Raw genomic sequence first — 72,089 nt, forward strand, 5'->3', positions numbered from 1 at the left:
ACTGACACAGCTGTTCTGACTGCATGACTGTACCAGTCCTGTCACGCCAACAGTATGGTTCCTTGATGTGCGCTCCCAGCGTATTTTCAGCCCATTTTATCAAAAGAACCTGAAGAGTTTTAGTTTGAAACTTAAATAATAATAACTGTGTTCATTAGAGTTTTTTTTTCTATCTAACCCCAGCTGAAGTGATTGGAAGCAAAAATATTATTTACTTATGTAAGGGGGCTGCACTCACCATGCTGGCGCCTCCTGCTGGCTGCTGGTGTTTTGCCCGCTGTCACTTCTGCTCCTGGACCCGTGTCACTCCAAGGACCGCAGCGTCCTCTTCATGACACAGAGGGCTGTGTCATGATCTGTGTTCCTCCCTTCCGGGGCTAGTGTTGCAGTCCAACTGTTCTGCCACTTCCCCAGTGGTGACTGGGGTGAGGGGAAGTGGTCCAGGGCCCATCCACTACCCCAGGTCCCAGCCCAGGGATCCTGTAGATGGCAAACACATGTTGCATTCCCTCCAACTCCTCAGTACATTTCTCTGGGCCACTTCCCCATGGCCCTAGCATCTTCTTCACTCTTACCTCAGGGCCTCAGCCTGCCAATCCCAGCAGCCAGCTAGGAGCTTGCTCTAGCTCCCCTGGTCCTTGCTAGCAGCACCGCTCTGTCCAGAGTGCTAGCTGCTTCCTCCTGCCTGCCAGGCACCCAGTCCTCCCTCCTTGAGCTCCATGGTGTAACTGACCCTGCTTTGCCCTGCAGCTCTTCTGATATGGGTCTGCCTGGCCCTGACTGGCTGCTCTTTTCAGCCCCTCTCTAATTGACTGCCTCTTGCACAGCCTCCCTAGGGCTCTATTAACCCCACAGCGGCCAGTGTGAGACCAACACCCCGTCACAACTAGATAACATAGGTGCAGAGAAACAGATTTTTGTCATTAGATAGTGTTTTACTCTAGTTTGGGTGTAACTTACCAAGAGGCTTTTTATTCCTTACAGGTGGAAAGGAGACAAAACACAACCATTGCAGGTAAGATACTGTGGAATTCTTAGTTCTTCACTGAGTCTTTTATTTCAATCAATATTTTAACAAGTGCTCAAACTTCCCTGGCAGTTTAATCTGGAACAAGAAGTCAGGAAGAAAAATATCTTCTATAACTTTACAAAAATAAAAATATTTTTAAAAAATCCTGGGCTTTAAGCAAGCACACTCCAACACTGGCAAGAACAACTTTATATCTTAAATATGGACTCCTGTCATGGTCTGGCCTAGGACTGCAGGCACAATGTGTAAACTGTAGTGAAACACACAAGGATTCTTACTTCTGATCACATTTTTTCCTTTCTGTTCCGTTTTGTGTTTTGAGAGAAGTTATTTTAAAAATATGTAAAAATGATTTGCACAACAGTTTCTTTCCCTTGCTGGTTATATGCTGTTTTTTTTTTTTTTATTTCGGACGCATATCTTCTGGGCCAGAATGTAACATGTTGCTACAGAACTCCAGTGTCAAGTTGCACAGTTGTGAAAGAAACCTGCTCTATCCCTTCACTTCTTAAAAACATTTGAACCTATATGGCATAAATTACTCTATTCACAGGTCCTCCATTGCTAAGTCTTAACACTTTAGGCTGGCAGGCAATGGAGCCATGTCACACAAAAACTATAGATTGGAATATATTTGTATTGTGTCATAGGTGTACACGGTATCATACAACTTAAATGAGTTTGATGCAATTAGAGGATCAATAACTTGTACAACTCTCCGCTACCAAATTTGCATATATGACCTAATTGCATAATCTTGTAGAGAATGTAGATTGCATATTTCACTTGTAATTTTGAAGATTGAGTCCTATCTCAGCCATTTAGTATTGACACAAGCAACTGGGTAACTAATAATAATATTTAAAACAATATACATTATGTATGGACACAGGGAGGCGTTTCTTTTTTCATTTGAAAAACAGGTGAGGAATATGCAAAAGATCTTGTTCATAAATATATACTTGGACATTGTTTCACGGGCAATATTACCAGTGAACTGGAAAAGTCCTAGATTGAATTCCTATATTAATGCAATATGAAGATTTTAAAACCATATCTTTGGTAGTGAAACTATGAATTGTACATAGACTTGAATTCAACTTTTGTCATATAATTTTTATATGATTTGTGTCATATAAGCAAATAGTATAATTAAGAAAAACTCTATGAAAAGCCAAATCCTCACAAATGCCACTTCAAAGTAGGCTATTATTATTATTTTATTTAATCGCTTTAGTTTATATTAGACAGTCATGTGGAAAGAAGGACCAAAACACCTACTAAGCCTTTCCCAAAAAGTTCATCTTTAAGTTCTGAGACCAAGTCTGGAAAAACTTAGGTGAAAAAGGGAAAATTCTTCAGAAAACATTCTAGGGCATGTGAAATGGGAGTCAAGCTGGGAATCTGAGCATAAGCATCACTACTGGAATAGTGTTTGCTTCCCTGCTGATACTAGACTCAATTTAATTATTTCCTCATTTTAAACTGATGCCCTTCACATGATTCTGGGGAAGGGAGTTCTCCCTGGAAGCGCCCATTCCCTTCCCAGCCACATCCTCCCAAACCTGTGGAGCCTCATACTCAATAGGGGCTTGTGTAATGAAAAGAAGGGTGGGAGTGTAGCTGTATTTGTGCACCCCTGGTAAAATTTAGTCCAACTTTTCAAATTTTCAGCTGTTTTTCTGCTCTCTAAGCTGAAAGGAGAAGACATGACCTATGTTATGTTTGCTGCTAGAATACTTTCTTTACTTCCTACCTACTGTCACTTTACAATTCTTAATCTATTTTAGCAGAGGGATTTTTTTTTAGATGATTTGTGTTACAGTCCCAGCTCCTTCATTGTTTTGTCCACTCCTAACAAAATGGAATTCAAGGTAGGAATATTGCATAGAGAGGCTATAAAGGGTAGTGAATACAACAATATGGAGCAAGCCATTATTACTTCTGCAACTTACATATATTGTGCATACCTGATGGAAAAAAATGTTTTCTCTATCTGATTTTAAAGGGGAGTTATTGTAACTACTTAGTAGATACAATGGGTGGCATGAAGCAATTGCATACCTAATGTTACTGAGAAAAATATTTACATCTGATTAAATCTTTGGTTGATTTTACAAATTAAACAATTATATGTAAAATAGTTTAAATTATTTTTAATGTCACTTAATTAGAGAGAATTTTCCATTTAACTTCTGACTGGAGGATTGTTTATATTTTTTTCTTTTGTGTATAACCTGTAAGATTATATTTAGATAGATCCTTGTGGGGTTTCTTTATATGTCCATATCTACAGCACAGTCCTAAAGTATAAGACAGAAGCCATTATCACAAAATTAACACAATACAGAGTGATTCCTGATGGTTAAATACTGCTGAGAAACTGAGTGTTAGGTGGGGAAATGAACCACAACAGCAAAATGGCAGAGCCAACTGAAGCAGGATCTGTAAGTTCACCCTAGCAGTTAAAAACCCAAATAAGTCTGCAGTCGTAAAGTGCAATTACTGTTGTGCAGTCATGTCAGGCCAGGGATCAGATTGGACGAAGTTCAAAGCAGAAACATCAAACGAGTGCCGTTTACGATTCAAGGAGGGGGAAAAAAAAATAAGGAAAAGAACAGTTCTCAGGCATTCCAGTGCATCAAGAAAATAAATGTCCTTTTCTTTCTGAAAAGAAAAACCCTCAGTCATATGGAATCCTGGTTTCGTTATCATGAAACATAGTTGTTGTTTTTTTCCGTTCAACTGAGAATGTTCCAATGTGACACAGTACAAATAAACAGCACCAGGGTAAGGACAGATACACTGGAATCCTTTTCTGGTGCCTCGCTGCTATAGCGACCTATTTTATTCTCCTCTGGTGACTCTTCAGGTCTCGGTGCTGATGAAGCACACTGAACTAATGGCATCTGATAAGAAGTGGCTCTCTTCTCTGGTCTGTCTGGACTGGACCCATCACTAGGTCTCTGTCCGTTATACAGTAAGTATCTACCCCTGGCATCCTGCTCCATTTTGAAGATTTCATACTCTGTGTGGGGTAGGCGGATCCCCAAAGCAACACAGCCATTGGTGTGAGTAACATCCTGTTGCACTCCAACTTGCCACGATCCCTCTGCTCCACACTCGTTCCCATTGAAGACATTCAGTAGAGAGGCTGTAGCTATATCCATGGGCGTGACTTTCATGTGATTTACTGTAAAGAAAGAAGAGAAAGCTGAGTCTCTCAGGGAGAAAGCAAAAGTGAAGGTGACAGTCTTATTTTGGCATAGCCCTGAGTTCAGAGATGCAACAAAGGGCTTGATTCTCCTCTTTGTTGGTTTAGATACAAAGATAGAGGAAGGAGGATACAATACAACTTTGTTCAGAATTTATTTAATATTAGTTTATAGTTTATTTAATATTTAGTTGGGGTTGGTCCTGCTTTGAGCAGGGGGTTGGACTAGATGATCTCCTGAGGTCCCTTCCAACCCCAATATTCTATGATTAATTCCATGATCAGCATAAGTATTTTTAAGATATACTTGTCCACAAACCTAATGATCTAATAAATTCCAAATGGAAACCCCAAACCTCAGAAAATATCACAGTTTTACCATCTCCCATATAATATCCATACCATCAAATGAATTACATCACTAGGTCTGAATTATAGGGGGATACTTTATCCCATGTCTTAAAAAAATAACTGCAGTTTATAATTTCAGACATAAGACTCTTATAACTTTCTTCAATTCTGGCTATACTAATTAGATTTCAACGGAGTTTGTCATGTGAGTGTTGGTTTTCATCAGCTGTGTTGCATCAGACCTGAAAAAAAGCTAAACTAAATGGGTTTAGGGGAATTTAAATGGAGTTTATCCTAGGAATGAATTTGGCCCATTATGTTATAAAAAAAGAATTGCGGTTTTCAGTGGATTAGCATTGACAAACTTCACCAAAAATAAAACAGAACCCCTCACAACCCTCCAGAAATGTAACCTCTCCTGCAGAACATTAGCAACAGATATGTGATTTCAGATTTTTTTAAAGCAACACTTCTCAGAATTTTCCTGTTGCGATTTTATAACCATGTGTGTTTGGGTGGCCCCACAATCCATGTTATTTCCCAGGTTCTATAGGAAGATTAACTGAAGAAAACTAACAGTTTATCCTCTTACTTTTTTAGAGCTGGATTCTCGTATGTTCAGCAGCAGGTTGAACAAAACATTATAAATAATGTATTTATTTGGGTGAAATGCTGGCCTTACTGAAGTTAACGAGGCCCGGCTTTCACCCCATGTAATTACTTCCAGGTAACCAACCATGGCACTGTGTTGCTACCGTGAGCAGAACCTCTGACAGACTGGAGCATCCCTTAGGTTCCTTAGGCAATTCTGGCCCAACATCCTAGTTCCTCCAGTTAGGCTCTTTCCTAAGTTGAAGATCTAGAAAGTCTAAAAGCTTAACAAATATTATTTCAGGTTCTACCACATTGGGCTGTGAATCCTGCCGGATCTCAAGCTAAGCAGGATAGGTTTAGTCAGTGCTTGTGATGATTCCACAGGTGACATTGTCAATGCTGAACCAATGCCTCAGGATGAGGCTAAGGGGGATGTCTTTTGTCTTAAGACACTAAAGCTACTGTTTTCTTGCTGTTAAAGATTCTATCGTATTTTTATAAGAGGCGGGTGTTTTCACCACTGTTATCAGACCAGTTGGACAACTGAATTCTGCTCAATTGCTCCTGTAGTTTCAATGAGATATTTTTCACTTATCCGACCTGCTTTGTAGTTGACTGAAACTGTTTTGTAGTTTTGCAGTGCATCATTTACAAGTTACAACATTTTTGCCTCAGAAGTTGCTGCATTTGGGAATGGGGACAGGTGGGAGAGACCTGACTCCTCTGTGTAGTTTGTATATCAGTTTGTTGGTGAAGTTCTTGACACTATATGAATTTTTGAATCATTATCACTGGCAACTTTATCCAGCTATCAACAACCTATCTTCTACTCAGGAACTGAAATAAACTGCACAATGTCACAGTCATACCTTTGAACACAAACTCTGTTCCTCCCATCACTTTGGAAGAGTGAACTCCCCTGCTGTAGCGCCCCTTGGCATAGATGGTAAAGGTGGGGTGTTTGCAGATGGGGTCAGAGTAGTGATAATAGTGACCTTCCCAGGTGTTGTTGTTATCATGGAAGATGAAGTGCCTGGTGAGGAAGAGGACTTCAGGACGCACCTCACAGCGCTGGCTCACCCATTCTCCATGCAATCCAATAGTCAAATCAGCCTTTGGAGGTAAGATTGGAGGGTGGTGCTCATCTGACCGGTAAATGATTCTACATGCTATACAGCTATGATCGTGATTCTGAAACAAGGTGGAGAAAACCCCTGTTAGACATTCTCCTCAATGAAGGCCATGATGTTTGTCATGCGGAGGTGAAATCAACTTCACATCTAAGGATTTTAAAATGTTTGCGTCATTGCTGCTATATTTTACTGCAGACTCTGTACGTTCAAGTGATGTGCCTGGAATATGTACATAGAATATTGCGCAGCAGGAAGACGGTTAAGATATTAATTTCTTCTCCTGGGTTTATCTTGAACAAATATTTTATTTCAGGTATTTATTGTTTACCTCATTTGGAAGAAAAAAATCGCTTTGAACCTATAATGCTGGCAGAATGGTTAACTCATGTAAGTAGCTGCCTTAAAAGCCTTCTCTTAATTTCATTAAAAACACATTTGTTCAGCTTGGACTTTGTATTTATTACCTCTTTTTAATTATTAACTTTGGATGCTGTGGATATGTACATATATCCTCCTAACTTTTTTAATTTGGCTAGCAGTCCGGAAAATTAATATCCTGCTATTTAAACTTTTGAAGATATATTAAGCTTTAGTGTAAAATATCAAAGCATAGATATTTCATTTCCAGTGGCATCTGGTTAAAAGGACTGTGTCAATATTTCTCTCAATGACATGCAAGCAACTCCACTGACTTAAATGGACTGGCTACATCACCCCAGGATGCAGAGATACAATTTGTAGACACCATGAATTACTGTTTCTTGGAGCAGTTAGTCCTGGAACCCTCCAGCAGATAGGCAATTCTTGATTTTAGTCCTAAACAGACTACAGGATCTGAACCAAGAGCTGAACTACTCAGTAAGAGCAATCATAATGTAATTAAATTTAAACATCCTTGTAGGGGGAAAAATACCAAAGACACCCAACGCAGTAGTATTTAACGTCAAAAAGGGGAACTACACAATTATTAGGACACTAGTTACATGGAAATTAAAAGGAACAGTGTCAAGAGTGAAATGCCTGCCAGCTGCATGGAAACTATTTAAAAACACCATAACAGAAGCTCAAATGAAATGTATATCCCAAATACAAAAAAACTGTAAGAGGACCCAAACAATGCCACCAGGGCTAAAAGCAGAATAAAAGAGGCAAAAAGGCATCCTTCAAAAATTGGAAATCAAATCTTACTGAGGAAAACAGAAAGGAGCATAAACTCTGGCAAGTCGTGTAAAATTATAGTTAAGCAAGCCAAAAAAGAATTTGAAGAGCAACTTGCTAAAGATGCATAATCTAAGCAAAATAAATTTAGGTACATCAGAAGCAGGAAGGCTGCCAACCATCAGTGGAGCCACTGGATGACCAAGGCGCTAAAGGAGCACTCAGAGAAGCTAAATGAATTCTTTGCATCAGTCTTTATTTCAGAGGATGTGAGGGAGATTCCCACACCTGAGCCATTCTTTTTAGGTGATAAATTTGAGAAACTGTCCCAGCATCAATAAAGGAGATTTTGGAACAACTTGATAAATTAAATAGTAATAAATCATCAGGACCAGATGGTATTCACCTAACAGTTCTGAAGGAACTCAGATATAAAGTTGCAGAACTACTAACTGTGGTACATAACCTATTGCTTAAATAAGCCTTAGTATCAGATGACTAAGGCTAGTTAATGTAATGCTGATTTTTAGAAAAAGTGTCAGAGGCAATCCTGGCAATTACAGGCCAATAAGCCTAACTTCAGCACTAGACAAATTGGTTGGAACTACAGTAAAGAACAGAATTAACAGACACACAGATGAACACGATATATTGGGAGAGAGTAAACACAGCTTTTGTAAATGGAAGTCATGCCTCATTAATTATTAGAATTCTTTGAAGATATCAAGAAGCATGCAAACAAGGGTGATCCAGTCCATATAGTATACTTGAACTTTTAGAAAGCTTTTGACGATGTCCTATACCAAAAGCTCTTAAGCAAAGTAAACACTCATGGGATAAGAGAGAAGGTCCTCTCCTGGATCAGTAACTGGTTAAAAGATAGGAAACAAAGGGTAAGAATAAATGGTCAGTTTTCACAATGGAAAGAGTTAAATAGCAGGATCTCCCAAGGATCTTTACTGGGACTAGGGCTGTTCAACATATTCATAAATGATCTGAAAAACAGTGAGGTGGCAAAGTTTGCACATAATACAAAATTACTTCAGATAGTTAAGTCTAAAATTGACTGTGAAGAGTTACAAAGGGATCTCACTAAACTGGGAGATTGGGCAACAAAATGGCAGATGAAATTCAATGTTGATAAATACAAAGTTATTCACATTTGGAAAAAATAATCCCATTTATACATATAAAATGATGGGGTCTAAATTTGCTGTTACCACTCAAGAAAGAAATCTTGTCATCATGGATAGTTCTCTGAAATGTGCAGCAGCAGTCAAAAAAGCTAACAACGTTTGGCACCATTAGGAGAAAGAGATAATAAAACAGAAAATATCATAATGCCTCTGTATAAATCTACACCTTGAATAGTGTGTGCAGTTCTAGTCCCCCTTTTTCAAAAAAGATACAGAGATGGGCAACAAAATGATTATGGGCATGGAACAGCTTCCATATAAGGAGAGATTAAAAAGACTAGAACTGTTCAATTTAGAAAAGAGAAGTCTAAGGAGGGATATGATAGTCTATAAAAACATGAATGGTATGGAGAAAGTGAAAAAGGAAGTGTTATTTATCCTTTCACATTACATAAGAACCAAGAGTCACCCAATTAAATTAATAGGCAACAGGATTACAACAAATATAAGGAAATACTTCTTCACGCAACACACATTCAGCCTGTGGCACTCATTCTCAGTGGATGTTGTGAAGGTCAAAAGTATAATTGGGTTAAAAAAAGAATTAGGTAAGTTCATGGAAGATAGATCAATTAATGGCTATTAGCCAAGATGGTCTGGGATGCAACTCTATGCTCTGGGTATCCTTAAACCTCTGACTGCCAGAAGCTGGGACTGGACAACAAGGGATCATTCTACAATTGTCCTTTTCTGTTCATTCCCGCTGAAGCATCTGGCATTGGCCACAGTTGGAAGACACAATACTCCCACATAGACCATTGGTCTGTACCAATATGGCCATTCTTATGATCTTATGGCTTAATATGCAGTGTTGTTGTAGCCGTTTTAGTCCCATGATATTAGAGAGACCAGATGGATGAGGTGATACCTTTTATTGGACTCACTTCTGTTGGTGAGAGAGACAAGCTTTTGCGCTAACCCAGAGCTCTTATTTAGAATAAAAGATATTACCTCACCCATTTTGTCTCACTTATGGCTTAGTGTCACTTTCTGGTTCTTGTATACTAGACAATGTTGTGATATTGGGGTCGATATGTTTACCTTGAAACAATGTGTCTTCATCGTAAATAAAAAAAAAATCAAGAAAACATTTCTAATAGATGTTTTAACTCCTACTTTCTGTCCCAAGACTATCTGCCATGTTATCCTTTTTATAATGCAAGCATCTTATTCAGTAAGGTCTATGTTTTAGTGCCATTAAAATCAGTGAGAATTAAACAATTGATTTCAATGGGAACATGAGTTGGCTGGTTTATCTGGCAGAGCGTCGCAGTCAAAATGGACCTGATATTGTAAGGTGCGAAGCACCTCCATTGACTCCCCCTAGAGATGAGGGCACTCAGCAAGATTCAGCCCTGTATGAACATCTGGGGTGTGGGGATGTGATTCTGTGCTGTGGCCCAGCACAGAACTCAGCCCAGGAGGGTTTGGGGGAGGGAGGGGGGAAGGGGCAGGATAACTTTAGGCGACCTTTGGTGCCCTCCCAATCCTGGTCTGTTCCATGACTCCCAGTGTAATACAGATAGCCATAGAGGCCAGTGTAAGTTATGGCAGGTGCTCCATCTGCCTAGGAGTTGCACTGCTCCCTGGAATCTCCATCCACTGTGCTCGGTGCTGTGGCCCATCACCTACTTGTGGGCGTGTGAAGGTGGGGCCTTGGAAGGCAACCTTGAGGCTGTCATCTTCAGTTCCTGTATTGGTGAATCCCCAGCCCCCCCAATAAGCCAGATCCCATACTTTAGAGCCTTTTTGCACTGCTCTGACCCTTTTACCTGACATAAAGGGGCTAGAGTTTGGTGAGGTTTAGCAGTATGACTATGCTGTCAGAGGCCTTCCATAGAAACTAAAATGAGTGTGTGTTTGGGAGGCGGGAGGGGGGTCCTCAGTTCTCTTCCTAATGGACAAGTGCTGACACAATGACCAAACCACTATACATCAGGTACATATTAGTATGGAGTGTAGTTTGTTGGGTATCCAGTAACTGAACTAACAGGCAGAATGAACCTTCTCTTGATATCCATTTCAAGCTTCCTAGCAGGGAGGAATTCCATTTCCAAGGCTTCCAGTCCTCTAAAATCAGAAATGAAAACTATAAAGACTTCTATGTAGTTTCTAGCACTAATTGTTTTTGACTTTACTAAGTGTTTTGGTTTTTTTGGCAAGACAGTGCAGTTTAGCTATTCTGCTTTCAAACTATAGATTACTTAGCTGTAAGAGAAACTTTCTGCTTTGCTTAGCAAACTTTGAACCACAGTTTATTGAAGGATAAAGTATTTTGAAAATTTTTTAAGCTAACATGATTTATGGCAATAAATGATTAGATTAAGCAGAATAACTAGAGCGCTGTTAGATAAAAGTAAAGTTTTCTGCTCTTACTAGCACCTGTTATGTATTTGCTACATACTGTTTGTTTACATTTATCATCTTTGGATCTGATGGTAAAACTTCTGTAAAGGGCTGTTGAAATATAGAATACTTTGATTGGTGCTTTATGCTAGGTTGGAAAAAAAAACTTTTATAGCTAGAAGAAAAGGTATAGAATACATAGTCTTGTGCCTTCCTCCCCTTTTATTATAGAAATGTTCATCTTCATTATTCAGGACACTGTAGTAAAGTTTACATTAGCTACGAGGGGCTATGCTGGGTCCTGCAATTCTCCATTCACAACATTTTATCTCATGCCACTACTAAAGGGAAATGCACTTACATTTCCACATTCTACACTAACATCCTGTAATTATCTTTTTGATAATGTAACCAAATATAACTTCACAAAATTAGTTTTTTCCATACAATACATTTCTCCTTATATACACTTTACATTGGGTCATGCATTTGCTTCTACATATAAAAGATGGGCAGCCAAGTCCATGGAAAGTCAGTCATTGATTTAAGTGGGGTATGATTTAAGTCCTATATCAAGATGCTATGTACAATATAATAGTATATTTACAAATTAATTATAAATTGTATTTTACTTAATTTATTCTGCTTCAGCATGTGTTTGAAGTGGACCCTATTTATTGCCACTGTAGTGCTGTGTTGCCATCACTGCATTGTAATGAAACTACTTTTAAGGACCAAATTCTGTATTTAGGTACAAGTGTAACCAACATGCCCTATAAATACAAAAAAATGCCACTAGGGTAATTTCCCTGATCCAGTGCAGCTACTACAGATTTGCACAAGTGTAACTGAGAATAAAATCTGGTCCTGTATATTTAGCTTACAAGAACATTAAAAAAGCACAGATAATATATGAGCATTGGGAAAGTGTGGCATTTTCTGAGGCTTGAGGATTCCATGTGGAGTTTGTTGGATGGTCCAATAGGCCGATTGCTAGCTTAGAACTCAGAAGATCCAAGGCCAAGTCTTGGCCCCACCACAGGCTGTGTGACATTGAGCAAAAAAGCCCCGCAAAACCTCTCCACTACCCCGAACCTCTGTGTCTGTTTCCTTATCTACAGAATGTAGATTTTCTAACTAGCTGAGATGTAGTGAGAGTAAATACGTTAAAGACTGTGAGCTGCTCAGATACTATCATAATGGAGGCTATAGAAGATATCTAAGATCGACTGGAAGTGAACTGGGTTTGTGAGCCAGTATAAGTTAAAAGAAATTGAATGGCTGTGAGCAGATCTCCACATCTCATTTGACAACCTCACTAGCAGTTTCAGCAGAGGAGCTCAGGATTGAATGCACATGAAGACTGAACTGTATGCTTCCCTATTCAAGGCTGAGGCACACTGGCAAGGGAGAATGGGGGAAATTGCAGTGCAGCTACCTGAGATGTGCAGTGAATCTCCAAGCTGTCAGTCCAGCACTTTCACAAGTACTGATTCACGTGATATTCATTTATTTTAAAAAATTATTAGTCCATGAGCAATTCTGAACCATAAATCTTCAAGTAAATTGGAAAGCTTTCTACTGAACAAGATAGATCAGTTTCATAAATCCCAAGCAAGCCTGCAGATAAAACCTAGTAAGTTTTTATAGTAGAGGAAGGAGGAAACAAAAGTTTCATCAGATTTTAGGGTGAGGGTTTGTTCATGAGCAGGGCTATCCTATAAAGTTTCTAACCTTTCTTTAACATACACCGGCTGCTTTCTAATGCCTTCTACTGAAGGCATTGCTTCTTTGTTATCCAGACTATTCCCTCCAACCCCATATAAAACCCCTTTCATCTTCATGATAGCTTTGACTGAAAATTATCTTCTAAGAGAGCTATGAACTTTTTAATAGGAAGAGTATGCTATACATTGCTCCAAAATCCCTGAAAATGTAATTTTTGTCCAATTAATGGAAGAAAGATTTAGTTTTTGTTATAAAGTGAATGGATCTAGTTATGGAGTAATTTATTTTTAAGGGTGGCTTTTTTTTTTTTTTTTTTTTTTTTTTTTTAAATGTTGCTTTCATTTGTGAGACCTTTCTTTTCCAGGCCAACTGCTTTTGGCTTTAAATCTCACTGCTTAAGGCCTTGTAAATCTCTCCCTTTCCATGTATCTTAGTAAGGGCAATAGGATCTAGTTTCTAAACACAGACATTTAAAGAAAACATAGAACAGAGGCAAAAAGCATTTGCCTGCTGCTATTCTCCAAGCACAACTAAAATAATTTCTAATAAAAACTCACTTGAGCATAAAATAAGCTAAAAGGCTTTACAATGAACGGTGGATAAGATGGATAGCTCTTGCTTTACAAAAAGCAATGGCCTGTGTGTTTCCAAGTATTTCTAACAATGGGCTCTATCTACAAGAAATCACCATTACAGTAGCTGCTGCCTAATAAACTCTACAAGCTTCTCAAACTATGGATCTGTAGGGGCTTTTTCCTTTTCTGAGGAGGGCTTTCCCTTTACGAGTTGCTGAATAATGCTGATTCTATGGTTGCCCAACTCTTCTCTGTTCTTGGTGATTTTGAGGAATCAGACTGTGAATTGTCAGTCACTCATTGAGGCCACGTAGACTAAGATAAGGCTGGTTCCCTAGCTGACAGTTCAGTTCCACAGCTCAAGGAGAAAAAAGGATCACAGTGATTTGAAGATTACCACTAACACCACCCTTTGTTATTCTCTGCTGCTGCTTCTACCGAAACGGTAATAGGGTCCTGTTTAGCTGGAAAGTCAAGAGTGTCTCAGAAAAATTAAACAACAGCTAGTTGTTTAGTTACAAATGCTCAGGGTTGTGAATCAAGTAACTTAAATCAGATGGATGAAAATATTGTCATGAGTGAAGGCAGGGGGGGTGGGAAGGGAAAAATAAAAGAGCCTCTTACCAATAATCTATCAAAAATCCACAAACCTACTCTATCAAGGCAAAGCTGGCTATTGGCAGAAAAGGACACAGATCAGGACTATTACTATAAACTATAAACATTTCTAAACATGTTATTATCTGAGAATCTAGGTGGCAGATCCTAAATCTAGCAACTAAAAAGTCCTAAGATGGAAACAAAAACAACCTAAAAAAATCCTTGAGACATTAAATTCAGAGGGAGGCTAAAAATGTCTTAAAATAAATGCAAAAAACTGAACGTCTTCATCTCATGTTGCCAAGCAGCTCAGGCCATGTAAAGGACACTTTCAAGGAAATGCAGTGTTGTTTTAGCTGTTTCAGTCCCAAAATATTTTAGTGAGACAAGGTGCGTGAGGGAATATCTTTTATTGGACCAACTTCTGTCATTTCCATGGAGACTCAGTACAATTTCACACTTTACTCCTCCACCCTCAGATAATTCCAGTCGAAGACAACACTTTAATGAACTCCACCACAGAAGTGATAACTTACAGGTTTCCATGACCTCATATGTGGCCATGGTGGCTAACACAGAAGATTGATTGCTGGTAGTTGAGAAGTATGATTGATGCAGTTATAACTCAGGCTGCCAAATGGGATAAACTTGCTCATAACAATAACAAAAGATTTAAAACTTTAATTAAAAGTCATGATGCAAATGAAAGATATTTTGTACCATTGGAAAAATTCAGTAATCCTGTTGCAGCGCTGTCCAATTTTTGGGGGGAATTCAGAGCAGACAGAAGGGTAGGGATGCAGTGAGATTTGTCTGCATGTGAATACCACAAATTTTAGGGCATTATATGTGTCATATGCTCCCAGGAGTGGAAAGACAGGGGAAGGAAGCTGAAGGCGCTATAAAATTGCACCAGTCTCTGATATAATGATTTCAACTGAATTTCACAATCCCACATAAAATCAAAATAAAGTATGAAATTCTTAAATTGTTGTTTTTCCTGAATTTAAATCCCATCATCCATGTCAAAAGATGAGAAACAAGACTCAAACACCTTTTTCCTCAGATGAACATGACTGCATCTGTCATCTATCCAGCTAAACTGATGTTAACTTATAGTAACAAATCATATATATTTTGAGAAGCAGAAGCAGCAAACAAATTCCTGCAAAAAGTGATGCAAGTGATTGAACTTGAAGACTCTAGAAATGAACTGCAAGAATAAAGCTGCCTTAAAACATTAGTTATGATGCTGCTATCATTTTAAAAAATTATATACTAACCCTGCCTGGATTATGTGAAAACACTATTGATAAGTCTATCTCCCTCCCTACTTATCTCAAACAAGTGATGGATGGGTTGTGCTTAGATGGCTGACAAGGATAAAATTGACACCAATATAAATGCTTGTTGAGTTGATCTAAAAGCATATTTTTATTCTATTGTCAGACTAAGCAGTCAAGTTTATGCTGATATTTTATTATACCTGCCCTGTAAAGACTTAGCACTTGACAATGCTTTTACAATTGTATAATAGAACTAATAATTAAATTCACAAAGACAAAATAAAAGCTCATTTTTAAAATCTTCAGGATTTTAAAAAAATCAAAATTTTAAAAATCAAGATCAAAAGTCATATTTCATCTTGGCCATTCTTTAACAATGTCTTTTGTATAAAGAGTAAGCATAGTGTGTTATTTTTAAAGTAAGAAGAAAGAACTTTTAAAAGTAGCACATCCTTTGTAACATTATACCCAATAGATTTGTAGTATGAAAATAAGCCTCAGCTATGTGATGGGTTAATTTATCTCTAAAGAGCGTCCCATATATCCTATTGTTCATAATTGTCTTGAAATCATTTTTTTTAAATAGTTTTCTGCTTTGGCCTCTTCCCCACTATATTTCTTTATGCAACAATCTTATGCAAATACACAGATGCAAAATCGCTCCATTTTCCACCCCATCTGGAAACAGACTTTTGCATGTTTTAGTAGCAGTATTTATAGTTTGGCCAATCAACAAAATACTGTCAGAAAATTATATTTCGGGCTGAGGTAATTTTTACACATTACCTTCTATCTGAGATTTTTAAACACACTTTGTAGACATTTATTAATTTATCCTTGAAATGACTCTGGGTGCTAGGCAAATAAGTAGTGGTCTCATTTTACAGCTGAAGAAACTCAGAGAGATTAAGGAACAAATTTTCAAATGTGTCCACTAATTCTGGGCACTTCAGTTTTTGGATGCCCAACTAAAATCTGATTTTTCAGACGTCTGAGCACCCACAACTCCACCCTACAGTCAATGATACTTGCAAATGCTAAGCACTTCAGAAAATAAGGCCCAAACAATAAATAAATTTGCAGGAGAGAAGAAAGACACTTAGTGTATGGTTTCTAATGAGAATGTTTCTCGATATATTGCATGTCATCAAATATTGGAGAACACACACACAAAAAGAGGATGAATAAGGGTCTTCAAACACATTTTTGGGTTCTGATGACATTACAAACAATTCTATCCTAACACTCTAATAGTTACCATGATGTCAGTAGAATAACCTGGTACCATAATCCCCACTCTAATTTTTGTAGTCTGACAGAATAAAGGGAAAGAGGCACTGGGAGTTCATTGTTCAGTAAACAACATTTTAGTGTAAATTATATGTACAAGATGGGTGCCAGTATGGTTTCCATGTATATTACCTCCAATTTTAGTCACATGTAACTTTTCTAAATAGAGCTCTTATTATTTTCTTCTGCTAAGAGAGCAGGTTGAACTCCACACCGTTCTTCATACCTCAGACCATTAGGGTCCTTATATTCCACATCACCTCTGCAAATCATGCGATTTCTATGGCTAATTAGAAAGAATCCCTGACTCCACTTTTGACCTTCGATCTTTCATATGACGCAGCACAACATATTGCGACCATCACACCACTCAGGTAGCTCCAAGCTTCTTTCCACTCTCTCAGCTCTCTGATATTATTTAAAAGGCTGAATTGCCAGGTGCAGAGCACCTTTCTGAATTCCCAATGATTTCAACAGAAGCTGAAGATGCTCAGCAGCTTTTAGAACCTGGTCTGAATTGATTATCTTCAGCTCTGTCAGCAATAAATCAGATCCATCACCAATAAATTCAACTTAGATACTTCTATGTATTTTAAAGGAGGAATTTGTTTAGGGTATGCTCTTATCTAAGAGAATTTGTCAGGCCTTAAGAGATTACAAATTAGATATTTTTTAAAAGCTCCCCAATTTCATATGTACACTTGAGTTAAGATACGGGCATTTGTGAATTTACTTAGATTACTAGCTTGGCTTAAAGCTGTCTGGCTTTGGGACAGCCCCTTTGATTTACCATCCTGTGGCTAAATCACTGCAGGAATTTGGACAAGACCCAATTCTATTTGTTTAAAGTCTGATCGTGCGGCTTTCACATTTCTAACTTACCCAGCAATCATTTGCTTTTAATTACTATTTGCTTCAACTACATCAGTAATAAATGTGGTGGCTATGTAAATTTATGAGTTTGGTGGAGCGGTCATCTTCATGGAGGCCTAATTATAAATTTAACTTAGACAGTGAATCTTCTTAGAAACTAATTTTGGCCAAGTCTTTATATATTTAAAAAAATAAATAAAAAGGAAATGAAAAGCCATATATGAAAGATTCCACACAGTACACCTGATTCACTTCAATGGCCATTTCCTTGCCTCACCAGTCTTGCTGTATGACTGTAGAAAGCTTTAAAAAAACAAGTTGATTTAATGTTTCTATTTATTTAAGGTGTCCAGTTTCCAGAGGAGTCTGTGACTAGTGGGTTTTAAATGCAATTTAGCATTTAAACTCATTTTCAGCTATGTCCCTGTGGACCAGCAATTGGAAAAGGAAAGGAGTTCAAAGAAGAAGGGTTATAACCTTTCAATGGTATGTTTGTGTGGTCTTTTAAAATACGCATCTTCTGTTACCATTCTTCCTACATTCAGAAAACACTGGAGCCCACAGCCAGGTTAACAACCTGCTGGTACAGAAGACATCCTGGGTAGTAGGTATGTATCAAAACCCAGCAGCCTTTTATGATTGCTAATGCAAATATATAAAGTTTTTTTCCCCTACTGCTAACTGTATCATAATGAAAGCCTATTCTCTAAATGGGCAACTTTACCATTTCAAAAACCAAAACAAAACCACCACCCCCGCCACAAGAATCTGAACAAGAGGCACAAAACTAAAAATATCTACACAATCTTCATTTTTTGCATATTCAAGAGTTGCCTGGATCCTATTAATTGTTGTGTTACAGTTGCACTTAGCAGTTCCAACCAAGATTGGGACCCCCATTGGTTTAGGTACTGTACAGGCACATAGTGGAAGACAGTTCCTGCCCTGAAGAGCTTTGGTCCAAATAGACAAGATAGACAAAGGATGGAGGAAAAGCAGAGGTGAAGTGACTTGGCAAGAATCATTAGCAGTCTAGTGACAAAAGCGGGAATAAAGCCAGATCTCCTGAAGCCTGATCTACTGCTCTATCTATCAAATGACACTGTTTTTTATTACACAGTACTTGCATCTGTCTGCCTTTTTGGGTACCCGAGAATTAGCTTGTGCCCTGTGTAGTGATGTCATTCTCTGTTGCCAGTGATACTTATGTGAATGGTGTTCCAATGCCACTGATTCAGCCTCTGGACTTGGACTCTGCTTCCATGCTGACACATAAGCCCATGTTTGGAGGTACTGAGCTCCTCAACTACTGATCTTTCAAGTTATTTCTTTTCTTCCATCAATTCTGGTAAACATATAGGACCAAAATTTGTCTGGGAGCCATACAGTAGGCTGCCACTGATTTCAATGGGCGTTGTGCACATACCTCTGAAGGCAGAATTTGGCCCATCAAGGGGACTATAATTAAGTAGATAAACTTCATATACATTACGAGGCAGTCTGACTACCTGTTTCCTCCCACAACCTTTAAAGCTAGTGCTATCTACACAGTGGTCCAGAGCCCACATGAAGATTGTCAGAATCTACAAAAAGGCTTATGTTTGTCCTACAATATGTAGGCGTGACCACTCAAAGCAAAAACAGTGCATTTTGCGTTGTGGTCTCTGTGAGCCAAACCCTGGGAGTGAAAATGATGGGGGTTACATTCTTCTAGATGTTATGAGTATTGGGTGTGGTTTCTGGGCTCCTGGCAAATTTCCAGCTAGGCCTGAAGTTAGTTACCCTGCTTTAAATATTTTGGGATATCTATAAAGTCTTCTAGTTTATCCATTATATTCCTTCATCTTGCATTTTATAGAATGATATATGGAACAGTGTATAAATATTGTTTTCAGCAAAAAAAACTTTACTAGACCCTGGTTGTGCTGATGGTATGTTAATAGTTAGACTTTACATGGCAGGAAGATGGGTCTAAGAGACAGACTTATTTTGCAAGATTTATTCTTTTTAACTAGAGCATTGCTCTTTAGAGGTGAGCAGTCTAGCAATGCTTGCAGCACAGGGGCCAGGCAGTTGAAAGGTCATCAGAATGTACCAAGGTTACAGGAGAACCGACACAAAATCCTGGTTTCTGTATAACCAGCTGAACAGTAAAGCTGACCATTCCATCACTGAACCTCTATGAATGTTACCACTAAAATGAAGTGCAGACATTTTTACCATGTCATTTAACTGCCAATATCAGGATACCCAGGTTTGGTGGGACAGTCCCAGAGTCTTAGCCTGTTATACTAAAATTAGAGTTTTGTCTCCATTCCAACTATTCTGAAAAACACCTACAAAATTTGCTAGTATAGCTACAAAATAGATCAATGCACTTTTTTTACTTAAGAATCACTTTCGAAGAATAATTTAAAATAAAGGCCCTCACTCCAAAATAAGTAAAGAGAAAACCAATCTAAAATAGAAATTTATTTGTTTTAGTTAATCAACTGAAATAGAAAAATGTAAATTGCTCTGAACCCAGGTGTTTTGATGAGGGGTGCGCATGTGTGTGTGTCTCTGCTCTTGCTAAAAATTATTTTGGGACAATGTAGGGTTTAAAAAGTAAAAGAAAAGTTGCCCCAGCGCCACCTGAGGTGAGCTGATAAGATAAAACAAAAATAATGGCCAGAGTTGCATAGGCACACAGAAGTGTCTGGATTTTAACTAACACTACCCATCTAGAGGTGTCATATGGTTGGAATTCCAATGAGGAAGAGGACAGAAGGGGTTATGAATAAATGGGAACCCAAACCCACTCTCTGCAAATTCCTCTCTTCCCTTGTTGTGTCTCATCTCACACTCATCATGTTGTGGTCAATTTTTGTAATAGTTATAGTGAAAAGTTAAAAATTATGATAACCCATTAAATGGAAGTAATCCAAAAACAGTGTCTGTCTGGAAATTATTGATGGCAAGTGAAGTTTCAAATGTGGTTCCAATTGCTACATTTCTTTGAGATGTCAGCAGAAAAGATGCACAGACAGACCCATTGCAAATGTACATGCTTGTACACTCTCCATGGTTATTTTTTTAACTCACTATGGTTTGATCAGCTTGCACTGAAGCTAAGGGCAGACTGAAAACAGGATCCTAAAATAGAATTATAGCCTCAGATTCAAAATTTACCTGTTTTTCATTTCAAATAACGTATGCATCTGAGTCTGAATCCATGACATGCACAGTCTACCAATTTCTCCCTCTTTCATGCTGCTCCTCTTAGGTCCTTACCTTCCAATTCCCTCTTGTTCTCTGCTGGTAGACCACAATTCCCTTCTATATGGTCACACAATTTTATTTCCCTCTTCACTAGTTGTCTTTTCACTGCCCTCTGCTACTCCTTCTCTCTCGAACCCTGAATCTTCTCTCCTTCTTTGTTGTTGCCTTTCAGTCTTTGTCCACCTCTACAGCATTTCTCATCTCCCTGTTCTAGTGATCGGTTCTATTGCAGAGTGGATTTCTCTTCCTGCTCAAGCAGCTCAGCCACCTATTGACCCAAATTTATAATGCACTTGACATGATCTCATAATCCACAAATGGGATACTACTCCCATGAATTATCACTTTAAAAAAAATTGATTGCATTGCCTGTAAAAACTGCAATCCATCACTTACTCTAAAAAATAGTGGGGTTTTATCTTATAATAAAACTGTTAATTCGTAAAAGATCCTGGATTTGGCTTTGCTTCTTTTGTTAAAAAACAAAGTGTATGTACCTTAGCATTTTGAAGCGGAGGCTGATAACTAGAAGGCCGATAGTACATCCTCTGCATAGCATCTGTGTGGATGTCTCCGAGAAACAGCTCCTCCACTAGGTGATCTAAATTATGATGTAGATACTGCTTCTCAACTCGGATCAGTTGAAGTTCATGCATGGCAAAATTGAGAGCTCTGGTGCTTTCACAGCCATTCTCTTCTCTCCATAAATTGTAGCTCACATCCTGCTCCCAGGAAGCATTGTCTGGTACAAATCCAGGACACGTACGGTTTACCAACCGACTCAGTTTTTCAGCTACTGCTTCACTGTGGCAGGTAACCTGAATGTTATGTAGCTGGTAATCGGCTTCAGTTCCCCCTCGGATGATCCAAGATGCTTGACGAAGACGAATTTTACCACGGATAACTAAGGTGTAGGTAGGGTTTGTGCAGCGGTTTCCACCGTAATAAAACTGGTAGGCCTTGAATGTGTTATTGTGGTAGAATCTATAGGATCTTGTCATGAACTCTGGACCTGATCTAACTTCACAGCTGTAGGAGGATTGAAAATGATGAAAAACACAATTTTAGAGAGATGTAATACACTTACTACAATTATACTATGATTAATAAGATGGCCAAATGCTTATAGTATCCACTAGCATATTAGTACTGTCCTAGTACTGTAGAAACCTCTTAAATGCATTTTTAAAAAATATCATTCACCTATCTATGTTACCTACATGGCCACCATGACTGTAGTATCCGAGCTCCTCAGACTTTAATGTATTTATCCTCACAATGCCCCTGTGAGGTAAGGAAATATCACCTTCATTTTGCAGATGGAGAACTCCGACACAGAGAAAACTAAATGAATTGCCCAAAGTAACAAAGAAAGTCTGTGACAGAGGAGAGAACTGAACTTGGGTTTTTTCAAGTCCCAGGTTCCTACCTTAATCCCTGGGCAGCCCTTCCTCTCTCTCTCTCTCTCTCCTCTTTTATCACTTGCACCATTGGGATAATGAGCTCTTATGTTCTTTCTTTAGCTAACATGGTTTTAAATTGGAAAAAAGGGTACTTTTATGTATAGTTGCTCCTAGGAAAATCTAACCCCCAGTCTGTCATTTTATCAACTCTATTTGCTTTCTAGGAGTACGTGATGATTAAAGATGAAGCTTAATTTTTGACCATATTCGTTTGAACGTTTTAATCTTTGCCTTTATAAAAAAATTGTTTCCATTTTTGGTTTTGTCTCAGGAGCATCATGTAAAGCAGTTCTTCCTCATAGAAAATGGCTACTAATTAAATAAATATCCCCCCCCCCTTTTTTTTTTTAAAGTGAATTTAGAGAAAGGACTGAGAGCCCTGAAATATGAAGCACCTTGACTGACCACAGAACAGGTACAGTATTGGGAGCAGCTGTGCAAACTTCCTAAACACTTAGTTATAATATATGTATATAATTTACATGTGAACACCAGCTCAGCAGAAGCTGGACTGAAATCAACAACTCACTTCTAACAGGCTACTAAACAGCCATCAGATGGCAATGCTTTTTGGTTACTTCCTACCTGAATGAGTGATCTAGAGGGAGGCTGTGTTGCTAATCTTGGGGAAGATTTTTAAAGGCACAAAGGGGGCTAGGCTCCCAGCTTGCACTGAAAGTCAAACTCCTCTTTGTGCCTTTGAAAAAAAATCTCTCCCTTGGGTGTCATCCAGGGTGCTTAAAATAAATACTTTTCAAAAAACAATACATTTATTAAGGATGATAAGCTCAGCAGGTTTTACTTTTCAGGTCAATTTTCCATTTACTTTTCATTTAGCATGTTGAGAACTTACTCTTTACGCAGACATATTCCTATGATCACATACAGAAAAAAGTACATTAGAAGAATGTTTTTAGGTTTCAAAGTCAAGCAGCTGAAAATTAGTACATACCAGAATTTAGGTTGCCCATGCAACCTTGATTTGTCACCCTGGTGTGTTCATGTTATGATATAGGCTTCAATTATATGATCACATGCTGCTTTTTCCACAGGACTCTTGAAAAGTGCTAGGCAACCTAAACATCGGAGTTGTTACCAGCTCCTCTTGTTATAAGATAATAGTTTTAGGGCTTTAGGGTCTAATCTAAAGCCTACTGAAATCAATGGAAATACTCCCATTGACTTCAACGGGCTTTAGATCTGGCATATATCTTTAAGTGTGCATGTAAAATGTATTCTTTCATCAGTCAGTCATTTAAATGGTTCCATTGTACAAATAAGAAAGTGTAGGCAAAAAACTATTATATTACTAGTGAAATAAGAACACTAAATCCCATCCAAAAAGGATTACATTAACATAAAATACTTTACATATTTATTAGACTAAAAGTCACATAACTTTTCCATTAAGAGTGTTAGCTACTATGAACTTGCTGTAGCTGTAGGTTTGTTATAAAGTAACAGTGAATGTAAGTTACAGTAACTGAAAAAGTTACAATAGTAATAGAAGCAAAATTTGCAGCTTGTCAGTTTGAAACCTTTGTGGTTTATCTGCTTAGTATAGTCAGAAAAGATTCTCTTGATCCTGCAATTGTTCCACACACAGTATTCCTACTGAAATCTATAGGAGTTTTCAGGCATAATTATGGGCCAAATCCAGCAGTCCTTACTCAGGAACCGTTTTCATTGAGTTGTCATAGCTTTGTCTGAGTAAGGATTACAGGATTGGGCCCCATAAATATCTTAAAACCCCAAACACCCTAACAACACCATTTAAAATAGGTTGATGAATATTGCAGCTGAGACACTGGAACAGAAATCTCTCTCTGCCTGAATGTCATCATGATGTACAGATAAGCACTTGCCTGTGGTTGGGCTGATGAAACAAATTTCTTAATTTGCTACTGACATTTGTTTATGCAAAAGCTCTTAAAGCAAGGACCCATTCATTAGCTCTATTGTACAAAGTCTGTTGTAATATAGTGTCATTTATATAAATAGGTTATAACAATATTTTGTTCTTTCTAAATTAAAAAAAGTTTTAAAAATATTGGATTCCTTACTGTTTAAAATGCTAGACTGCAAAGTAGTGTGTAGCAAGGTAGCTTTCCAGCACACTATTCTGTTGTACAACCAAAGCATCTGTCATTCTAAGTATCTATGAAAAATGCTTTTACATTTGTAGATATTTCCCCCCCAGGTAACTCAAACATCTTGTTTTTTGTTATTCTTACCCGGTAGAGACCCAATGCCCTTCAATGGTGGGAGGCATTTGCACAGTGATTCTGGCTCCATTGTGAAGATGTTTCAGCATGTGATGACACTGTGATTCCTTGAAAGCCCTCCATGCACTCTTCTCTAAAGATCGAGGGTGGGATCTGCTGTCTGGATGAAGAAGGGCAGAACCCTCTCCCAGCCCTGGGAAATAAAAGTGTAAGTTACCAAGGGATTCTGGTGAGAATGATTGATAGACATACAATAAATGAGGGTGAGTAACAGTGCTAACACATCACTCACTTGGCAATGTTATGTGCTTAGGGAAAGAATTGATATTACTTGATCCATGTGAAAAAAAGATTTTACTGGGAAATGTCCCTTTCTGCCAAAAAATTATAAATCCTCTGACTAGATTTCACTAACATTGTAAAATGAGAACAGGATCAGAACCAAAACTGAGGATTCAAATACTGGATTTGAACTTCGTAACTGGTTCTTATGTCTGTCTCTATGAGGACAAGCCCAAAACCTGTACCCAAGCACCTCTGAAACTTTGGGAAAATTGGATCCAGATCTTGTTGTGATCTTTGCGGCATGGGCCCACCTCTAATTTGAATGCTTCTATAATAAACTTGTAAATAAAATCCACCTTTTAAAGTCAAAGGAAAACAGATATTAAAAGCACAGCCTCTGTACACAGGAAGCCTCTGTACACAGGAAGCTTCTGTGATGATTGAGGTGGTCAATTAAAGGCGGATTCTGCTATTTTTATTTTCAGTGAAAAAGGAATTTCAAAAGCTAATTTTATCTCCAGCACACAGTAATTTTGGTTTCTAGTAATGCATACATAGGAAACTCACCAGCAATCTTTCTACACAAAATTAATCAAACAAAATGAATACGTAGCATAAGAAAGAATGCTTGTTGCACTCATTTACACTGCATGCTATATAAGGTGTAGGAAAATATGGATCAAGAGAAAAGCACATCTAGGATAGACAGGTGAACAAATAAGAATCTTAGATCACTGATTAGAAGACAGCCACTGTTTATTAAAACGATTTACCCATTACTATTCTAACAACCATGGAGATGAACCACAGTTTAACACAACTATGTGAAGACAGGAAACATGTAAATAATAATTCAGCAGCACTTGCCGTGTGTCTATTGAATTTATAATAAATTCAGCATTGTTCAGCATTGGGTTGTTAGCATTTCATACCTTAACTTTCCCATAATGTCAAAATTCAGTCTTATCTATTGGTTCTGTACATGGACAGGTTAAAAATCTCATTGCTCCAACCATCCCATCTAATCCGCATAGGCACAGGAACACAATGGAAGCTCCAGAATATGAGGAATAGATGTGGGAAACACACATACCAGACTCTGTTATATTATTGTATAGATATAGTCACAATTCTAGGATGTTTTGTGGCCTGTGAGCTATGTGGTGGGAATAAAAGTCACCTATTGGACCCTTACCTTGCCTACTTGGATGTATCTTGTAATGTGTGTATTATGGGGTGAGGCAATGCAATGTTTAATGAGCACAGCCTCTCACTCCACTGAATAAGTCTCTCAGTGCTTGCACCTTTCTGCATCTTTGTCTGTACATGTTACTGTACCTAGGTATCCAGATGTGGGACCACGCTTTCCTCTTTATATCACGTTAAGATCAGATACAACACTTGTCATACATTGTCCCCTTTTGGCTCTCCATCCCAGCCTTTGACATACCCGTCAATGGCCTGGTGAACAACTATGCCATTGCCTTTATACATCTGTCCTCCCTAGATATAGCCCAAGTGTGCTTGTTCCCATTTCTGGATGCTGTCAGAGGCTTGAATGGGTATGAACATGGGTAAGATACAAGACCCCCTCTGAGCACCATTTATCTTCTTGTATGCTTTCCTGCACACAGGGGGAAGTTTTGCAGCAGCATGTTTTCCTTCTCTTCCACCTTCTGCAGTGAGAATCCCAAGGTTGTTAAGAATACTCTGATGGCAAGGACACATTCTAAATAAACAACCCCACTTCAGGAAGAAAAAAATTTCAATCGGTGCATCATCATTAAGGAGAAAGGGATCCATGATTCAAATTGTATAAAAAGCAAATGTGTTGATAAAATACATTATTTATTTATTCAACTTTGCCATTCTGTTTGATGCTGTTCAGCACATGAAATCTGTTTAGATAGCGCTGCTAGGTCACAGCAATGTGGGTTAGCATTTGGATTATCATAAGGGATTTAAAAAAAGAGAGAGTTGGAGCATGGTGCATTGGGATAAACAAGCAGTTATCCGCTTTGAAAGATATATCATAATTTACATGGGGAAAACATTTGATTATTGGATTACAGAATTAATTGAATATTAAAGTATGTTTGGTATATTAAAGTATGTTGCAGTATGACATGTAAAAGGGTCTTTTAAAATCTTTTTTAGGCAAAGCATTTAAGCATGTTTTCAGCTTTAAGCATGTGAGTGGTGCCATTAACTTCATAGTATTCCCTTGGCTGATATACAATGGAAAGATGTTGGCAGCCTCAGGGTTAACTGTGCTTTTGTGAAATGGAAACAACGTGGAAGTTAATTTAAAAGACCACTTTTAAATAACATTGGAGACCAAACATAATTGCTGTATATTTAGAGCTTTGGCTTTCATTGAAAGGGATCCAAATGTGATACTTTTAATAACAGAGGCACATATGTCTATCTATACTTGTCTGTGGCAAGATAGCTAAGGAAATTATAAAAATTAAAAGGGGCATGTAAGTAGTTTAGACTCAGGATCTGACTTACCTTAAACTTATAAATTAGGAAATATCTTCTGGATCTGATATGTCTCTTAAAAAAACACCAAAATTACCAGTCTATTGCTGAGAAATGTAAAAGCCTTCAAACAAAACCTACATTTTAAATATGACCCACAAAATAATGCGGTAAAGACTTCTTCTGGCTTTGTAGTTTCAGTTATTTAAGGAACACTATTCACAAAAATGGCATCATTCATCAAGCTGGTGTGTAAACAAGATAGTATGTCAAAAAGTAAAATAAGAAAGCCATAATAATTGCAGCTCCATTAGAAATGCAAAAGAAGAAAAAAATAATCAGTATTTTCTAGATGAAGAAAGGAAAACAAATATAGGGAAAGAAGTTATTTTTCAAGTTCTTAAGCAATCAATTGAGAGTAAAATAAGAATTTTTAAAGTATTAAGGTGTTAGCAGTGTATTCAATCGGATAACAGTATTTGGCCCAAAGGCTGGTTTAAAAAAAAAAAAAAGTACTCTGAGCAATTTTGCAGAAAGTCTTCAATTATTACATTTTCAATTTTCAGTGAACTAATATTAATATGAGGTATATTTGCAACAAAAATAGATAACTAGAGTTGGGCTCAAACCCAAAGTATAGACCTCCACTCTGGATATAAATCTGAATTCATAGACCCAATTCTGCGCTCAGTTACAGCAGATTTTCACTAGAGTAACTCTTTCAAAGTCTGTTAAATTGCTATGGATTTAAACTAGTGTAACTGACAGCAAAGTTTGGACCAATATAGCTGTAATGAGCTGAATCAAAACTTTGTCTGCAAACATTTGGAGGTTCAAAATTGAGACCCAGAATTTTTCAAAGTTCAGCATGTTCAATGTCAAATTTGGCCTTTTAGAGAGTTAAACTGGAACTGCAAACAAGATTCAAACCTAGAACTGGATTGGCATGTCAGATACCTGAGAAGTTCCTAATTTACATCAGCTGAGACACATACGGCCAATCTCTTTCTGCATTTACACCACTGTAAATCCAGTGTAGCTCCATTTTAACCCATTCTCACACAAACAACCTGTAGTGGAAGCCCAAGTGCTAAATCTGTGAGCATTACATCATTGGCAGGAATCACTTTTAATACTAGTATTTTATTTCTGTAACAAACTATTTTCAAGTTGGAACTTGTTTTACATGATAAAATTCTTTCAAATAGATGAAGAGTAATTGATTAGACTAAGTATTACTTATCTAGTAAATTGCCCTGCACAATTAAATAAATATACAATTAGAATTAAGTTATCTCTTGATGTGGGAAAGTGCTGGATAACCTCTATGGTAGCTTTTTAATTGCAGTACAAACTTGAAAGATTACAATGGAGAATATAATGTCTCATTGCCAAACAGATGCTTCTATGTTTACTAGTGTTTTTCTCCACTGTAATCCCTTTATACTTCAAAGGGCCCTCACAGGATTGGGACCTAAATTAGACATATCACAGCAAGGGATTACAAATAAAAGATAGGGGGTGGAGTAGGTTGACGTTTACAACTGTAAAAGATAACGTGGTTTTGTTTCATATGTAGTCATTACCTTTCTTATGTGTACATATTTTCAGAACTATATCTAAAAACTAGACCTGTAGTTTAAAGCAGTGGTTCTCAACCAGTGGTATGTACCCCTGGAATACGCAGAGGTCTTTCAGGGGGTACATCAACTTATCTAGATATTTGCCTAGTTTTACAACAGGCTACATGAAAGTCAAAAAGTCAGTACAAACTAAAATTTCATACAGACAATACCTTGTTTATACTACTCTATACATTATACACAGAAATGTAAGTACATTATTTATATTCCAATTGATTTATTTTATAATTATATGATAAAAATGAGAAAGTAAGCAATTTTTCAGTAATAGTGTGCTGCGACACTTTTGTATTTTTGTCTGATTTTGAAAGGAAGTAGATTTTAAATGAGGTGAAACTTGGGGGTACTCAAGACAAATCAGACTTCTGAAAAAAGAGTACAATAGTCTGGAAAGGTTGAGAGCCACTGGCTTAAAAGGAAGGAAATGCTCAGTTTACAATGGTGAAGTTACCCCTAGAGATGCCAGACAAGGATTTTAAGACATAGCAATTAAAAAGAAACTCCCTCAAGGCTGAGTGGCCCAGAATGAGATCTTCTGTTATTTTATGGCACAAATCCTGAAGTCCTTACTAAATGCCCAATACTGAAATATTCTGAGAATCTCTTAGGAGTGGCTGAACAGCTTCAAAATCTAGTGAAATCAGTTCACTCAGCATGTTGGAGAGTTAGACCTTCTGTCCTAACTCTTACAAAACATCTTTTTCAGTGAACAATTGAGTAATGGCAGTAAGAACTTGAAACTCCGGCCTCCATACCTGTGTGAAAAGTCAATCTACTGAAATTCTTTTACTTTAGTTTTTAAGTAGATGCATTTGTGCTCTCTTCTTTAAAACAGAATCAGTGTCCCTCAGAACTGTATTCCTAAATCTGTATGCATGGTGGAGGAATGAATGGATTTGGCAAGGAGAAAGGTTTGCATCTTTTGGGTTATGCTTTCAAGGGATTGTTATAAAATAATGTATAAAAATTAACTTAAATATTATGAAAAATTCCTTGATAATGCCCTTTAATGTAACTTATTAAGCACTGTTTACCAAAAGGCACATAAGTGCTGTACATAAAAACCAAAACAAAATCCAATCAAACCTGAGTCCAATGGTTCAACTATGGATTTCCACCACTATATGAGAGAGGAGGATAATTGTGAGTTTAAAGCAGTTGTTTCACATTCTGTTGTTTCATATAAAATGTTTTAAGGTGTTTTATAAAATAGTGACCTCTGTAATGTTTAATTAAATTTTGCACTATAATGGGCCACCGTCACTGAATGAAGAAAATGTGGTGGCATCTCAAGTGTGTGTGTTTTGTGAACTATTAAGTGTTCAAGTCTGCTTCCACTGAAGTCAATGGGAACTTTGCCATTGATGTCCAGGGAGTGGGGGAGGGAGAAGGAGGGGGTGGAACTGGACCCTGAATGCAACACAATATGTAAAGTAGTTTGACTTTGCCCTTTTTGAAGCAAACATCTGTTCTATACCACAGACATCTGCAAAATTCTAGGTTACAGACTACAGACATCTATTCTATACTACATACAAATTAGGGAAAAACTCAGGCAAAACTCCCACTGAACTTACTGGAGCTTTGTCTGAGTACATACTGCAGGACAAGATCCTATATCAAACAAAGTAATCATGCAATCTGTGCACAGTGGAGATACACTACAAATGTAACTATTGTACAAAAGTTGCATTAGTAACCAAGTATTAGTGTTGTCTTGAATACCTGAAAGACTTTTCTTTCTCCATCATTTTCATTGGTTTTATTTTTAAGTTTACAGACAACCTACCACCCTATTTCAACACATTCTACACAGCACACATATATATACATAGCACAAAATTCAGCTGTCACACGAGTGTAAATCTACCACGAATCCACTGAAAAAATCAAGAGTTACTCTGAATTTACACTTGATTTTAACTGAATGGAATTCAGTCCACACCATTTTTTTTTTTAAATCTTTCTCTCTTCATCTACCTCCATGCTTTATATAGTAAGCACTGAACAGAGGGAACTCCCTTTCTGATTTATCCTCTCCTAAATCCTAAATGAATTTAGTTATTTTACTAAAGGGAACATGCATCCCATAGGTCACACTGCTATAGTTCAAGCCTTGCCCATCTCTATATATTTTATTGTATTTTAATGAATGAGGCAAGAAAGGAAATAAAACACTTCTATCCAACCAATTTCAGTGAGATTGTTGGAGCACTTTTATATATTAATTTATTTTTACATAAACAGTTAATTCTGCCATGAAAAGTCTAACAGTCCTGCCTGCATAAACTTCATTAAAACTGAATATTTTAGTGGGGGATGTTATATAATGAACCAATTATTATTGTATTTAAAAGTTGCTAATTCATTACTATAACAATCACATATTCAGAAATACTTCACTAGATTTGTAACAAATTAGTCATTGCAAAGTAAATTAGTCATTTTGTTTTGAATCCACTTTACTGTAGTTCTGATTAATCAGGTTTTCTAAAGCTGAATGGTTTCAGCATTTGACATCTGAAACTTTTGTGGCTTTTCATATAAGCAAAGAAAATACTGATAATGGACAACTTCCAGCTGCAAATCTCCTTTGACATTCTACAGGTTTTATTTTGACAAATGAGTACATGTTTTTCAAAATGTTAACTCAACAATATTAAGAGTTATGTTGCAATGAAAATATGAGCTTGAGTCTCGTACTACATTTACATAGTTTTACTTCCATGAAATTAACAAAAAGCACTTTGAATTAAAAAGGGAACGCAAAAGCTTTAATTCTTCTTTCTATACACACATTTAATTCACTCTTGGGTTGCCAAACGCAATTCAGTTGACTGAGAGACAGTCAAGTAGCTAAAAGACCTTTGCATTACTGTCCTTCAAGCTGGTCAGTAGTTCTTTTCTACTATTGACTGGCTATCCATTGCCTGAGAGATGGCCATATATGACTTGATGACCTAAAGAAAAAAGCCCCAGACTGGTGCAATACATTTAGAGAATATAATCAAACATAGAATGGACAAAGACTAGCTTCTAGATTCAACTATATATTTGGGCACTGTATCCCACTGTTTGTTCCTATCTCAGCCTAAGGGGGCAATAGTTTTCCACAATAAATCTCAGCTCCAGTCCTTATGTTAGATATGTATATGTTCACAAACAAGTTTTCACGTTACTTCTTTCTAAAAAGCATTTGACTAGGTATATTTTGTTTTCGGATACATAACTGCAGAAGGAAAAAGTAGATGATTTTTCTGTTTCATCTTCTTTTGGCAGCTGTTGTTTTTATCTGATCATTGGCCCGAATTTGTTTCCCATTTCAGCCAAAGTTTAAAACTGCTCTGTAATTCCAAGCAGATGAGGCTGGGAGTCTAACCCTATAATTATACCTTCTTTCCTCTACCCTCTAACTTCAAACCTTCCATTTTGACTTTTAGATTCCCAGATCACAGAGTTTTAAGATACACCTTGGCGTCCAGGCAGGTCTGGCTCCACTAGACTTGTTTACATAATAGTCTATCCCCTCTGGTGAGCAAATGCTCTCTCTAAAAAAATAAAACACACACAAATTATCATTTATAGAGTACCATCTGTCTGTTTAGCTTGAAACCCTAGAGAAATAGAGAAAGACACACTCCTCACTCCAAACAGACATTTTTAAGAAGGGTTGTAAAGTTCTGACTTCTGTTCCCAGTTCTAAAGCTGGATTTAGTGGGGTGCCCAGTTTTAATATACTTGAAAGAGGCTTTCAAAGTAGATCTTGGGACCCAAGGAAGTTTATTGAAGAAGGCTGGATGCTGCAGAATATCCCAGTATTAGGTACAGTCCTCAAAATACTTATGTAATTAAGTAGGCGGAGACACTTTTCCAGAATAATATCTCACCAAAATTTTCAAACATGGGTGCATAAAGGTAGGCATGTAAATATGTATTTAGGCACCTAATTAAATAGCCTAATTTTCAGTGGTGCTGAGCACCTTCAACTATCTTTTAAGAAAATTGAAACTGTGGTGCTCAGCACTTCTGAAAATTGGATGCTTAAATGTGGATTTACAAGCCAAACTTTATGCACCCAGCTTTGATAATTTTGTCTCGTCTCACTTAAAATTAACCCTGCTCCCACCGCAATGCTGTTTCAGAAGACGTTCAGTCTGGTTATATGTTTAGGCAGTGTCAAAGCAGAAGTGGGCATATTTGAAAGTAATAGGTCTAAAGAGCCTTTGTGTTCTAAATCAAATTATTATTATTATGAGCACTACACCCAATACTAACATACTGGATTATCTAATCTGTCTCAAGAAGTCTCTCTCAATAAATACTCTCAAATTCAAAGAACACTCCTTAGGAAAAGCCTGAAGGTGAAATCCTGGCCCTATTGCTTAGCAAAGTTCTGGTTGAATTAATTAGGGTTAGGATTTTACTCAGAGCTTCTTAAAGCAGCATTGGATTGAGCTCCCCCAGTCGGGATGCAGTGCCAGAGCTGGTGCAGACAGATATTTTTAAATTAACAGAATGAACAAGCACTTCCTAGGAAAATGGTGGGGCACCTCCCCTGTGATCACGTTTGTCCAAATGTTTTACTAAGACAGATTCTTAGCAATGAGGGTTTAAGCAAAGTGAACGAAGTCACTGTGTGCTTTGATTTTACACGGCCATATGCTTCCCCTCTGGCAAATAAGAGAACAATCCTGTTGGCCAACTCTCCGCTTCCAAGGCATAAACAGGCACGAAGCGTTTCCCCATAAGCAAGCCTCGCTTGGTCCTTCTTCATAAGCCCATGCAATTTTTGACCACATCAAGAGCCGCCGAACCGGCTCTGGAGCGCTCCTGAAACCCTCACGAGTTCGGGCTGGTTCCCGCCCCATAGCTCAGGATATTGTTTGGAAACCCTACAGGGGAGAGCTCTTCGGGGGGGTTGATCTCGGAAACAAACCCCACCGCTCCCCTCCCTGCAACACCCCACAGCCTTAAAGTCCTGCATTGACTCCAGCAGCACAAGGCGGCTGCTGTCCCTGCCTGCCTGCCTCCCTCGCAGCCGTCCCGGGAGGAGGAGGGAGGCTTGCCTGTTCCTGGAGCGAGGAGAAATGAACGCCCCGGGGCAGATCCCTCCCTCAGGCACTCACCGTGCAGGAGGAGCAGGGCTAGGAACAGGTATCCGACCAGCTCCGACCAGGGCAGGAACATTTCCCGCTCTCCGCCGCCTCTCGCCTTCTTTCCCCTCCTGCTCCTCACACGTCGGGCTCCCCCCGGCTCCGAGCAGTCCGGACCCGAGGGCGGCTGGGGGGCGGCTGGCATCAAGGGTCCTGTCTTCAGCGCGGGCTTGACAGCCAGGCAGGCGAGGGGCCGCGCGGCGCGATCAGCAGCAGCTGCTGCTGCTGTTGCTTCCCGGCGGGGCAGGGCGCGGGGCGCGAGCCGCGGGCAGGAGCCGGGCGCGAGCGGCTGCAGAAGGCAGCGGTGCGGGGGGAGGTCCCGTCCCGTCCCGTCCCGTCCCGTCCCAAGCGCCCGCCGCCCGCCCTCATGGGAGTCCCATGGCTTCTGCACCGCCTGCTGCTCCCTGGGCGGCGCAGCCCGGCTGCGGCTCTCCCACGCCGCCCTCCGGCTGCAGCAGCCTGCCGCCCTCCCTGCCCACCAGCGGCGGGGCTCTGTCTGCCCGGCGTCCGTCTGTCCGCCCTTCTCCCGCTCCCCGCCTGCGTCTCTCTGCTCGCTCAGCTGCTGCCGCGGCGGCTCCTCTTCATATTCCCCCCTCCCGCCCCCCGCAGGAGGGGGAGGGGTCAGGGCCGCGGGGGCTCCGCGCTGCCGAGCGCCACCGACTCCAGAAACCGGACACCCGCAGCCGAGAGGAGATCAGAGAGCGAGAGGCCGCAGGCTCCCTCCCGGCCCCGCCCGCCTCGGACGGCTCCCGCCGTGGGGGGCTGCAGAGCGGGCACTGGAGGGGGAGGAGGGACCCTGCGGGGCTTGGCTTTGCGCTGCCCGTCTCCCACTCTGCCCTCCAACCCCGTCCCTTCCAGCCGTCGGCAGCACGGGGTCAAGGCGCGTCCCCCTGTCCCTCCCAGCGCCCCCAGTCCCCCACCACTGCCATCCGGCTGGTGGGGGTGTCACACAGCGCCCTCCAAGGACCTGGGAGAGCCGCGGCAGAGGAGAGGGAGTGAGATTCACCTGGGGTCCCCCTGCCCCAGCATTTCAGGATCCACCCAGAGAAATCATGGCAGGGGAAATTACTGGCCAGTTACACACAACACTGTATTTGTAAATGACGTAGCCGGCCGGCAAATGGGATTTGACCGTCTAGAGTTGGGAAAAAACAGTTGGGAATAAGTTATTCATCAGTTGTCTGGGAAAACCCAGATCAGCCAAACTACTGGCAAATACTGTTTGACCAGCTGTATTGGAAAGGAATGGATCTTGCCAGCCTTGTTTCGCTTTACTGTACATAAGTAGCATTTTCAAAGAGGTATAACAATACAGATTGGCCTGAACAGCAATGGTGTCTATACATTGATTTTAAAAAGGAAACAAACAGTGTATATTTTCCCCTGAAAGGCAACATGCATGTGACAGAACTGTTAGAAATCCCAATGTAAATTAGACATGTTTTAACCAAAAGTCTAAGCTGCCTTCTTTGGTGTTCCATTCTGCTGCTTGCATTCCTCTATGTCTGTTGTTGATTAGTTTTGCCTTTGGTCTAGCTTTAGGCCCCAGTCAGGCAAATACTTATGCATGTGCTTAACTTTATGCATGTGAAATCAGTGGAACTGCTTATGGGCCTAAGGCTAAGTACATGCATGTTTTCAGGATCTGGGGCCTTACTTTGTAATGGCCTCTGGCCAGGAACCTCCTCTTTTCATTTTTGCTTGTGTTCAGTTCTGGCACCTCATTACCAGAAATGTGTGACAAATTGGAGAGAGTTCTGGGGAGAGCAACCTAACTGGATAGAGTTCTGTATAGATGAACTAAATAACAATTAGCACTTACATAGTACTTAATATATTCAAAGGGATGCACAGACATTAACTAACTAATCCTTCCAAGACCCTTTTGAGATATGTTTAAGTATTAATATGCCCATTTCTACTGGGGAGGGGAGAACTGAGGCAGAAACTAACAGTGAGTCAAGATTAGAACTCAGGAAATTTTGATTCTTAACCCTTGCTCATTCATTTACACAAGTATTTCTCAAACTGTAGACCATGGTTTGCAGAGCACTTACTGGAGATGTGTGCTGATCAGATGGTGTTGGCTGTCCTCTATATTACCTAATAAGTGAGATAAAATGAAGAGCAACACTTGAATTTTTTTTAAAAAAACCTAACAGGTGAATATGCTTTTCACATTAAAGACAGTTAAAAATATACAAATACTTACCCACTGTAACTTTCGCTGTAGAGGAAAGGAGATAATTCTTGGCAGAATATCTCATTTATGTTGCAGTTCACTCCATTAGTGTGTTTGGAAACCCCTGCTTTACACCTTGCTGCCTTATGAGGAAAACCAAAAAGGAACTAAAACGTGTTGTTTGTCAAAACAATAAGTGAGGGGGAACAGATGTCTACAAATATTTAAAGGATGTAAATGGGCAGAGAGGCCACAGAGTAACTAGGAATATTGGAATTAAATTAAGAAAAAGGAAAATTAGGGTGAATATCCAGAAAACTTTTCTGAAGGTGAGATCTGTTTGTCTGTGGAGCTGGAGAGATGGTGGAAGTAAACTATACAAAATACTACTGTTGTTGGCAACAGTCCTGTTTTGAAAGGGAGATGTACCAATGGTTCTCTTTCATCTGTAGATCTGTGATTGAGTTAATGGATAGCTTCAGTGAGTGAGGAAGGAACAATAAACAATGAAAAGGTGATGTTTATTTAAATACGGTAAAAGTATCTGCATTTATGGTTTCTGAGGACCTGACATACAATAGAGCAGGTGTAACCCCAACAATGAACTATGATTTGCGAGATCCCTGTCCTACTGAGCAATGAGGTACTGCATTGCAGGCAAAGAGATAGTATATACACAAAAGAAGGATGCTGTGCATAAAACACATTGTGCAACTAGCAAAGATGGGGACAAGATTATCAAGGACAGGTTACACAGGTTAGTAGTAAGCCATATTGTAGGAGTCATACACCGTTGGCACAGATACAGACTGTGGCAGTATACAGTGTGTATCGGAAGACTGCTAAATATAAATTATCTACTCCTGCCACTAAGTGAATTTATATCACTTCAGAGACCAATGAGCAGTGCTTAATTTGTAATGAAAGAGGTTCTCGGGCTCAAGCAATTAAGAGCCACGGTTCAAACACATTTTTTACATTTATACTCTGCCTGCACTACAGATATAACTCTGACACTCCCCTCCACATCCCAATCAAAGTGAAGCAAGGAGACATGGTTTCACCAATGTCTTCTTAGCCTGCCTTGAAATGGCAATAAGGCAGATGAACTGGGAGGGTGGAATCAGTATCAATGGAGAGCAGTTAAATCATCTCAGATTTGTGGACGATATCATGTTGATTGCCAAAAACACTATCAAACTACAGAAAATGCTGTGACAACTCAAAATGCAGCCAAGTCAGACTGAAAACGAACCACTCCAAAATTAAATTTATGTGGTCTGATGCCGTGCCAAAAGCCCAAGTAACAGTTAAGGGAGAACAAATAAAATAAGTTGAACAATACGTTTACCTGGGCCAAGAAATTAATATGCACCACAATCAGGAAGGTGAATTCTCGTGAAGAAAGAAAGGTGGTTGGCACTCATTTAATTCTATCCAGGATGTCCACCAAGGAAAATTTAATAAGGCAACATGCGCCAACCTCTTTACCTCAACAGTACTGCCGGTTATGTTGTATGGTTGTGAAACATGGGCACTGATGAAGATAGAGGAGCAACAACTGTCCATCATGGAGAGGGTGATGGAGAGACGAATTCTGGGGATTTCAATCTGTGATTGAATCTCCAATGAGGTGATCAGACTGGAGAGTGGAGGGCAGGATGTCATTGTTAAAAGCAGGTACAATAAAATGCGATGGGATGGGCATATTGCTAGATTCACTGACAATCAATGAACTGCTGCTGTCACCTTAGTGGTATCCATGGGAATTAAAACAACCACTCAGCTGACCTCCAAGGAGATGGGAAGATTTTGTCATGAAAAGGCATGGCCATGCATGGAGAAGGAAGGCCAGGATAAAAGAAGAATGGAAGACATGTTGTGATCAGTGCAAAAGGTATCAAAGTATAACGGATACAGCAAGCCCAGAGTGCCGAGGCTATGAAATGCAAACCTTGAGCTCTGGCAAGTCCTGGCACAAATTAAGCACTTCCAATGAGGCACCTTATTGTTGCTCCCTTGTCTCATCCAACATATTATCACATCTCAAAGAAGGAACAAGTCACAAGACAGAGCAGCTTGGGTCTGGAATGTGAAAGATAGACTTGATTCAGTCATTACAAACAGCAGTGAAGGACTAGCAATCACTGAGCATAACAGATAAAACTCCCACAATGAGAAGATTCAAACAAGGATGCCGTGCAACCCTGCCATACCCATTCAAAAATCAAATGACACATAATCAAATGCAAACTAACGAATAGATAAAATTATCCGTATATAACCAGTTCATCCAACAAGTTCAGTGTCTTCTGGGAATTAGTTATTACTGATGCTGCTATGGAAGTCACTATGTACTTATGTAAAAAAAAGGGAAATGCAATGACTTTGTTGCTGCATTGGACAACTTTGTAAATTAGGCTCCATTTGTGATTTACTATCAATGCAGTTTCAGATGTGGTAATGAAATAAAATAAAATCAGTAGCTAATGGGCTTAGACATTACAAAACTTTCCAAAATCAACACAGATTATATTTTTGTCTTTTATGTGTCTTTTTACATTTTTGTGATTTTAAGTATAAGTGACTCTGTAGAATAATGCACAATATTTTAAAAAATCTTCCCAGGATAGCCCTATCTGCTTTATGATTTGCACCTCATTTTAGAATCAATTGTTTCCACTAAAAGAAGGAACAACAAACAGTAGCTCTTTGCTCTCTTGTACAAGCAGTACACTGCATCAATATTAATTAAAAATTATATTAGTTAAACTTGAATTTCCAAGCTTGGGCCCCTGAGGCAGGATACATGCCTAAACATTTATGTAAAGTAAAATCTTATTGAAATCCAGCTCTTGGTTTTGTTTCTTATAAATAGCATAGGGGTGAGAAGAATTTAAAGAAGGAAGTAAGGAGGTCTGAGTGTGCCAGCACAGCTATTGAATAATAACTTTGCAGGGGATATATTTTAGGGCTGGAGCTGTGTATGCAAAAGAACTAAGGCAAGAAAAAAGGTAAGTGGTTGGACTTGTAGTGTGACTCTTCAAAGAAATAAGTGTATCAGTACAACACTTGTCAAGCTAAAGCGCAGGCTGACAGCCAATGCCATCTTGCTGTGAGGGACATTTAAACAAGAAACACATTGGAAGAGAAAGGAAGGATGGGAGAATATGGGCACTGTAGTCTTTTGGGAAGGATAAGACATTAGTCTTGAGTTCATTAGTGCTCTTCCATTGCCATATACTATGATCTGCTAATGGCTAAATTATATTCTTTTTTAAAACACTGTTTTGAATAAGAAATGTAGTTTGAAAAGAGCAGGGTGTAAAGATATATTAGAAGGAGACCTGAGACAATATTTTCTGACAAATAATGTATCTATCATTGCTGTTTGTGAATTGCCCATGAAAAGATTGTCAAATTCTTGAATTTATTCATTACTTGAAATTAGTCTTGAATTTTTTTAGTTAATAAATCTTAATTTGTATATTATTCATAAAGAATTTGTGGTGAGTATCCAAAAATTTACACAGGGTTTCCTGACTGGATTCTTTATGTGACTAACTAACACAGTTGGATTGCAAATCTTACAACTAAATATATAATTCCAAATTGGCTTTTAGTGACTATAGGCCTAATCCAAAAACCATTAAAATCATTAAAAACCAAAGACCATTCCTTGACTTCAGTGGGTTTTGGATCAGGCCTTAGTTAAGCATTCACCCTTAAAATTCACTTTGCATTAGGATTTTTGTGAGTCAGGCTTGAGCACTCAAATGTTTGTAGAAGGTGAACACAAAAGAGCTGTGAACAGAATCAAATTGAAATTCTCTTTTGAGTATGAATGAATATTCATGGAAAAATTTTCCTGCTATTTGTTCAGCTCTAGTTAGAATGCTCAAAACAAGTCTAGGTTTTGCCTGATACATAGAAAAATGCATTGTATTACATCTTACTTTGGCTTGGGCTATTTGAAGGGGAAAGTACACAGTTTTACAGTGTAGAACAAATCACAATTAGTTTGTTTCTCCATACAAACATGCCTGAAAAGCTACAGTGTATGGAATGTAGCAAACTTTCTCAGCCAGGATCACAGTACTGTTCTTGCTGTATCCATCATTTTGATTTCAGGTCTCTTCAGAAAAGAACTAAATGTTATATTTTTAGAATAAGAAATATAAATTGGTGATTTTTTTTATTCTTTGGCAACAAAAGTGACTGACAAACCCTTGGGTAACGTTCTCTAGATGTCAAGAGCAGAAACCTAAAGAAAATATTTCTATTATCACTGATTTTTCTTTCAGCTATTTGCAAACCCAGTAGGCACTTGATCTTGTAGCCAGTGACTTCAATGGAGTTTTATGATTATTTTTAATACTGTAGGTGCAGAATCTGGCTTTAACTGAGTTTTGAGTCACCAAATACATCATGTAATACTATCTTTTCCTGCATACAGCGCTTACTGAGAATATCCTGGTCTGTGAGGTGGCACAAGTGACCACACAGAGCTTTTCTTGAAAGTGCCCCTCCTTCTTTGTTGATCACTCTTCTGAAAAGGCATGATTTAACATTGAGCTTTAAGTTTTGTAAGCCACAGTACACACACGCTCTGAAATGGCTACTTAGCAACAATTTTGGTGCACAAATCACCAGTGATGGAAAATATAGACTCAACCATGGTAGGATGCAGGTCCTGTTTTTTACCAGCAGGACAGTCACAGACATATCCCAGCTTCTCCTGCTGGAGGAGAGAGAAGCAGCCCTGGAAAATGGTTTTTCATTCCTTCCAGGGGAATATGAAAATAAGAAAGAAAAAAGACTATAAATCAATGTGAGGAAAAGAGAAGACTCCTGCAGAACTCAAACAATCCTGGCCAAACCCAAAAAACCCCAAAGCAAAACACAAAAGCTCCCTCTCCCCCACATCTTCATTTGTTTCAAGTATTTAAAATGTTTCCATGGTTATTCAAGTCAAAGTGAAACTGCTTTGTTTCAAATCACTTAACCATGGGCCCCAACAATTTGCAGGGTAGTGTCACTGCAAGTAAAGCTCGAGGGCGCTGATTCAGCTTCCAGTGAACTCAATGGTGATCTTTCCATTGACTACAATGAGAACTGGATCAGGCCCTAGATGAGGTTGTTGGGATTGCCAGCTGGACCAGCTAGTGCTTGTTGTGTGCTAACAGCAGTAAGTGGAAGCAAGGAAAACAGAGACCAAAAATATCTTCTAATCGAGTATGTGCAGCAGCCATTTGAACCATCTTCAAAGTTACTGCTGATTTCATTCATTCATTCATGGTACTCAAATTCTGTGAAGATGAGTGTGGTAAAAATGCCCACAGAGGTATCGATTTCACCATCTTCTATTGGTTTTATGTTGATTTTCTGATGTTGTGACCAAAAATAGAAAGCAACAATTGAAAATGTGTCATGGTCTGCGCAAACCTGCTGTGCATATAACTGCTATTACTGCAGATTATGCAACTGGAGAAATGACTGTTTCCATTACTGAAGACAAAGAAAGCTTCTGGAACAATTTAAACACCTGTGCAGTGCTGTTCACACTCAAACTTTCGTCCTAGCCAAGTTCCATTCCAAGACATTCCATCAGCTTAAATCCCTCTGCAATTTCAACTGGACATAGTATTGTCATCGTTCTGGTGAGTAGTAGGAGGTTTCAGGGCGTTGGAGGTTGTTTTCCTGTTGAAGGAAAAATCAGTGACACAGTGTTTGGGCATTTTTTTAGTGTAATTTGTTTTATCTACACACATATGCAAGTCCTTGAACCTAATATCCTACTTCAAAGACTATGATTTACCTTCCAAGTCACGACCATTTCTACTATATCTGAGCACCTCACAGTCTTTTACACATTTAACCTCACATCATATCTGTGAGGTAGGGAAGGACTATTATCCCCATTTTACAGACTTGAGGTACAGAGAAAGACTCAGGCCAGGTCTACACTACAAACTTAAATCAGTCTAACTATGATGCTCATGGGTGTGAAAAATTCACACTCATGAGCAATGTAGTTATACTGACATAGTGTGTGGGGTAGGCAGTGCTATGTCAACAGACAAGCTTCTCCCATCAACATAGCTACCGAGAGGTAGGTTAACTATGCCAATGGGAGAGCTTCTCCTGTCAGCACAGATAGTGTTTTCACTAAAATGCTACAGCTGTAGTGTGGTACATGAAGACAAGTCCTTAGTGTATGTCTACATTGTAATCACCGGTTGTGACTGCTATTGATGTAGACTCATGCCAGCTAGCTTTAATCTATCTAGCTCAGGTACCATGAAACAGCACAGGCTAGTTGACTGAGTAATTATCCAGGGCGCTGGGTGGGTTTGTACAGCTCATGCTATTGCAACTTCACTGCTAGTCAATTAGAATATGTCTACATGAGCCTACATTCCCTAATTGGCTTGACCAAGGAAGTCTTTAGCACAAACAGGGAATTGAACGGAGGTCTCTGAGCTAGTGCCCTAACCATTGGACCATCATTCCTATCATCTGTCAGTTACCAAACTTGCCAAGAACTCTAAAGTACACTTGTTCACGCTGTTGTCAGTGTTTGATATTATTTATTATTATAGCTGGCTGGAAAATCTTTGATGAAACCATTTTCCAGCAGAAAATGCAGTTCTGTCAAAACTGAAAAGCTCTTTAAAATCATGTCAATTTCACCAAAATGTTGTTTAGGAAAAAAATGAAGGAAAATAAGTTCTGACAATGTCGAAACATCCCGTTTCAACATTTTTGGAATCAAACATTCAGTTTTTCTGTTTGGAAATTATTTTTTGTTTCAAAATTTGTACATTTTCTCTATTATATATTATACTATACTACACTGTAAGATAAAAGAGTCAAAATTGAAACAAAACTTTTTGATTTTGTCGCAACAAAACATTTCAATTGATCCAAAATGATTTACAAAAGTTCTTTAATGGAGAATTTTTAAATTTTTGTTTTATTCTGAAATGGAATGAAAACAAATATCAAAATCTCAAAATGCTTTACGAAGCCGAATTTCCATCCTCCATGCAGCTCTGCTCATTATTTTTCTTTGGTTGGTCAAATTCTGCGGCAAAGAATTTGTGCTGCACAGGGAGTTGCAATTTGAACTTCCTTATGCCAGCAAGACCCCTTGTGCCACAGAAAAAAGTGACTACTTAAAGACGCAAGCAGCGTTACTCCCACCCTCCCACAGGGGATAGCCAGAAGAGGGCTAGCTTTACATTCCAGCAAGGACTCTCTGAAGCAGACCTTGCCATGGAGTCTGCAGTAAGAAAATGCTGAATCAGCACATCCCAGACCAGTTCTAGGGCTATGCTGGCCTCATGTGGGCCCCTCCTGTAGACAAGAAGCTGTAGGTGTCGTCTGCCATTGCATGTTCATGCACAAATCCATTTTCTCAACTATTTTTCCATAATTAAATCAAGTCTAAACACCACATCATCTATTTCAGAAAAAGAAAATCCCCTCAGCAGCCTAGTCAGGGAGTGAGACGCAGAGGTCTCCACCTAAGAGAGGCAACAGTTGGGGAGCTGGAAGCCTGAGAGTGGATGCCTTTGCTGGATCAGTGAGGGGAAATACAGGTGTAGACAGAGGGGGCTTCCACAGATAAAAAGGCATTATATGGTCTTATATACGGGAGCTACCGTTCAGATGTACAACTTGTTACTATACTTCAAAATGCCAGTGGTAAGTTTTAAAATACTCTCACTTTTTCCTTCTATTTAACAAAGGGAAAAATCATCTTTAAAGTATCTAGATAATAGATTATCTAAGTGCATTACCCACAAATCTATACGCAGCCTGCTTGCTGACTGCCTGATTTAAATTGGAATCCTCTCACATAGCTCTGCCTAGAGCTGTAAGGTGTTCTCTAGGCTAAGTAAAAGCTGCTAAGTTATTCTGTAGAAAAATTGCTTATCTTCTGAGAAAATATTACCAACAACTTCTTGGAGAGCTGTACCAAGATTATAAATATAGACACAGAAAAGAAAATGGCCCGCTGAATCCTAGGGGCCTGCTTCTCTGTCTTTCTATTCCTACTTGTGTTATGCCAAGGCGGAGAGTTCGTATTTTTAGATCTCAGTGGTGAAGAGACAGGCGGACAGGAAGTGCCCAAACAGCAGTTTATTCACGCAGCACTTAAGTTACAGATTTTGGGCTGCTGCTAAGCTGTTAGGAGTACAATTTAGGGATCCAGGCGCTTACCAGCACGAGGGCGAGGAGACCCATATTCCGCCTTATGAAGCGAGTTGCAACCAGGGAACCGGCCCACCCGAGGCATCCACTAGCACCTCAGCGGATCCACGGAGAGTCTCAGGCAGAGGAGGCTCCCGGGGGTCTGATATACCCTCTTTTCCTCTAACCCTTACAATAAGCTTTACCCAGCAATACATGACGTATATCTCAATCCCCTTAGGGATTGGGCCTTAACATTTGGTTACTATTAGTCTATTGGTAGCTGGCTAAGGACCATCCCAATAAGCTGACATTAATACCCCATAGCAGAAGCTGACCTTTAACTGGTTAGCTTATTTAGCAGAAGCTACCCTACAGTTAGTTTAGACCTGGCTGTATGGTTAGGCATTTAGCAGAAGTTGACCTCCAAGGCACACCTTGTGGTCAGACATCTGCTGCCGATACCAGCCGGGGACCCTCCAGACCCAGGGAAGGTAGTTCCTCTTAATCCTTAAAGGATATTTTCAAGCCTGGCCCATAAAGGGCCTGTTAGTACTTATGAAGCCTGCTATGAGTTTTAGGGTCTTGCCTTGTCATGCTAAGCTGAATCTGCTTTACAATATTCTTGCGCACCCTTACACTACTCTTGGCACAAGAACAGGTAGTTACAAAAGCCGCAAAGGTCGTTTCAATATACTTCTGTGCTTCCTGAATTCAGAGTGGTCAGGGGACCTGTCTGGTCCCTGACATAAAACATTTGGTATTGCATGCAGTATTGTTGTAGCCATGTTGGTCCCAGAACAACCTCCCTCAGAACACCATCCTTCCCACCATTAATGTCACTTCCCTACATACCAACATCCCTCACAATGATGGCATCGCCGCCTGCCTCAGATATCTGTAAGACAATGGACAACCCTTAGCTATCCAACCCAAACTCATGGCCAAACTCATCCATTCCATCCTCACCCATAACAATTTTACATTAAACAACAAACACTCTGTCCAAACCATGGGAACTGTCATGGGTACCAGGATGGCTCCTCAATACGCCAACCTCTTCGTGGGCCACCTTGAGGAAGAATTCCTGGAAAGATGCACCACAAAACCAATGATATACCTGAGAGGCATTGATGATGTTTTCATCCTCTGGACAGAGGACCTAATATCCCTCATAGATTTCCACCACAACTTCAGCAAGCATCACTCATCCATTAAACTCTGGAACACTCCTACTCTAGTATCAACTTCCTGGGATACCGCAATCAGCTTGAACAATGGAACCCTATAGACAATTATATACAAGAAACCCACAGATCACCACACCTACCTTCAAAGATCCAGTAACTGCCTCAAACACACCAAGAAATGTGTTATCTACAGCCAGGAACTCAGATACCACAGAATGTGCTCTGAGGAGAAAGTCCAGGATATACACCTTAGCACACTTAAAACTGCCTTCACCAAACAAGGACATTCTACCAGAGAAGTAGATTGCATCATGAAAATGGCTACCCCAAAACCCCAAGAGCATCTGTTCCAATACAGAAATAAACCCCCCTCTGACCACACACCCCTGTGTGTCACCTACTACCCCATATTGGAACCCATACGGGGTATCCTTAAATAATTATAATCCATAATTGATGGAGACCACATCCTGGAATAAATCTTTCCTGATCCCCTTCTTCTGGCCATCAAACAATCCCCCAACCTCTCTAAGCTCATCATCAGAAGCAAACTCCCCACAAATCGGGACACACCAGCTGAAAGTGGCACCAGATCCAACAGATGCAAAACCTGCAGACGTATCTCTATTGCTACAATGATCAAAACCCCTGACAACATACCTTTCAGAATCCATGAGTCCTTCATACGCCTATCACAAAATGTGTCAGACTTCATCCAGTGCACTCAATGCCCCAGTAACAACTATTTGGGTGAAATGATACAATCACTACGCTCTCGAATGAGCTCACACAGAAAAATGATAAAAAGATAAAAACATCCTATCACCTGTGGGTGAACACTTCTCATAAAGCAATCACTCTATAGCTGACCTGTCAGTCCCCATCTTCAAAGGAAACCTGCACAACACCTTCTAAAGGCAAGCCTGGGGACTTAAATTCATAACTATGCTAGGCACTAATCATCATGAACCGAATAGACACACTGGATTTATGAATTATTACAGCAATCTCTAACCCACTAACCCCCCCACCCCCTGTTTTTGTTTTCTCCTTTCCCACCTATGACTGGAGGGGTGTTAATGGGCCACTTCATCTTGAATGTTTCTTGAAATATGTGTCAACTACTTATGTTAAACACTCTGTTCCACCTTGTATTTAGCTATGAAAGTCCAAGTACATTTCCCAAACCTGAGGAAGAGCTTTGTGCAAGCTTGAAACCTTGTCTCTCTCACCCACAGAAGTTGGTCCAATAAAAGGTATTACCTCACCCACCTCATCTCTCATAAAGCCTCAGGCTCAGTTTAACTCACACTGCCCACACATGTTCTGGCAGTTGAGACTAGCTGGATCACAAAGTGCTCTGGACATGACCTCTCCCTCCACCTCTTTGCCTGCAGTATGTCCCTACACTGGAGTCTTCTCAGCGATGGCTTAGAGTTGTTTCATGGCCAGTATACCAACTAGGGAAATCACCTAGACCATTAGGTATTCCTTGGGACCCAGTTTAGCCTGCTATATGGCCTTTTATGCTGTGTGACAAGTGCATGGAGAATTAGGTCCCACATTTTCACCTTATGCATATTTTTGGGTAGAAGGGACAAATTTACATTCAAAATACATAGAGTACAATATATCAAGAAAGTAGTGCCAGTTTCCCTCTGTTGCGGGGAGGATTAATGATGAAGTAGAAGATATAAGGGGTGTGATCTGCCAGTTGCAGGAAGTCTGAGGATCCATGAGAAATCCTGCATCTTGGATCATCACCATGAAGAGGTAGTCCCTCTAGGTGCTATCCTGGCCTCCCCACATGCAACAGCCTGGACTGCTGGATGGCTATACTGCCACTGCCATGGGAGTGAACCACCTTTCCCTTTGACAGTGAGAGTGGAAACCATCCAAGAGAAGCAAAAATTTACACAGCATTTTGTTGTGTAGATCAGAGAAAGTTTGCATAGGAGCATGCAGTGTAGATTGGGTGCTCCTCAGCTTACCCTCTTCTGGCTAGCTACCCTCTACCCAAAACGTGTGTATTCTGAATCATGTGTTGATTCTGTGGTGATGCTATTGCTCCCTGGGGAATTTTAATGGCCTAACCTCTCCATTCCACTCCCTGGCTCAATTTCCACCTCTTTGTTGCCCTTTATGCCTTGCAGTGGTGGGGAACATATGACCCTTTATGGTTATCAAAGCATCTGGGCACAAATGATTTATTAGCACCTCTGTAGTATTTGTGGATTCCCTGAAATGTGCATGACACTTCACACTACAAAAACCAATAGAAAAAAAAAATAGAGAAAAAATTGATCAAGGACGTATATCACACATGGAACCTCAAAGGCACATTAACCTTTGTACCTCCCTTCTCCCTATCCAACACACATACACAGAGCCTAGGTAAATATTTTTTGGGATAATCTCAACAGCTACAATTATAGCTATTTTTGTGTGTGGCTTACTGCTGGCAGATACATGGGTGATCTGAAAACTATCATGTTACTAAAAATACCTACTGCAGTCTATTGCATTAGATAAAGAACAAGTACATTTGGTAGTAATTTGCCTCAGCTAAGATGTCTACGCACAGTCTTAGAACCACAAGAGTATGTAGTTAACTTTGTGCAATATTTTTATCTACTGAAACAGAATTCCATATAGGTTTCTACTATTATGAACTAAAAGAAGATGCAGACGGCTGATTTTTTTTATATTATGAAATGGGCCATTTTATTTTATTTACTCTTACAGTTTTGGAAGGAGTGGTGACAGAGCTAACAGTGATAAGTTGTTTTTGTAATTCTGCAGTAACATGAACACTGGAAACATTTTTTCTAGGCTTGATTTTACTAGTGTAAATTAGGAATAACTGAACTGAAATGGATGGAGATCTCTGGGAGTCAAACTGGTTTAAGTGGGTGAAATTTGCCTCTGTGTGACAGGGCAGTACAAGTCCTATGCACTACTTAAGTTCCACTTAAATTCAATTTGGAGTGCATTAGAGGGATTTAAAAGGTGCATAAGCCTCATGATGGGGCTAAGTTTCACCCAGCATGAGAAGCATACCCTCTTGCTCTAACTATTCTAACAGTTTACATGCTTTTGTGGTCACAGATTACCAATATATCATTCTTCTTCTTGTTCTGTTTTCAGAAACTGAGTTTGTTATTGTCCTTGAAATCCAAATTCTCTCTGGCTTCATTGTGCAATTCTTAAACAAATGGTCACAATTCTCCTGTCTTTTATCAGATAAACTCACTTCTTACTTTCTTTAGTCACTCCTGCAGGTTCCATGCAACCCTTTTACTAATTACATTGATTAAGGTTTCTTCCAGGTTCATGGCCCAATCCTGTTTTATTGCAGTCAATGGGAGTTTTACCATTGGCTTCAACAGAAGCAGGAATGGGACCATAGCTGGTAACAAACCATCAGATGACTCTATATGAATATGAGTGCAAACAACTTAAATAAATGTCTAGAAATAGGTAAATGTGCATGTTGAAACTTGCATGAATTGCATGAATATGCCTGGAGTACCATTCTAACCAGCATATGGTTAATATTCTTGAAGGCAAAATACAAAGAATACATTACACTCTATTTCTTTGAAGATGAGTTGCCCAATTCACCCCTGGCTTCTCTTCAGTGGAGTTACACCCCCTTATGCCAGTGAGTACTTTGGTCTGGAGCACTTTTTTGTGCGAGTCGAAGATGTCTGTCTTTCCCACATCAGTACAATCTAATGGTAACATCAGAGAGCTGAGACTTGGGACTCAGTTTCGACTAACAGTTTAATTACCAACTGGCGTAACTTTGGGTGACTCCCTTAATCTCAGACCACAGTTTAATCAGTATAAGGTAGGCATAAAACCTCACAGGGGGAGATCTTAACTTTTACAAAATACTTTCAGAACCTCTACTGAAAGATGTTAATTATATAAGGGTTAAAATTACACCAAATGAAAGTATTATTATAAAACATTTTGGAGGTAAAATAATGGGACAACAAACATAAAAATGAAGATTTATTTTCTGTCTGAAACTTTTGAGCTGGTATAATTTATTGAGAGAGCAAAGAAATATTCTTGATTTATCTGCAACAAGAGGGGGTTAAAGAAAGATTAATTTAATCAGGAGCAGGTGCAGAAAAGATCTACTAGGGTGAGCAGGGAAACGGAAGGTCTATCTTATGAGAGGACACTGTAAGAGGTTGGTTTGTTTAGACTAGCAAAAAAGAAGGCTGAGAGGGGATATTATATGATTGCTATCTAGAAATACATTCGGGGATACATATCAGGGAGGGCAAAGAGCTGTTTAAGCTAAAGGACAATGTTAGCACAAAAAAAAAAAAAAAAAAAAGGGATATAAACTGGCCATGAACAAATTCAGATTGGAAATTAGAAGGTTTCTAACTATCAGAGAGGTGAGGTTCTTGAACAACTTCCCAGTACGAGTTGTGGGGGACAAACAACTTAATTCGTTTCAAGAGAGAGCTGGACAAATTTATGAGTGCAATTATATGACAGGGTTAGTAGGAGTTAGGACTTAGCAGCTCTGAGTTTCACTTCCAGTTTACGTCTTCTGTCCCTCAGGGCTCATTCTTCAGGGTTTCAGCCAGCCATCTGCGGAAGTCAGGATGGGATTCCTTCCGCCAATGTATTCTGTTTTTAAAAATACCTCCTTCCTCTGAAGTATGAGGGATGGAAACAGAACACTGGATGGGGTGAATAAGTGCTCTGAGGCGGCTCTGAGAATTCTCTCTCTCTCAGGTGCTTGGCTGGCTGGTTCTTGCTTACGTGATCAGGGTCTAACTGATCCCCATATATAGAGCTGGGACGGACTTTTCCCCCAGGTCACATTGGCAGTGACCTTAGGGTTTTTCACCTTCCTCTGCAGAGTGTGAGTGTGGGTCACTTGCCAGGATTATCTGGGTAAATCTCACTTAATCATTTCTCTGCCATTTTGCGGTTTTGGGCATGGGTGCTCCTTGATTCCTCCTATTCTCTGCCTGTGGCACACAATAGTTTAATGAGTCTCCTGTGGGCACAGGCGGTAGGTATAATAGGCTGGTGGAAACTCCCACTCTGCCCCTTGCCCTGCTCACGCTCCACCTGCCCTTGCCCCAGACTTCGGCCTGTCCCTTAGCCGCAGCTCTGATCCCTCCCAGCAGCAGCCGGGGGCTCACCTAGGCTTAATCCCCAGGCAGTTGCGGGGGATGTCCCAGGAAACTCTCCCCTCTCACCTGGAAAGCTGAGGTGGTGGGCCCCTTTGCAAGAGGGGGGAACGGATCTATGAGGTGAGGAGGGACTTTCCATGTGGACCGTGCAGCCCACCCTGACGGGGAGAGGAAGAGGAGCCGCCTACTCTGCTCTCCGCACTCCTGGGCCTTTGCATGGGAAGTCATGGGAAGGTCAGGACCACATGGGCGGGGCACAGGGAGCCGAGGCCACCAGCTGATTTACTGCAGGGAGCAGCTGCCATGACAGGAGTGGGCGAGGCGCTGAGGGAAGCACTCAGCGCCAGATGGCGCCTCTGCCTCCAGGTGACTTGGGGGAACAGCCACCCCTCCCCCCAGCAGCAGTGTTGCCCTCTGGTGGCTTCGTCCCCTCCCTAATGCTCTGCCTTAGCCTTCCGCTTGCACCTTTTCATGGGAGGCAACCCTTCCTTGCCCCACAGCTCTGTTCCCCTTCATGCAAAGGGGTCACCCCACCCCGACTTTTCAGGTGAGGGGGGGAGTTCCTGGGACGCCCACCCCCCAACCTCCTGGGGACTAAGCCCAGGTGAGCCCCCGGCTGCTGCTAGGGAGGAATCAGAGCTGCGTCTGGGGGAGGGGCCAAAGCACTGGGCCGATCATTCAGCCCAGCAGAAAACACCGGTGGGGCTCCTGAGTAGAGCCGGGCAGGGGTGAGCTTGACTCAGCTGGGACAAGGCGTTGGCTCGGAGAGCAGACAATGGGGCAGAGGCATGTATGGGGGGAGAAGATCTTGAGGGAAGGGAGCAAGCAGGAGTGGGGTTGGTGTGGGGGTGGAGCCTCAGGGGGAGGGGCAGAGGCTCCCAGCCCAGCTTCCACAAAGGCAGGAGTCACCAGCCAACCATGCCTGTGGGCTGTAATACTTTGGTCTAATTTTGGTTGTTAGATTTAGAGTGCGGCTGCTGGGTGGTGTTGGTGGTCTGTGATGTACAGGAGATCAGATTAGATGATCTGATGGGCCCTTCTGGACTTCAACTCTATGTCTATGGTCATATTTGATCAACTTTCTCTATTGTTCCCCCCACCCAAATCAATCTACTTTCTGTTTTTTTGTACTTGGGGCCGATTTCAGATGGAGGAGAAACAGCAACCCTTGGGAAAGTGAACTAGGGTGCATTTGGTTATTTGTTCCCATGGACCCAGGCATCAGATTCTGAGTTTCAGTTGAGAAGCAGTTGAGGGTTTCAAAGGTGGCTTTATGCAGAGATGCTCAAAGAAATAGCAAGTATTTTTCACAGGAAGTTTTTAATTTAAAAAAAAATGTTTTCTGCAATGTTTTTTTGCAAACCCAAATGTTTTTGGGTTTTTGAAAACTGAACATTTTTCATTTTTCCCTTTTTCTCTCCCTTCCCCTTTTTATAGTTTGTTCATTTTTCTCTTGGAAAAGGGAGAAAAAAGGAAGGGGGAACCAAAATGTTTTTTTTTTTTAAAAAAGCTGGAAAAGGTAGAAAGCAACAAAAATTTTCTGCACAAAGTTTAATTTAGAAAAAAAAGTCAATTTCTGTGCAAATATTTTTGAATGAAAAACTTTTGATGAATTCTACCTTTAACCCACCTTTGTGGGCTGATCTGATGTCAGGCTGGACCCCTGGAAAAAATTAGAGCAGCCCTCAGGTGTCCATGGCAGCGTACCCTGGCTATGGCTTTGTTTCCCCATCCATGCACCTTGTGCTGGTAGCCATGAGATGGACAGCATAGGAGCCACTATGGCAGCTTGTATTCTATCTGAGGATTCCCCTGCACTCAGGTGGGATATCCTCCAGGGGATGGATCAGCCATCTTTAGGGTTGCTTTGAATCACTGGGGCCTGATCCAGTAAGCATCTTGCCATTGAGTTCAGTGGGCTTTGGAGAGATTCTTGGAGCAAAGAAGCTCCAGCATCCACAAGGGTTGGGAGCTGCATTTAAAATACATAGATTCATAGATTTTAAGACCAGAAGGCCCCTTGTGATCATCTGGTCTAGTGGTTCTCAATTTTTTTTCATACCGTCACCCCATGTAACCCCCCCACTCACAGTTTTTGGGGAGGAAGCCCTTCTACTTTTCATTCATAAAGAAAAGGAGGGGGTCATGATTCCAGATTGTGAAGCCATGATCTAGTCCGATCTTCTGGAAAACCAGGCTGTATGACTTAATGCACTAATTCCTGAATTTTGTCCAGTAACTTGTGGCAGAACTTGCCAAAGTCATGGATTATCTAAGCAGTCTAAAGTAGCAGGGCAGAATAGAGAAAATTAAAAAGAAATAAACGTGTAATTTTAAAAATAGTAAAAAGTTTTGTTTCAGTAAATTGACACAATGAAGTAACACTCAGAGATATGATAACAATTAAAGCTTTTGGAGAGGTGCTGGTAGTTAAAGTTTGGTAAGGATTTTTATAGAGACATATTTATCTGCTGACAAAGGACACTTGGTAAATGGTTACAGCTGAAGAAAAACAAAACAAAACGGAGTAGGATTTGTAACGCTGGTTAGATTATATTTTCCTTTGAGTGTTTCTACACTGACATGCAATGCACATGAGGAAGAGAAATATTAAATATATCTATATGTATCAGAGCCAGATCCTTTTATTTCTAAACTGTAGATAGTGTCACAAGATTACACAGCACGGTTTTGTAAAAAACTAAAATAAAACATCTGCTTGGAAATACCATGCGCAGTAAGAAATTGTTATAGACTGTATCTGCATTTAATGAACATTAGTGTAGAAAGGCGCTGTGGCCTTCCTCGGAGCCTGGGCCCGAGGAAGGCTCGTGATGCCGGGCCCTACAGGCCAAACTGCCCAGCAACAGAGGGGCGGAGGCAACACAGGAAGGAGAAGGATAAAAGGCCGGCCTAACAACTCAGTAGGGAGGAAGTTGCTGATGGATGCATCCTAATGGGACGAAGTTAATTCCTATTGCAATTCCCTGTACCACAAGGTATTCCTGTAATCCGACTTCTACTGAGGGGACTTCTTTGGTTTCATCCATTAATTGTTTGGCCTTGTCCATGTCATTGGTAATTTGTATGAGGTGGGTCTCTTTACGAGACACTAATGATTTCAATGATAACCCCAATGGGGGAATATAGACAAAGAAGGTTGGTGTACTTTGGCTAGTTAAATCTTGGTAATCTGAGTCAGACATAATGGTAGTAATGTTTTCAAAGGTGGGGATAGGAGAGATTGCTTGATTTCCAATTAACGCTGATTGCTTTGGAGTAAAACAAAAATTTGGGTCTGTGACCTGACTCTCCAAGGGACCATAGTGGTACCTCTTTTGATTGGTTACCACGCAAAATTGGCCATTTCCAGCATAGGACACCCTCTCCATTGGAGTTTTCTACGTCGTTTAAATTGTGTTGCAGATTCTGCAAGTATGTATGCATTTTTATTCCCTCCAGTTGAGTGCCACTGGTGTGCCAGATCAAGTGTTCTGGTAGCCGCATGTTTTGGCCTGTCATCACCCCAAAGGGTGTTTTGTCAGTAGATGCAGCAGGTGTTGCTCTCAATGCCATTAGAATTAAAGGCATGAGGGTATCCCAGTTACGTGTATTGGCATCAACTAGTTTCCTCAACATTATTTTTATAGTTCGATTGGTTCGTTCCACCATCCCAGATGACTGAGGTGTATACGGGATGTGTAGTCTCTGCGGGACTCCCATTAATTTAAGGCAGTTCTTAAAGAACTGTCCAGTAAAATGTGATCCCTGATCTGATTCCACCTTTACAGGGATCCCCCATTGAGAGAAAACTTGTTCTACTAGTACCTTGGCTGTGGCTTTTGCAGTATTAGCTTTTAAAGGAAATGCCTCTACCCACTTTGAGAAAGGATAGACAACCACTAACAGATATTGGTTGCCTCTCTGGGTCCTTGGCAGAGGACCTATGAAGTCAATCTGCAACGCCATCCATGGTCCCTCATATACCTGAGATTTTAATGGCTCATTTCTTTTAGATGGAGTAGGATTGGCTTGAGCACATGCCAAGCAGTTATCACAGTATTGTTGCACATCCATCCTCAGAAGCGGCCACCATCACACAGATGCAAGACGTTGGACAGTTTTGTCCACTCCCTGATGACCTCCTGTTGGAGTGTCATGAACCATATACATTATTTCCCTCTGTAGGTGTGTTGGAACTACCCACACCGGGAAAGGACCTGCTGTATACATCAGAACTCCATCCACTATTTGCAACTGCTGTCCATATCTTCTGATTAAGGGATTTGTAAGTGACCACTCTCCTTCTGTTTTGGATAGCTCTTGAGTTACTCTCACTATGTCCTTATCTAATTTCTGCATCTTCTTTAAGTCAGGTATGTTATTCTTTACAACTTTAGTTACGGCAATTGGGCATACTGAACCAGAGATAGTTCTGGGACACTCTCTTTCACTCCAAGATTTTCCTGATCAGGCTCCTTCTCTGGACAATTTGTCAGCCTTCCCATTTTCCATTGTATAGGGCTCTAATTTACAGTGGGCCCTTATCTTTTTCACTCTAACTGGCTTTTTCAGAGTAGTAAGCTTTGCTGCCAACCATTGAATGTATTTTAACAGCGAAGCATACTTAATAGGTGACCCACCTGAAGATGTGAACCCATTAGTTTCCCAATATGGTAGAAACTCTGTAAGAGAATTGCACACCCATGCTGAGTCTGAAAACAGACAAATGTTTTGATTTGTAGTGGTGATGGAAAATTGCAAACAGTGTTACAATACACAAGCTATTGCCGCTAATTCAGCATATTGGGCCGAATGTGGGGTGCATGAAAATGCCTTCTCCCAAGGTTCTCCTTCTTTTGGTGGAACTGCATAAATTCTGAACCCAGTGTAAGGTTTTTCTTTATGATAATAACTAGAGCCATCCACAAAGAGCTGGTACTCCTTAAAAGAACCTGCTTCTTGTATTAAGGGTAGGAAAAATTTTCTTGCCTCCCCCGCTTTGATGGTGTTGTGCAGTATCTGGACACATATGTGGTTCCCCTCTATATAGTAGGGCAGTTGGTAACAAAGATGGTGTCCTAACAGGTTTTACTGCAATATCTTTCCCTTGCAACATCAATGCCCAATGGGTTAAGCGAGCATTTAAGACTTGCCCATCCTTTACCCTATTGGACAACAAATCTGAAGGGGTGTGTGCGATGAGTGTAATATGATGGGGCTGAGGCCAATTAGAAAAGAAAAATGTTGAATGGCCCAACTAGTGGCCAACAAATACTTCTCACAATTGTCATATTTAAGCTTAATTGATGACATTAAATGTGAGGCATAAGTCACGGGTCGAATTTTTCCATGTCTCTCTTGTGAAGCCACAGCCACTAACGCATCAACACTCACCATCACCTCCAGATGATAGGGTATTTCTGTATTTGGAGTGATCAACACAGGCACCTTGGCAATGGACTGTTTCCACTGAGATACTGCTTCAGTGTGTTGCTCAGTCCATTCCCATTGTACCTTCTTCTTTAACAATTGGTACAAAGGATCTGCAATGGAAGAAAAATTGGGAATAAAGCTTCTGTGATACCCAATTAGACCCAAAAAGGACCTTAAAGCTGTTGTGTCCTGTGGTAGGGGCACATTTTGTATCACATCTACTTTCTGTTGTACTGGGGTTCGACCCCATTTTGACAAAATAAGACCTAAGAAAGAGACACGAGTAGTCATTAACTGTTCCTTGGCAGGGTTACACTTTAAGTCTGCTTCTTTTAGAATCTGAAGGAGCTCATCAAGTCTTTCCAGGTGCTCCTTCTTGGTATGAGTTGCTATACAAAGGTCGTCTACATACTGAAACAAAACAGTTGGTTTAGAGAATCGTGACAGTACCCGCCTCATTTGCGCATGAAACAGTGCCGGAGAATTTTTATTTCCCTTGGGTAAATGATTCCATGTATACTGGACCCCTTGGAAACTAAACGCAAATCAGTACTGGGAAACGTGGGCCAATGGTAACATCCAAAAGCTGTTATTGATATCGAGAACAGTAAACCATGCTGCTGCTGGGTCAAAGGATTTGAAAAGGTCTGGCATTTTAGCCACTGTAGGGGCACAAGTAGGTGTTACTTCATTAAGACGTCTGTAATCAATTGTGAGATGCCAGGAACCATCCGGCTTCCTAACAGGCCAAATAGGGGAATTGGCAGTGGAAGTACACCTACGTAGTACTCCCTGTGTTAGTAAAGACTTAACAGTCTTGTCTATATATGGTTTGGCTTGATCTGGATAAGGGTATTGTTTCTGGGCTGGTATATCTCCTCCTTCTACAATAATAGTGACTGCCATGCATCCACAATCATGTTTGTGCGTAGCAAATGCATCCGCATGCTTGCAGAGCAGAACTTGTAACTCAGGTTGGTCTGCGTGTTTAGCCACTATTTTGTCCATGTTATAGCCTTCTGGTTCTGATTCCTCCACTGGAGACATCATGCCACATTCAGGCACGGTCACTGGTGGGTGGTCAATTGCCTGTTCTGTAAAATATAACAACTGATTAATCAAATTAATAAACATCCGTGTTTGTATAGGAAATCAGATCCTAGTAAGCTGTTTCTTGGGTCTGCCAATCTCATTAGAGCAAAGGTGTTTGTATTTTGATGGGTTTAGATAATGTTGTTATGACCCAGTTATTTGCAAAAGTTGATAGCACTTTTGTCTGTCTTGAAGACAGAGGAGAAGTTTTAGGGTCTTTGACATGAATAATGCTAGTTGCTGCCCCAGTATCTATAATAAAATTCATGTAGCAGCCCCCTACTACTGCAGATACTGTGGGTCTCCCGCTTGCATCCTTGCCTAAAGGGGCTATCACTTCACTTGGGGCCTGATGGCATCATGCCAAATATTCTGCAGACAAGTTGTCCACGGGTTCTCCAGCCATCTCCTCAGGGGCAGCTAACTCTTTAACAGGGGAAGCTGTCCATGGGAGAGAAGAAAATGAGTCAATGGAGGCCACGGGACGGTCCGAGCATACTGGGCCTTGGCTTTCCAATATCAGCTTAGTTAGACATGTCCAAAGTTCCTGAATATCCTGGTGTTGTGCTTCCTAAGTTTGTTGCATTGCTTTTAGCATTGGCATGACCACGTCTTCACTTTGACGGGACGGTGGTGATCTGAATCTCTGCGGTTGTGATTGGTTCTTGGCTGTATCTGAAAAGAAAGAAACACGATCCCGGGGCCCCGCACCAGGTCTGAACGTATAACCCTGTCGAGGGGCATGCCCACTCAAAGATCCAGGATTATTCCGTGGGTTAGAATGATTTTGCCAACGTTTGTTTTCAGGGAATTTAAAAACACCTTGGCGTATTCCTTGAGGTGATGTCCTCAAAGGTCCCTCAATTCTTACTGTGGGATTGGTGTGTGGTGGGATTGGTGTGGGCCCATGGTGACCTAATTTAAGGCCTCCCTGAGAATGTGCCTTAGCCAATAAGGCCAATGCATCCTTCAAAGAAGTGTCATGATTGACATGCATATTAACCTTTTCCTGCAACTGTGGAAGAGAATTGTTGATCAATAAACTAACATATTGTGGCCCATCTATGTCCTCTCTCATATGACTGTGCCAGGCTGCACTTAATTAAAGATGAAATTGATGTGGAGACTCATTGAGTCTTTGCTTTAAATTCGACAGGATAGCTACTCCAGCTTGTCCTGGGTGCTGATTATGTTCCAATAAGGCTACTGTTTCCTTAAAAGATTTCTTGCCTACTTTATATTCATGGGGTAATGTACTCCACAACGCTCGATTTACTGTGAGCTGTAGGATTTTAACCCAGTCTTCCCTTGGTAAACCAAACACTTTTGCCTTTACCTGTACATGTTGTGCATGTACTGCAACAGAACTATCCTCCATCATTCCTATTTGCTTAGCCACCAAATCAAGGGTCTTAATATCTGTAACTACTGCCACAGGACAATCTGAATCTGATTTGATAATTTCCGGGGTTTGATTCCCCAACTCGGGAGATGAGGTTCTTCTCCTATCCTGATTAGTACGTCCTTCATTGGAACTATCAGAGCTTTCTTCTAAGGTAACTAGTGGATCAGGGTAGCTTTCCATTAAATTTCCATGTTCCCCATTTAAGGCTTCCCCACACTGACACAGGACATTCCCTAGTTCCTGAAGAGATGTAGTTGAGTGCTCTACAGATACACCAGGAGATACCAGCATATACCAAGGGGGTGTTCTTGGTTCACGAAATTCAAGGGATGTAGGCAGTGCTCATAATGATTGTTCAAATGATACCAAGTGTCCACCTGAAGGGCCTAGAACTCTTGAATCATATGGTGCCAATGTAACATTAGGTGGGGATACAGGGATAACATCCCTGCGCTGTTGCATTGCTCTCTGTTGTAATCTAGAAATTACAATATCACAGGCACTAGCTGCTTGTGTCCCTTGGGAAACTGCATCTTCCAATCCCTGCACAATCACAGACTCCAAAGGCACATAATCTGCTCCAACAAGAGCAGATGCTAACGGAAGAGAAGATATCTCCTCCCCTTTTGCTCTGCTTGTCTTATCCTGTACATCACCAGTCACCTCCTCCGAGATGACATCTGAATCCTCCTCCTGCTGTGCCGCTTTAGGACTTCCCTTTTCTTCTTCGCTTGCAACTGCTTCACCACTAACTTCCTCTTTTGAGTCGTCTTGAAATTCCTGAGACGCAACCTCCAACTCTACTTCTAAAGGTACCGTGTCAGATTGAACTAACTCTCTCGCCCTGGGACCTGGAGGAGCTGCCTCTGGACGACGGGGAGGGACGTGTGGGCCTGCCGCTTGCAGTGTACCCCAGCGACCCAGAGGGAAATTGAGGCACACAAGTACCCGGGGACCAGGAGGAGGAAGTGGCCCAGGGACAGGCCCGGATAGCAAGTGGCCGAGTCAGGGGCTAAACACCATCAGTGTGTTGCGGCTGGAGCCCCGCTGACTCAGTGGCAAATGGCTTTGTCATTGATAGGGCCCTGGGCTGGGATGCAGTGGAGTCAGGTGGGCCTGTGTCCCCCTCCCCACTTCCCTAGCCACCCCAGGAGGGAGTGCTACCATCTGTGTTTGCAGACAGAGAATCCCGAGCTCTACTGGCCCCACCTGCATGCAAGACCAGGGGCCACAGACTATTTTAACAGCCCTGCCTGTGGGAAGGCCGGGGCCAGAGGACTTCTTGCCCCGGCCCCGCTCTGCCTGTGGGAAGGCCGGGGCCAGGGGATAGCTTGGCCCAGCCCGCCTCCGCCTGGGGCGGCCCAAGGTCATGGGACAGCTTGGCCCGGCCTGGCCCCACCTGGCCCCGCCGAAGGTCAGGGGACAACTAGGCCCGGACCGGCCCTGCCTGGGGCGATCCGGGGCCAGGGGACAGCTTTGCCCGGCCTGGCCCCGCCTGCGGTGGCCCGGGGCCAGGAGACAGCCCGGAACCAGGGGACAGCCTGGCCTCGCACAGCCCCGCCTGGGGCAGCCTGGGTCCAGGGGACTGCTTGGCCTGGCCCGGCCCCGCCTTGGGCGGCCTGGGGACAGGGGACAGCCTGGCATGGCTTGGCCCCACCTGGGGCGGCCCGGGACCAGGGGACTGGTTGGCCCGGCCCGGCCCTGCCTGGGGTGGCCCTTGGCCAGGGGACAGCCCGGAGCCAAGGGACAGACTGGCCTTGCTCGGCTCCGCCTGGGGTGGCCCGGGGTCAGGGGACAGCTTGGCCCGGCCCGGCCCCACCTGGGGTGACCCGGGGCCAGGGGACAGCCCGGCCTGGCTCAGCCCTGCCTGGGGCGGCCCGAGACCAGGGGACTGGTTGCCCCGGCCCGGCCCCACCTGGGGTTGCCCTGGGCCAGGGGACTGGTTGGCCTGGCCCAGCCCCGCCTGGGATGGCCCTTGGCCAGGGGACAGCCTGGAGCCAAGGGACAGACTGGCCTCACTTGGCCCCGCCTGGGGCGGCCCGGGATCAGGGGACAGTTTGGTCCGGCCTGGCCCCGCCTGGGGCGGCCCAGGGCCAGGGGACAGCTTGGCCCATCCCAGCCCTGCCTGGGGTGGCCTGGGACCAGGGAACTATTAGGCCCGGCCTGGCCCCACCTGGGGCGACCTGGGGTCAGGGGACAGCCCACCTTGGCTCGGCCCTGCCTGGGGTGGCCCGGGACCAGGGGACTGGTTGGCCTGGCCCGCCTGGGTTTGCCCTGGGCCAGGGGACAGCCCGGAGCCAAGGGACAGACTGGCCTCGCTCAGCTCCACCTGGGGTGGCCTGGGGCCAGAGGACAGTTTGGCCCGGCCCGGCCCCGCCTGGGGCGGCCTGGGACCAGGGAACATCTAGGCCTGGCCCGGACCCACCTGGGGCGGCCCAGGGTCAGGGGACAGTTTGGTCTGGCCCGGCCCCGCCTGGGGTGACCCGGGGCCAGGGGACTGGTTGGCCTGGCCCGGCACCGCCTGGGGTTGCCCTGGGCCAGGGGACAGCCCGGAGCCAAGGGACAGACTGGTCTCGCTCGGCTCCACTTGGGGTGGCCTGGGGCCAGGGGACAGTTTGGCCCGGCCCGGCCCCGCCTGGGGCGGCCTGGCACCAGGGAACAACTAGGCCCGGCCCGGCCCCGCCTGGGGCGGCCCAGGGTCAGGGGACAGCTTGGCCCGGCCCGGCCCCACCTGGGGCGACCCGGGGCCAGGGGACTGGTTGGCCCGGCCCGGCCCCGCCTGGGGTTGCCCTGGGCCAGGGGACAGCCTGGAGCCAAGGGACAGACTGGCCTCACTCAGCTCCACTTGGGGTGGCCCGGGGCCAGGGGACAGCTTGGCCTGTCACGGCCCCGCCTGGGGCGGCCCGGGACCAGGGGACAGCCCGGAGACAGGGGACAGCCCGGCCTCGCTCGGTTCCACCTGGGGCGGCCTGGGTTGAGGGGACTGGTTGGCCCGGCCCGGCCCTGCCTGGGGTGGCCCGGGGCCTGGGGACAGCCCGGAGGCAGGGGACAGCCCGGCCTCGCTCGGTTCCGCCTGGGGTGGCCCGGGGCCAGGGGACAGCTTGGCCAGTCTCGGCCCTGCCTGGGGCGGCCCAGGACCAGGGGACAGCCCGGAGGCAGGGGACAGCCCGGGCGGTTCGCTCGGTTCCTGCCTGGGGTGGCCCGGGGCCTGGGGACAGCCCGGAGGCAGGGGACAGCCCGGCCTCACTCGGTTCCGCCTGGGGTGGCCCGGGGCCAGGGGACAGCTTGGCCAGTCACGGCCCTGCCTGGGGCGGCCCAGGACCAGGGGACAGCCCGGAGGCAGGGGACAGCCCGGCCTCGCTCGGTTCCGCCTGGGACGGCCTGGGTTGAGGGGACTGATTGGCCCGGCCCGGCCCTGCCTGGGGTGGCCCGGGGCCTGGGGACAGCTCGGATCCAGGGGACAGCCCGGCCTCGCTCGGCTCCGCCTGGGGTGGCCTGGGGCCAGGGGACAGTTTGGCCCGGCCCGGCCCCGCCTGGGGCGGCCTGGCACCAGGGAACCAGGCCCGGGGACAGCCCGGAGGCAGGGGACAGCCCGGCCTCGGCCCGGCCCCGCCTGGGACGGCCCGGGCCAGGGGACTGGTTGGCCCGGCCCGGCCCCGCCTGGGGTGGCCCTGGGCCTGGGGACAGCCTGGAGCCAGGGACAGACTGGCCTCACTCAGCTCCACTTGGGGTGGCCTGGGGCCAGGGACAGCTTGGCCTGTCACGGCCCTGCCTGGGGCCGCCGGGACCAGGGGACAGCCCGGAGACAGGGGACAGCCCGGCCTCGCCGGTTCCACCTGGGGCGGCCTGGGTTGAGGGGACTGGTTGGCCCGGCCCGGCCCCGCCTGGGGGGCCCGGGGTCTGGGACCAGGGGACAGCCCGGCCTGCTCGGTTCCGCCTGGGGTGGCCAGGGGACAGCTTGGCCAGCCTCGGCCCTGCCTGGGGCAGCTCGGGACCAGGGGACAGCCCGGAGGCAGGGGACAGCCCGGCCTTCCTCGGTTCCGCCTGGGACGGCCTGGGTTGAGGGGACTTGTTGGCCTGGCCCGGCCCCGCCTGGGGTGGCCCGGGGATCTGGGGACAGCCCGGAGGCAGGGGACAGCCCGGCCTCACTCGGTTCCGCCTGGGGTGGCCCGGGGCCAGGGGACAGCTTGGCCAGTGGCCTGGGGCCCCGACCTTGGGGTGGCCCGGAGGCAGGGGACAGCCCGGCCTCGCTCGGTTCCGCCTGGGACGGCCCGGGTTGAGGGGCCTGGGGCCCCACCTGGGGTGGCCCGGGGCCTGGGGACAGCCCGGAGGCAGGGGACAGCCCGGCCTCGCTCGGCTCCGCCTGGGGTGGCCCTGGGGCCTGGAGCCAAGGGCCCGGGTGGGGCGGCCCAAGGTCAGGGGATAGCTTTGCCCGGCCCGGCCCCGCCTGGGGCGGTCCGGGACCAGGGGACTGATTGGCCCAGCCCGGCCCCGCCTGGGGCAGCTCGGGGCCAGGGGACAGCCCGGAGGCAGGGGACAGCCTGGCCTTCCTCGGTTCCGCCTGGGACGGCCCAAGTCGAGGGGACTTGTTGGCCCAACCTGGCCCCGCCTGGGATGGCCCGGGATCTGGGGACAGCCCGGATCCAGGGGACAGCCCGGCTTGGTTCGGCCCCGCCTGGGGCATCCCGGGGCCAGGGGACTGGTTTGCCTGGCCTGGCCCCGCTTGGGGTGGCCCGGGTCCAGGAGACAGCTTGGCCCGGCACGGCCCCGCCTGGGGCGGCCCGGGGCCAGGGGACAGCCCGGTCTCGCTCGGCCCCGCCTGGGGTGGCCCGGGTCCAGGAGACAGCTTGGCCCGGCACGGCCCCTCCTGGGGCGGCCCGGGGCCAGGGGACAGCCCGGATCCAGGGGACAGCCTGGTCTCGCTCGGCCCCGCCTGGAGTGGCCCGGGTCCAGGAGACAGCTTGGCCCGGCACGGCCCCGCCTGGGGCGGCCCGGGGCCAGAGGACAGCCCGGTCTCGCTCGGCCCCGCCTGGGGTGGCCCGGGTCCAGGAGACAGCTTGGCCCGGCACGGCCCCGCCTGGGGCGGCCAGGGGACAGCCCGGAGCCAGGGGACTGCGTGGCCCAGCCCGGCCCCTCCTGGGGCATCTTGGGGCCAGAGGACTGCCGATTCCTAGTAGGTGGAACGAGCCACCCGAGATTCCTGGGTGGGAAATACCCCACGAGGCAAGCCCTGACCTGGAAGATCTGCCTGATACAGGGGACCCCCGGGAGCTGTCTGAACTCTGTGGACCAGAGGAACCCCTGGGGCCCTGGGATCTGGAGGAAGTGCCCTCCACTGACAATGCAGAGGAGTTCCTGGACCTGCTGCCGGTCGATGGGGAGGGCCTTGTGGGCCTGCCGCTCACAGTGTACCCCAGCGACCCAGAGGGAAACTGAGGCATACAGGTACCCAAGGACCAGGAGGAGGAAGTGGCCCAGGGACAGCCGGATAGCAAGTTGCTGAGTCAGGGGCTAAACACCATCAGCATGTTGTGGCTGGAGCCCTGCTGACTCAGTGGCAAACTCCTTTGTCACTGATAGGGCCCTGGACTGGGATGCAGTAGAGTCAGGTGGGCCTGCGTCCCCCTCCCCCAGAGGAGGTAGTGCTACCCTCTGCGTTTGCAGACATAGGATCCGGAGCTCTACTGGCCCCACCTGCCTGCAAGACCAGGGGCCGCAGACTCTTTTAACAGCCCTGCATATGGAAAGGCCGGGGGCATGGGACGGCTAGGCCCGGCCCTGCCTGGGGTGGGGGGGAGGGAGGGCGGGGGCATAGGACTGCTCCTATTTGTAAGCCCACCAACTGCTAATGGCCCCTCCCCCAGCCTAAAGGAAAAAACAGGGAGGGGTGTGAGGGTGACAGGGTTAAACGAAGGAAACCGGAATGGGACACCGAGCAGAGAACCCCAGACAGCGCCCACTGCTCCCGGAAGATGTCAAGGGAGCCAGCTGATGCTGCCCAGAGGAACTCTGCCTGGACACGTGAATGCACAAGGGAACGGAAGTAGGCCCCACAGTCGCCGAGCGCTCCCTGCCAACCTCCTCTCCCTGGTCTTGTAGATGGCCAGTTTGGCCACGGCTAGGAGGAGGTTGATGAGGAGGTCCCGTGACTTCATGGGGCCATGGATAGGGTGTATGTAGACAAACAAGTGTGGGGAGAAGTGCAGCCAGAACCTCAGCAGGAGGTTCTGGAGGAGCCGGAAGAGGGGCTGCAGCCTGGTGCACTGGAGATAAATGTGTGCCAGGGTCTCCCTCACGCCGCAATAGGGGCAGGTGTTAGGGCGAGGGGTGAACCACTCCAAGTACACACCCATGCTCACGGCTCCATGAAGGAGCCGCCAACTGATGTCCCCAGTGGGCCGTGGGGTCAGGGTGGAATACAGACTGGCCACCGGGGGTCCTCGCCCTCCGCAGGTGGTAACAGGTCCCGCCACTTGGTGTCAGGGCGGGACACAAGGGCGAGGAAATGAAGGGTGTGCAGCACAAGCATGTAAAGTTGGTCTCTCGTCGCGGTTTGAGAAAGGACGCTCGGGGTGTAGAGGGAGGGAGGGCCGGGGGTATGGGACTGCTTGGTCTGGCCCAGCCCTGCCTGGGGCGGAGGGGAGGGGAGGCTGGAGGCATGGGACTGCTTGGCTTGGCCCGGCCCTGCCTGGGGTGGGGGAGAGGGGGCCGGGGGCATGGGACTGCTGGGGTGGCCTGGCACGGCCCTGCCTGGGGCGGGGGGGCTGGTGGGGGCATGGGACTGCTTGGCCCTGCCTGGCGTGGGGTGCCAGGGGCAATGGCCAGCTTGGCCCTGCCCGGGAGGGGGGGGAAGGGTCAGGGGCATCGGGGGCATCGGGGGCATCAGACCCCTTGCTAGCCCACCCCGCTGGGAGCCAGGGCTAAAGACTTGTAAACGGGCACTGTTTATTTCTCTAAAGGAAGAAGCTGTGACCTTCCTCAGAGCCTGGGCCTGAGGAAGGGTCGCGATGCCGCGGCCGGACAGTGCCACCGGCTACAATTAGGTGCACCAGTGTTTTAATTATTTTAACTCAAATCATGGCCTCATAAACATTCATAAACCAGAGGCTGAAAGAAATATTGCATTAGTGGGCGTTTGTCATGATCTTCTGTAGTTAAGACTGCATAATGATTTCCATAATAACCTCAACTTGGGGTTGAAAGTTGAAACTTGTCATGGAAATAGCCCTTATTGAGGAGCAGCATTTTTCCTTGTTCCTGAAGAATTTGGTTTATTTTAATAGTTATGCACCTTTAAAAATCACATATTGAACATGTCGATGACATGACTCAAATGGGCACCCAAAATCAGAGGACACTGTCATGCGGGCTGGCTTGAGTGGGGGGGCATTTAATATATTGGGTGACATCAGTATGGCAGAATCATAATAATCCATGTGGGCTATGCCATGTCAGGTACTGTTAGGAAGATTATAATGTGCTAAGTAAGATAATAATACTTATGTTCATGTGTAATATTTGAAATGGAAGTTATAGATGTATTTGAGATATCTATATTTCAAATTGTGCTGCCTGGGCAACACCCCAGATAGGAAGGCTGCAGAACAATGGCCTACATAATGGCCCATTAAGGCATTCCCAGGTGCAAGGGGCCCTGAGGGAGAAGCCAGCATCACCACTGAGTCACCAGAACCTGCTTACGTGACTCTGGACTCCATTGAAGGCAGCCTACCTGATGAAGCATCAGGACTGTTCCATGTGACTATGGACCCCAGGCACACTGGAGGAGTCACCAGGATTGGCCCATGTGACTATGGACTCCATTTTGGGTCTTGTGACTGCCCACAGGCCGCATGGCCGGAGGAGGGGGTTTATAAGATCAAGCCAGAGAAACCATCTTGTCTTTGCTCCTGTCCAGTCTGCAGACACACACCGACCTCTGGATCAATTCATCTTGCAACTGAACCGAAGGACCTAGACCCATCCAGGTACTGGATGTGAACCAGAGGGGACTATACAAGCCTGCAAACTCCACATTTCTTCCAGAAACCTGAAGTATATGGACTTTTAATCATTTGTATATCTGTGATTTACTTTAACCCTTTAACATTTCTCTCATGGTTTCTTTCTTTCTTTGTACAATAAACCTTTAGTTTAGACACTAAAGGATTGGCTGCCAGCATGGTATTTTAGGTAAGATCCAAGCTTATATTGATCTGGTGCTGTGGCTGACCCCTTGGGGTCAGAGGGAACCTTTTAGCAAAGAGTAGAGAGTTTAAGTAACTGGTCTCTTTGCTGGACCTGGTGCTGATTTGGGAGCCTGGAGCCGTAATGCAGTAAAGGGGGCTGTGGGCATTTGTGGACTGGCTTCGTGATATCCAGTATCAGAAGCAGTTCGTGGCTGGTTGGGAAGCCGGGCTTCAGTGTCACCCACCAGCGTGGGGAGAATCTGCTCTCCTTTTGCAGCCTGCCCTGACCTTGGCATTATCAGTTGGCAACCCTGGGCACCGGACCGGTCACAGTGGCGTAGTCGTAGCAGGATTCACAGAACCAGAACATTTGGGTTTTGGATCAGAACATCACGCTATTCCAAATTTTAAAATCTGATACTGAGAGTGTTAAAGATTAAAGTTAGTCAAGATGAGGGAGCAGAGATCATATGACGATATGAGCGCAAAACAGCTTAAACAGCTATGCAAAGAGAGAGAATTAACTCCTAGAGGGAATCTCTCAGGGCAGAAAATGAGAGATCTACTCAGAAACAAGGACCTGGAAACAAAGTCCCCAGCTGACTCCCCTACAAAAGGAGCAGCTGCAGATGAAGGGCAGCAAGCCGATAAAGAGGGGTGGAATCTCCAGCGTGAGAGAGAAAAGGTAGAACTTCACTTGTGGAAAATGCAACAGGAAGTTGAGATAGCAGAGCAAGCAGCTGAGATAGCTGAGCGAGCTGCAGAAAAAGCCCTTCAGAGACAGGTGGAATTGGCCAAACTCCAGCGCCAGGAAGGAAGAAAGGATCCACTGCTGGCATCTGAGAATTCTTCGCTTCTCATCAGCAGAGGTCTGGAAAGAATCTGTCCCGTTTACAGAGAGGACGAGGATACTGAAGAGTTTTTATCCACTTTTGAAAAACTCTGTAATATTCATCAGGTGCCTGATGAAAAAAGGATGCCTGTTCTCCTCACCAAATTGACTGGAAGGGCCAGGATGGTATTTAATGAAATGGAGTTAGAGGATATATTAGATTATGGGAAATTTAAAAAAGGGGCATTTCTGTGGAAAATGGATTGTTGCCTAAAATGGCTCCTGAAGAAATAAAACCTCTGGATGGCTTTTGCAAGCAGTTTTCTGCAACTGAAGGGTGTGAAAGTGAATTGATTAAGTCAACTCAGGATGGGCCATTGCCTGTAGTGGGCAACAGCTTAGATGTTGGGAAAAGTAGTTCAGTTTCTAATTGCCAAAGTTTTCCAAATGTGGATGGATTCACTGACTTTGTTTCAGAAAGGTCCAGTTTGGGTACCTTGGAAAAGATCCCAGATGGAGTGAACATATTTAGAAAGCTTGAACAGCCCTTCATTGCCTCTCAGAAAAATGGATTCAAGACTCTGCTTATGTAGGCCTTCCTTGGAGCCTGGGCCTGAGGAAGGGTTGCGATGCTCCGGCTGGGCAGATCAGGGCCCTGCAGGTCAAATACCCAGGGAGCAGAGGGGCGGAACCAGGACAGGAAGGAGAAGTATAAAAGGCCGGCCTACCAGCTCAGTCTGGGGGAAGTTGCTGCCAGAGAGGGATGTGTCTTCCTTGAGGCTGTGGTCAGGGCTTGACTCAGGCCCCGAGGCTGTGTGGAACAAACACCCCACTGACTGGAGCCTCCAAGGCCTGCCCGGGCCACTGGGCCCCAGTGACTGGGAAGAGCTACCAGAGACCACTGACTGGGAGAAACCCCTGAGGCTGGTCCTGACCTAGAGGAGCTGCCTGTTGCTGGGAACCCACTGGAGCTGCCTGAGCCTGGTGTGCTGGAGGACCCACTGGGACCCTGTGACCTGGAGGAGTTGCCCTCTATTGATGGCTCCAATGAGTTCCTGGACCTGCTGCTGGCTGATGATGAGGGACTAGTGGGACTCCTGCTGGCTGTCTACTCCAGCAACTCGGAGGAAGACCCTTGACTCCAGGTAACTAGGTTCAGGGTGGGAGGAAGTAGCCCAGGGACAGCTGAATATAGTTTAGCTGAGTGTGGTTGAACCAGTCAGCATGTTGTGGCTGAAGCCCCGTTGACTCAGTGGCAAACCACTTTGTCACTGATATGGCTCTGGGCTGGAATGCTGTGGAGTTGGGTGGGCCTGCGTCCCCCTCCCCTCTTCCCTAATCACCCTGGGAGTGCTTGGTTCCTCTGAACCTGCCTGCCAGATGATACCAAGATTTAACAGCCCTGCCTGCCGGAAGGCTGGGGACCATAGACTACTTTGCCTGCCTTGCACTGCCTGACAGCTGGGGGCTACAGACTGCTTACCAGCCCCACCCTGCTTGAGGGCCGAGGGCTATAGACCATTTTGCCGTGACTGCCCAGCTTGAGTGCCAGGGGCTACAGACTGGGTGGCTAGCCCACCCCGCCTGGGGCCAGTGCTAAAGACTCATAACCCACTAGCTTTTCCCCTTAAAGCAAGGCGCTGTGGTCTTCCTCGGAGCATGGGCCCGAGGAAGGGTTGTGATGCTGCTGCTGGACCATGTCGCTAGCCTACAGCTTAGTTAATGCTTTCTGTGAAGTGGAAGCTACTCATTTATGTCTATCTTTGTTAAGTGCTTTATGATCTACAAATGAAAAGCATCATGTAAAAGCCAAGTATTAGGCTAATTTGTAGAGTCAAGCTTAATGACTTGCCTGGTCAATGCCACTGAGTACTGGGTTAAGGCTACACCTGAGAGTGCTGGATTGCTCCTCCCCCTAGTCTCCAACCACAGCACAATAAGTGGCATATCTTTTTTTGCAAACTTCTTTTTGAACAGCCGTCTTGCTGAAACAAATGAGGTTTGAAAGCTGAAATTTGGAATGGAAGTTGTCCTCCCTGGGAAGCACTGCATGGATTTATTTCAGAGGTAACTGGCGTAACAAAGGCATAACATAACACTGGCCTATGTCAATGGCATAACAAAGGATCTGTTTGTAGCAGAGCTAGGAATGAATAATGGTGTCCTGATTCCCATCCTGTACTTCAGTTATATGTCCATGTTTGCTGTTTTCTTGAGGTCAGATTGCCCCCAGGAAGGCGCACCTCTTTAAATGTCCCTCATTTAAAGAGATGTCACTCATTTTAGTCCTAAAGTTATTTATGATCCCTACAAATTTGAGATCCCTTCACTTTTTGGTGAAAAGTCTTTACATCAGAAATAGACTCATGAAGCTGAGGTTACAGAACGGGTTGTTTATACCATAAGAATACAGTATTTTCAGTTTTCTGCATGAATAATTTTTGTGCCCCTCAATTTTTGCTCTTTGCCACATACTGCACCCCACATTTGGGCCATGGAAAGTTGATAGGCATGCTGGAAGACACCCTCAATTCTTAGTAAAGTCAGTAGAAGCTCAGGGTATTCAGTCTTCCCAGGAAGCCACTCTGTACCACACAAGAGAATCAGAGAGCTCTAAGTCTTTCAGGTTGGCCACCTAAAAATAGAAGCACCAAAATGATTAGATGATTATAGGAAAGTATAAGCCTAATTGTAAACCACATAGCTCTACATGTGCATAGATGCTGTCTTAATGTCATTATAAATCTAAATGAGTATATAAAGACATGTATTTATCTAAGCTTCCAATTCTTGGGGTGGCTCTGTCCCACCCAATATAGATTAAATCAACAAAGTGTATGCATGATCACCATTTTATATATTAGGGTTATTTTTCATATGTTTTGTGTTGTGCTCAAACAATTGGTTGAGATTGTAGAGACTACTTGTCACTGTCCATTTAATTAAAAAAAATTAAGCATTTAATTGAACACTTATTTTGGGTAAAAAAATGAAATTAGTTTTTTTAATTGAAAAATAGTTCTGCTGAAAACATTTCAACCAGCCCTTTTGCACGAAGAGTCTGTGATAGTGCAGAAATTAAACCCGGAAGTCCTGCTTCCTAGTATCAACAGGTAGGTCACATTTTCTTTCTCTCCTAGGTAACCTGGCTCTGTGATGGAATTCTCCCTAGCAAGGAAGTCCTATTTTTCAGACCTATCCCAAAGCTGCAAGTCTCATCTTTGGGACAACTGCAGAACATGTATAACTCTTTTAGGCTGAGAACATATCAAACAATTTTCAGAGGATTTTTTGACCTGATTGTAGCATAGTTGTAGAAATCCAGGATTACTGTTGGATTTTTATTTTGCTGCATTAGTGTTTTATAGTCTCAACATATGACTTTTTTTAATATTCAACTTCTGTTTTTAACCGAGGGAAAATGTTTACATGTGAATAAACTAGACAAAATGTTCAGTGCATAGGCTTTGAAATTTGAAGTACTGAAAGTTTGAAATTCAGGTACTTTACAAATATAGTCCACCTCAGTCTAATATATTTGCCTCTTTTCTCCAGAAAGTGTAATGTATTGTCCCACAAAGAATGATTTTTTGGGAATGATTCAACTCTAATATAGAGCATGAAAAGCTCCAGTGTAGTTCTTAAAATAGAGTAGACACGCACTTAAAATTACCACTTCCAACAAAACAGATTTTCTTTCTTGCTGATTTTTTTAATGAATGCATTTCACTTTGTCCTTAAACTTAAAGCTGGAAGTCAGCCTTTTTCTGTACATTCCCTGGTCCTGATCTTGCATTCTGTCTGGACTGAAAACTCACATTGACTTCAAGCATGCAAGGAATGGAGAACTGGACCTCTTGTAGATTATTTTATCTAACCGTTTTGGGATAAACTTCCTATCAGATACAGGGTTAGGACCAAATTCTGCTAGTAGATATGTTCATGTAATTCTCATAAACTTCAGTGAGAGTTGGCTGCCATAACAGTTGGTAGAAATTCACCTTAAATGTATTTGGCTAATATTATTTACCTGCTTTACCAGAGAGGGCCTCATCTCAGACTTGATCCTTTCTGATAATAATGATGAGGTACTGTCAAAGATTGAAGTGTCAGAAGAGGTGCTGAAGCTCACTGATTTTAAAAAGCCATAAATCTCTGGGACCAGATGCTATACATCCAGGAATTTTGAAGGTTAAGTATGAGGTGGCAGAGATGCTAGCAAAAAATGCAATCTCTTACTAAAAAATAGCTACTATATTGGAGGACTGGATGGTAATACATGTTTTACCTATTTTTAAAAAAGGCTCTAGAGGTGGTTCAGAGAATTACAGACCAATGAGTCTTATTTCTCTACCCAGTTAACTGGCTGAAATAATAATTGAAGTAAAATAATAAAACACATGGAAAATCATGATATGATAGGATTTAACTAGCCTGATTTTTTGCAAAGGAAAAATGTGTCTTGCTAATCTTCTAGGATTCTCTGAATGTGTCCAAGTAGTGGA

General features: G+C 43.2%; 1 protein-coding gene across 1 annotated transcript; it reads right to left on the reverse strand.

The window, feature by feature from the left end:
- Nucleotides 1-1,021: 1,021 nt before the first annotated feature.
- APCDD1 (APC down-regulated 1) lies at nucleotides 1,022-34,420 on the reverse strand. Its single transcript, XM_067547842.1, has 5 exons — nucleotides 33,862-34,420; nucleotides 24,333-24,516; nucleotides 21,133-21,664; nucleotides 6,059-6,380; nucleotides 1,022-4,223 (listed from the first exon to the last, which is right to left on the reverse strand). The coding sequence occupies exons 1-5, from the start codon at nucleotides 34,031-34,033 to the stop codon at nucleotides 3,772-3,774; spliced, it is 1,662 nt and encodes a 553-aa protein (XP_067403943.1). The 5' UTR covers nucleotides 34,034-34,420; the 3' UTR covers nucleotides 1,022-3,771.
- Nucleotides 34,421-72,089: the final 37,669 nt, after the last annotated feature.

This window comes from Emydura macquarii, unplaced genomic scaffold (genome assembly GCF_026122565.2).
Source record: "Emydura macquarii macquarii isolate MOO-44397 ecotype Brisbane River unplaced genomic scaffold, CSIRO-AGI_Emac_v2 contig_212, whole genome shotgun sequence".
NCBI classification, from domain to species: domain Eukaryota; kingdom Metazoa; phylum Chordata; order Testudines; family Chelidae; genus Emydura; species Emydura macquarii.

Coding starts and splice junctions, on each gene's coding strand:
- APCDD1 (XM_067547842.1), bottom strand. CDS start 34,033: ATGCCAGCCGCCCCCCAGCCGCCCTCGGGTCCGGACTGCTCGGAGCCG. Junction 24,517..33,861: donor AGCCCTGCTCCTCCTGCACG/GTGAGTGCCTGA, acceptor TTTATTTCCCAG/GGCTGGGAGAGGGTTCTGCC. Junction 21,665..24,332: donor GGGCATTGGGTCTCTACCGG/GTAAGAATAACA, acceptor ATCCTCCTACAG/CTGTGAAGTTAGATCAGGTC.